At 41.2% G+C, this 72089-nt stretch overlaps 2 protein-coding genes and 1 non-coding gene across 3 annotated transcripts; 2 read left to right on the top strand and 1 right to left on the bottom strand.

Moving 5' to 3' along the window:
• The first annotated feature begins 406 nt into the window (after positions 1-406).
• On the top strand, positions 407-29419 carry ric8b (RIC8 guanine nucleotide exchange factor B). Its single transcript, XM_061894245.1, has 10 exons — positions 407-578; positions 8200-8247; positions 8320-8946; positions 10031-10125; positions 12401-12551; positions 15016-15111; positions 15194-15338; positions 15405-15549; positions 18575-18694; positions 28237-29419. The coding sequence occupies exons 1-10, from the start codon at positions 495-497 to the stop codon at positions 28346-28348; spliced, it is 1623 nt and encodes a 540-aa protein (XP_061750229.1). The 5' UTR covers positions 407-494; the 3' UTR covers positions 28349-29419.
• Positions 29420-41648: 12229 nt separating this feature from the next.
• On the bottom strand, positions 41649-71475 carry si:dkey-103i16.6 (uncharacterized protein LOC557125 homolog). Its single transcript, XM_061894244.1, has 7 exons — positions 71253-71475; positions 54083-54278; positions 51678-51866; positions 51365-51597; positions 46897-46997; positions 46664-46825; positions 41649-42172 (listed from the first exon to the last, which is right to left on the bottom strand). Exons 2-7 carry the CDS (start codon positions 54268-54270, stop codon positions 41945-41947), a joined length of 1101 nt encoding a protein of 366 aa, XP_061750228.1. The 5' UTR covers positions 54271-54278; positions 71253-71475; the 3' UTR covers positions 41649-41944.
• trnat-cgu (transfer RNA threonine (anticodon CGU)) lies at positions 48422-48494 on the top strand. Its single transcript has one exon. It is a non-coding gene; the product is annotated as a tRNA-Thr (tRNA).
• Positions 71476-72089: the final 614 nt, after the last annotated feature.

The raw sequence follows: 72089 nt of genomic DNA, 5'->3' as shown, positions 1-72089 counted from the left end.
ATTGAGCACTAAATGGTAACACCCGAATAAGTCGGGGTCCACGTTAATCAATTCACCCAAGAATAGCTCTTGGTTCCAAAAAGGTTGGTGACCCCTGATCTAGAGATTTAAACCTTGAATAACAATAATACAAAATAATGACACATTTTAAATGTTTTTTTTAACCACAATCTTTTGGGGTCCCTGGGATCACGCCTGAGTGGAGGCCTAAATGTATATATATATTGTATTGGTTTTTGAAATAAAAATATATCAAAATGGCTCCCCCAGCTTGCTTTGATTTTTCAGTGTGCGGCCCTCAGTGGAAAAAGTTTGGACACCCCTGCCGTAAACACACCACCCGTAAGCGTCCCCTCTGTCGGAAACAGTAGCGGAAATTCCGCACCGGCAAAAGCGACACCCAAACGCACCAAGCTCTCCTGGCTGCTAGCTAGCGTGGCTAGCCGCGCAGTACTGGAAGAAGCCGAGTCTTAGTTTCTCTCAAAACGGCCGCCATGGACCTGACTAACGTGTTGTCGCAGCTCGAAAGTGCCGACGGCCAGGACATCGAGACGCTTCTACGGGAGTATAACAGAGAGGTGACTTTACAAAAAAAAAAATAACTCTTCTTTTTAAGCCATAACAAACGTAGCTTGAGCGGCTAACTAGCTGAAGCTAATTTAAGCGGCTTGCTTTGAAGTAAACAAGCCGTCTTAATAAGAATTATAAAGATGATTTATTTATAATGTTTCATGTTTGCTTCGGCCCGACACAATAAAATGTATGAATGTTAAAGGCCTACTGAAAGGAGATGTTCTTATTCAAACGGGAATAGCATTGATTGATTGATAGATACTTTTATTAGTAGAATGCACAGTACAGTACATATTCCGTACAATTGACCACTAAATGGTAACACCCGAATAAGTTTTTCAACTTGTTTAAGTCGGGGTCCACGTTAATCAATTCATGGTACAAATATATACTATCAACATAATACAGTCATCACACAAGTTAATCATCATAGTATATACATTGAATTATTTACATTATTTACAATCCGGGGGGTGGGATGAGGAGCTTTGGTTGATATCAGAACTTCAGTCATCAACAATTGCATCAACAGAGAAATGTGGACATTGAAACAGTGTAGGTCTTATTTAGTAGGATATGTACAGCCAGCAGAGAACATAGTGAGTTCAGATAGCATAAGAACAAGTATATACATTAGAAGTACATTTGAGTTGTTTATAATCCGGGGAGATGGGATGTGAATGGAGGAGGGTATTAGTAAAGTGTTGAAGTTGCCTGGAGGTGTTGTTTTAGAGCGGTTTTGAAGGAATATAGAGATGCACTTACTTTTATACCTGTTGGGAGTGCATTCCACATTGATGTGGCATAGAAAGAGAATGAGTTAAGACCTTTGTTAGATCGGAATCTGGGTTTAACGTGGTTTGTGGAGCTCCCCCTGGTGTTGTGGTTATGGCGGTCATTTACGTTAAGGAAGTAATTTGACATGTACTTCGGTATCAAGGAGGTGTAGCGGACTTTATAGACTAGGCTCAGTGCAAGTTGTTTTACTCTGTCCTCCACCCTGAGCCAGCCCACTTTGGAGAAGTGGGTTGGATTGAGGTGTGATCTGGGGTGGAGGTCTAAAAGTAACCGGATTAGCTTATTCTGGGATGTTTGGAGTCTAGATTTGAGGGTTTTGGAGGTGCTGGGGTACCAGGAGGTGCAAGCGTAATCGAAGAAGGGTTGAATGAGAGTTCCCGCTAGAATCCTCAAGGTGCTTTTGTTGACCAGAGAGGAGATTCTGTAGAGGAATCTCGTTCTTTGGTTGACCTTTTTGATCACCTTGGTTGCCATTTTATCACAGGAAAGATTAGCCTATAGAATGGAACCTAGGTAGGTGATCTCATCCTTCCTGGTGATAACAATGTCACCCACTTTTATAGTGAAGTCACTGACCTTCTTAAGTTTGATATGGGACCCAAATAGGATGGATTCCGTTTTACCTAAGTGTATGGATAGCTTATTGTCAGCGAGCCAGGTGCAAATATTGAGGAGTTCAGCACTGTTGATTTGTTCCACCTGTGACTTGTCCTTGCCGGATACCAGCAGGGCCGAGTCATCCGCAAACAGGAACAATTCACAGTGGCATGCTGATGGCATGTCATTTACGTATATTAGGAACAGTAAAGGTCCTAGTATACTGCCTTGGGGGACTCCACAGCTTACTGAGAGGGGAGGGGACATGATGCCGTTCACTTCTACCACCTGTTTCCTCCCCTCCAAGTAAGATTGCATCCAGCTCGATGAGGTTTCGTCGAATCCGATTGCTCGGAGCTTATCCAACAGTATAGCGTGGTTAACGGTGTCAAAGGCCTTCTGAATGTCCAGCATGACCATGCCGCAGTATTTTCCCGCGTCCACCTCATGTTTGATGTGGTCGGTCAGATAGAGAAGGCATGTGTCAGTGGAGTGGTCCATTCTATGTGTCATACTTGATCATTTCGCGATATTGCCATATTTTTGCTGAAAGGATTTAGTAGAGAACATCGACGATAAAGTTGGCAACTTTCGGTCCTAAGAGAAAAGCCCTGCCTCTACCGGAAGTCGCAGACGATGACGTCACGCGTGTGATGGCTCCTCACATATTCACATTGTTTTTAATGGGAACTGTCACGCCAAATTTCTTCCCCCCTACAAAAAGGATGGAATAATGCTGTATCATAGACTATTTACGTTAATCACATGTGTACATTGCTGTATAATATCAATCAATCAATCAATGTTTACTTATATTGCCCTAAATCACTAGTGTCTCAAAGGGCTGCACAAACCACCACGACATCCTCGGTAGGCCCACATAAGGGCAAGGAAAACTCACACCCAGTGGGACGTCGGTGACAATAATGACTATGAGAACCTTAGAGAGGAGGAAAGCAATGGATGTCGAGCGGGTCTAGCATGATACTGTGAAAGATCAATCCACAATGGATCCAACACAGTCGCGAGAGTCCAGTCCAAAGCGGATCCAACACAGCAGCGAGAGTCCCGTTCACAGCGGAGCCAGCAGGAAACCATCCCAATAGACTGTATCTATGTTATTCAAATGTGAAAAATGCTTTATTATAGACCAGGGGGCGCTCACACTTTTTCTGCAGGCGAGCTACTTTTCAATTGACCAAGTCGAGGAGATCTACCTCATTCCTATTTATAATTTATATTTATTTATTTATGAAGGAGACATTTTTGTTAACAAGTTAATGGTGTTTAATGATAATACAAGCATGTTTAACACACATAGATTCCTTTCTTTCATGAAGAAAAGAATATAAGTTGGTGTATTTGATTCTGATGACTTGCATTGATTGGAATCAGACAGTGGTGCTGATAACGTCCGCATTTTCAAATGGAGGAAAAAAAAAGTCCTCCTTTCTGTCCAATACCACATGAAAGTGGTTGGATTTGGCATCTCATTTGTCCAACTTTCATACTCGTTTTTTAACACTTTGTTATGTGAGTAGCATATGTGTGTGGCCCTTTAATGTCTGGCAGCAGGTGAGTGACGTCAGTGACTGTGCGGATGGGCAAGCAAGTGAGAAAGCGGTCCATTGCAGCCTCATTATTTTATTGGCTAAGTTTTATATTCATAAATGTAAGTTTTTTAATACCCGTCCTATCTTTTGTGCCTTTAAAAAAGATCTGGAACTTTACATTAAAACGCTCTCTACCTCTAACAACAAAAAAGCTGTGAAAACGATGATGCTGTGTTCCAAATTTAAGTTGTTTGATGAATCTGAATAAGCCTACGGCTTTGCATTTTGTTTATCATATATATATATATATATATATATATATATATATATTTGTATTCTATTTTTATTATTTTGAACTTACAACCCCCTGGCGCTGTTTTGTACTGTTTTCATAATGTTTTATATTGTTGTGCGACCCCGAAAGGGAATAAGCGGTAGGAAATGGATGGATGGATGGACTTACTGTTTGTAATTGTTGAAATTTATAAATAAACCTTTAAAAAAAAAAAAAAAGTGAGAAAGCGGTCGCTGAGGGCGGGGGAGAAATACATTGGCATCAAACTCCGTAGCTTGCTAGCTTGTGCACGCTAGCTTTCTGAGACTCTTATTTTGTTACCACAGGCAGATGAAACAGGTCTTTTATGGTGAAGACAGGAACTGTGCAGTCGGTCTTTAGAGTTTTGACAGTAGGTACGGAGTCTTTAGAAATAAAATGTGTTTCTCTGCGTCCGCCCTGTTAGTGAATTTTTTCTTAAATATGAGCTTGCAGCAGCCAGCGTCATTTCACAAGATCCTCGGGTGCCGAGAATGTCAAACAACTGACGAAAGTGAAGTCTTGGTATGATTGATGATTGCTCATTTTTATGTATATTTTTTAATGCCTGGCTTGAGATCGACTGACGCACCCTCCGAGATCGACCAGTCGATCGCGATCGACGTAATGCCCACCCCTGTTATAGACTGTATTTATGTTATTCACATGTGAATAATGCTGTATAATAGACTTTATTTGTTATTCACATGTGAATAATGCTGTATAATAGACTGTATTTATGTTATTCAAATGTGTATAATGCTGTATAATAGACCGTATTTATGTTATTCACATGTGAATAATGCTGTATAATAGACTTTATTTGTTATTCACATGTGAATAATGCTGTATAATAGACTGTATTTATGTTATTCAAATGTGTATAATGCTGTATAATAGACCGTATTTATGTTATTCACATGTGAATAATGCTGTATAATAGACTGTATTTATGTTTTTCACATGTGGATAATGCTGTACAATATTACTTCATTTGTGTGTTTTGCCATAAGAAAAATGTTTTCTACGACAAAAAGAACATTAAATAACCAATAATAATTAAAACAAATTAAAAACAAAACATTTATAATAGATCTAAAGTTGATCTAAGTGATGAATGTTTAAAAATATATATTTTTACCACTGTTATGAGTGGGACCCTTTTGGATCCCTAAGATCTTTAACGGATGTTTTTTTTTTAACTGTCATTTCTAGAAAAATAAAAATAAAAAATAAAAATCAATCTTGTTATTTACCTATTTAAGTTTCCAAATTTCTTCCCCCCTACAAAAACCTCCCCCCCCCCATTTACTTCCAGGGTCATGATTAATACAGACGTTTTGTTAACGCTATATTATAAAAATATAACGCTATATTATAAAAATACAGACGTTGTGTTAACGCTATATTATAAAAAAAAATTAAAAACTATTTATAAACACAAGCTATGCGATGACACATTTACTTCCGGGGTCACGTTTCTTCTTATGTCATCCCATAGCTTGTGTTTGTAAATAGTTTTTTAATTTTTTTTTATAATATAGCGTTAACAAAACGTCTGTATTTTTATAAGATGGCGTTATATTTTTATAATATAGCGTTATATTTTTATAATATAGCGTTATATTTTTATAATATAGCGTTATATTTTTATAATATAACGTTATATTTTTATAATATAGCGTTATATTTTTATAATATAGCGTTAACTAAACGTCTGTATTTTTATAATATAGCGTTATATTTTTATAATATAGCGTTATATTTTTATAATAGAGCGTTAACAAAACGTCTGTATTAATCATGACCCCGGAAGTAATTGGGGGGGAAGGTTTTTGTAGGGAGAAGAAATTTGGCGTGACAGAGCCTCCAACAAAAAGTGCTATTCGGACCGAGAAAACGACAATTTCCCCATTAATTTGAGCGAGGATGAAAGATTTGTGTTTGAGGATATTGATAGCGACGGACTAGAAATAAAAAAAAAAAAAGTTAAAAAAAAAAAGCGATTGCATTGGGACGGATTCCGATGTTCTTAGACACATTTACTAGGTTAATTCTGGGAAATCCCTTATCTTTCTATTGTGTTGCTAGTGTTTTAGTGAGTTAAATAGTACCTGATAGTCGGAAGGGTGTCTCCACGGGTGTCTTGACGCGCAGTGTCTCAGGGGAGTCAACGACAGCTATGGACGGCACAAGCTCAGCTTTTCTCCGGTAAGAACCGACTTTTTAACCACAATGTTCTCACCGAGACCTGCTGGTTGACATTTGGTAGGGATGCATGTTGGCTCTGATCCACAGGAAAGTTTCACCTCCAGGAATTTTAAACAAGGAATCACATTGTGTTTGTGTGGCTAAAGGCTAAAGTTTCCCAACTCCATCTTTCTACTGTGACTTCTCCAATATTAATTGAACAAATTGCAAAAGATTCAGCAACACAGATCTCCAAAATACTGTGTAATTATGCAGTTGAAGCAGACGACTTTTAGCTATTGCATTACACGACGTTTCGAAGACAAAACTCCCAGGAAATTTAAAATTGTAATTTAGTAAACTAAACATTGGCATGTGTTGCAATGTTAATATTTCATCATTGATATATAAACTATCAGACTGCGTGGTGGGTAGTAGTGGGTTTCAGTAGGCCTTTAACTGCACGCCTCATGTTAGTCAGTATTTTTGAGCTCTTACAGTGTTAACGCTAGGACTCTTCAAAAATGGGGACCCGGGGTCCCCATCAAGTTATTAAAAAAACAAATCAATCAATGTTTATTTATATAGCCCTAAATCACAACTGTCTCAAAGGGCTGCACAAACCACAACGACATCCTCGGTAGAGCCCACATAAGGGCAAGGAAAAACTCACCCCAGTGCGACGTCGGTGACAGTGACAATGATGACTATGAGAAACCTTGGAGAGGACCGCATATGTGGGCAACCCCCCCCCCCTCCCTCTAGGGCAGTGTTTTTCAACCTTTTTTGAGCCGTCAAAAAAATGCGGAGGCACACCCCCAGCAGAAATGACCGTATTTCCTTGAATAGCCGCCGGGCATGTAATATGCGCCTGCCTTGAATTACTGCCGGGTCAAACTCACCCTCCAAATTTATTAGCGCATGCTTACATTTACCGCCGGGTCAAATTCATGACGTCACAAGTGACCTTTCTTCTACATATAAAAAGTGCAACATTAAACAGTTTCCATTGAAACTGTTTAAAGTCAACTCATCATGCTTAATTTATTACAGTATTTGGGAAGCCTGTAGTTGACTTTTATTATGTAAATGTTGTATTTTTATCAACATGTGATAGCAGGGACCCTGCTATTCAAAAGTAGGCTGCTACACTACTAATGATTAATGTAACTATTGCTGAAAAATAGTACAATTGCAATAGGAGAGACTATTCATCCCTAAACACAATGGAGTTCAATGAAATAACAGACAGACAGGGCTTTGCTGCCCCTAACACACACACACACAGACACACACTGCAAAATGAGTTAATGTTACGCTAAAAGCTAATTAGCCTTCACCTCAAGCCTATACTGTGAGCTAGCTGAGCTGCAGTTGAAGTTTCTAGAAGGTCAACGGGCCCATAGTGATGTTTGTAATGGTTGTGACTGGGAAGTGTTTAGTATAATTTGGGTAGAGTCCGCTGCTCCCCTGCTAAACGAATATCTCTGCTCGACGCTAAAGCATTGACTACATCGCTCTGAATACGCAGTGCTGATTGGCTGTTACATCGCTGTGAATACGCACTGCTGATTGGCTGTTACATTGCTGTGAATACGCACTGCTGATTGGCTTTGTATGTAACCAATCAGATGGTTTTGTGGGCGGGACAATGCTGGGTGCTCACTGCTCAGACAGAGGCAAAAAGCAGAGCAGCTTGTGAAGACTTCTGCTTCCAAACCGAAACCCCCGTACCGAAACGGTTCAATACAAATACACGTACCGTTACACCCCTAGTTTATTATCATTTGGGGAGAGTCCGCTGCCTTCTGCTTACCTTTCTGCTCACTCCACCGAAGGAGCACTGACGCCACGCGCTCTGAATACGCACTGCTGATTGGTTACACACAGGGCTTTAACAGCCAATCAGATGGTTCTGTGGGTGGGACAATGCTGGGTGCTGCAGAGATGTACTGGCAGAGGCAGAACTAAACGGAGCAGCTTGTTAAGACTTTAGTTTAGGCGGCGGCTCTTTGTTGTTAACAACAAAGCGCCGCGGGAAACCCTGCATGTATCGAACGTTTTATTGATATCGATCACATGTCTATCGCGCTTTATATTGATATCGTTTGATATCATGTCACAAAGTTTGCAATGGCAAGTGAATTATCCACAATAAGCTCTTTTCTGTTCCAGAACAGCCGCACCTTCACTTTCGACCCAAAGGAAGAATCGCTGCGCAGTGTAAGTAGACCCCATCGGCGCATTTACAAATACGGCACTTGACAATCGAACGCTCGCCTGGTGCCATTTCAGAAGCTGTGTCAGAGCGTCCTGGTCGTCCTCGGCATGAAGGTGCAGCCCAGCTGTCAGAAGACATGCCTGGAGACACTCCGCATCCTCTCCAGGGACAAGTGTGTCCTGGCACCTATAGCCACCCGGGACGGCGTGCTGACTCTGGCCAGGATGGCTCGACTGAACGCCGGAGAGATGGCGGGTGACGAGCAGGGGCGGCCGGAGGAAAGCACTCAATCGGAAGAGGAGGAGAGCGTGGTGGTGGAAGCCTTGAAGTGCCTGTCCAATGTGGTGTACAACAGTCCCGCCGCTCAGCAGGTGAGCGTGGACGTCAAGCTGGCCCACGGCCTGTGCGCCAAACTGCGCGCCTCCTCCGCCTGTCCCCACGAGGTGGGCCTCTTCACCCTGCGCATCCTCTTCCTGCTGTCGGCCCTGAAGGCGGACCTGAGTGAGCAGCTGCGGAAAGAGGGGCAGGCGGTGAAGCTGCTCACGGAGGTGCTGGAGCGCACCCTGGGCGTGAGCTGGGAAGGCCCCTACGAGGTGGCCCGTCCGGATCCTCAGGCTACGCCCCTGCCCGCAGAGGACAATGAGCGAGTCATGGAGGCGCTCAAAGCCCTCTTCAACCTGACCGTGTCGTCTGGGGGTAAGGTGAGTGTGACGCCAAACAACACACCTCTTGTTTAGGGTGCAAATGTCTGACGGTGGAGATCATAGCAGCCATCAGCATCAGCTAGTGACTGTGACTGAAACTCTTTTTTTTAGGGTTAGGAACCCCACAACAGCTCATAAATCCATTGGATACAAACTTTAGAGTGACGATTAAATCCTGAATCGATTTTCAATTCAAAACCGATTCTCGGAATACAAACCCCAAACCAGTGAAGTTGTCACATTGTGTAAATGGTAAATAAAAACAGAAGACAAGGATTTGCAAATCCTTTTCAACTTGTGGCCTTTAACATTCTGTGATTTCAATCCTGCTATGGCATCCCATTATGCACCTACTGGGAACCTGATTCTATGTTTTATTTATTTATTTATTTTTTATCTTGTTCTGTTTGTGTTGTGTTTGCTCGTTTTCATTGTTATCTTTTAACCTGCCTATTGTACAGCACTCTGTGGTAAATTTTAAATGTGCTTTATAAATAAAGTCGATTTGATTTATATTCAATTGAATGGACTGCAAAGACAAGATATTTATTGTTCCAACTGAGAAAAAACATTTTTTGTTGTTGCAAATAATCATGAACTTAGAATTTAATGGCAGCAACACACTACAAAAAAGTTGTCACAGGGGCCTTTTTACCACTGTGTTACATGGCCTTTCCTTTTAACAACACTCAGTAAACGTTTGGGAACTGAAAAGACACATTTTTGAAGTGGAATTCTTTCCCATTGTTGCTTGATGTACAGCTTAAGTTGTTAAACAGTCTCCCCTCTCATATTTTAGCTTTCACACATTTTCAATGGGAGACAGGTCTGGACTACAGGCAGGCCAGTCTAGTACCCGCACTATTTTACTATAAAGCCACACTGTTGTAACGCGTGGCTTGGCATTTTCTTGCTGAAATAAGCGTCGTTTGGATGGCAACGTATGTTAATCGAACTCAGCGGTAGCATTTAGGTGGAAACTTGGTTTTAATACATTCCAATGATGGACGAAAACCATCCATCCATCCATTTTCTACCGCTTGAAAAACCTTTGTGTGATATATACTTTTTTTTTTTGTAGGAGGAGGAGCACCAGTACAGACTCATCACCGCCATCCTGCGCCACCTGTTGATGTTAAGGACTGTGAAAGAGGAGAAAACAGAGGAAGTACACAGGTGAGAAACTTTTAAGCATGGGAAGAGAACAGCCTGTGACTGGTCAGCAGTATTCTCATCGGAGGACGTTCCCGCAAGTGGAACCGTGTTTTGTAACGCCTCTCCTTTCATACATTTTAAGAGATGACCTTACAATCCTTCCGCTGAGCTCGGCTTTGGGAGCTTAGTGACCGCTCAGGAAGTTGACTGCATAACAAGCTAAAGTCTTAGGAGCCCAGGGCGTCATTGAACGACACACCACAGCAAATCAAGACCATTGTTTTGACAGTTTTGACCCCAGCTTCCGGTCTTTAACTTTCTGGAAATGTGCCCCCCCCCCTAGACAATTTGGTTGAATATCTCTGCACTGCAAAGTTCATGTTATTTTTGTTGTAAGTGGTCCAAATAGTGTATATAACATGTATTATTGCTGTAGTTTTTATTATTCTATTAAGTCATGAAGTGGCTATATTGTGCACGTCTGATGTTGCTCTCTTTAGTCCACGGTTTGCTCAGACACAAAAAAAATTTAGAGGGAACATTGCTTTCGTGTACAGATGTCCGATAATGGCTTTTTTGCAGATATACCGATATTGTCCAACTCTTAATTACCGATTCCGATATCAACAGGTTCTGATATATACAGTCGTGGAATTAACACAGTATTATGCCTAATTTTGTTGTGATGCCCCGCTGGATGCATTAAACAATGTAACAAGGTTTTCCAAAATAAATCAACTCAAGTTATGGAAAAAAATGCCAACATGGCACTGCCATATTTGTTATTGAAGTCACAAAGTGCATTATGTTTTTTAACATGCCTCAAAACAAAAGCTTGGAATTTGGGACATGCTCTGCCTGAGAGAGAATGAGGAGGTTAAGGTGAGCGGGGTAGGGCGTAGCGTATAGCGTGTATTGTAGCGTCCCGGAAGAGTTAGTGCTGCAAGGGGTTCTGGGTACTGTATTTTTTGGACTATAAGTCGCAGTATTTTTCCTAGTTTGGCCGGGGGTGTGACATATACAACGGAGCGACTTATGTGTGGAATTATTAACACATTACCGTAAAAGTAAAATATGAAATAATATTATTTATCTCATTCGCGGAAGAGACGAAGAAAATGTCAGCAAACGTCACACACACGTCAGCAATCGTCACACACACGTCAGCAATCGTCACACACACATCAGCCAATAAGAATTTTGCGGGGGAGGGTCATGGCAGAAGTGCATTGTGGGTCATGGGGTGCTAACTGCTAAATGGTACTGCCGTAACTATTAAAATGGATCATTTCATCGTTGGCGTTAACTTATAAAAACTGAGAAGGGCTGAATAAAAATGGCACCGAAAAGGTGTTGGATTTTATCAAATAAATTTCCCCCAAAAATGTGACTTATACTTCAGTGCGACATATATATGTTTTTTTTCCTTCTTTATTATGCATTTTCGGCCGGTGTGAGGTATACTCCGGAGCGATTTATAATCCGAAAAATACGGTATTTGTTCTGTTGTGTTTATGTTGTGTTACGGTGCGGATGTTCTCCCGAAATGTGTTTGTCATTCTTGTTTGGTGTGGGTTCACAGTGTGGCGCACATTTGTAAAGTGTTAATTAGAATGTCCAGGACGAGTGAAATGTGTTGAAGGTGGAAAGGTTGGAATAGGTTAAAAAATGTGGGAATTGTGGAAGTTTAAAAAAGGGCCAATTCATTTTTAACGGGAAATATGTCCCGGAAAACCTGGAATTCTGGGATTTTTTTTTTTTTCAATCTTTTGAAGGAGAGCACACAGGCTTGATATTTTAGAGTTGGAACAGTTTGAATCGGATGAAAAATGTGGGAATTGTGGAACTTTGAAAAATATCCCATTTATTTCAATGGGAATTTCATGGAAATTTGTGAATTTAAGGAAAGCGGCATTTTTTTGGAAAGTGTTAAAAGCCTTGAATGTTCAAAATGAGTTGAAATGGTTGGTGTTGGAATTTTTTTAATCGGTTGAAGGTGGAGTGGTTGGAATAGGTTGAGACGTGGGAATTGGGGAAGTTTGAAAAATGGCCAATTCATTTTGAATGGGAAAAATGTCCCGGATAACATGGAAATCTGGGAATATTTGGAATTTGTCAAGAGAAAGCCCGCGATTCCCGAATAGGCTGAACAGTTTGAAGTTGGAACGGTTTGACTCGGGTGAAAAATGTGGAAGGTAAAGCGTGCCAAAATCTTGAGAAGAAGAATAAGAAGTTTAAAAAATAGAGGAATTTTGGTGTGTATGTAAATGTGTTCTTCTCCGCCTTGAACCCTTAGCCACACCATCAACGTGCTGAGCAACCTGCCCGTGCCCTGCATGGACGTACTCATCGACCTGCCCGTACAAGGAGGAGTAGAGGCGTACGGCGGCAAAAACATGGACGCCATACAAGTGTTACTGGACTTCATGGAGAAACGCATAGACAAGGTAAAGCTCATCCTGGATGGCATTAACACACTTTGGGTATGGCTGCTGATTCTCATGCTTTGGCTTATCTGTCGCGGCCCTCACCCAATACATGTGGTCAGATGTCACAAATAGATCTAGCACTACCTGTTAGGTGGCGGTAGGCATCGTAACTCTGCTTCAAAGATAACACCAAGGTCATACGCACCTGGTCTGCCAGAGAATATGAAGACGTAGTCGGAGGTGGATCAGTGTTGCCAAAATGGAGAAATGGAGCCAATGGGCTTAAGCTGATGATAAAAATCTGAAATGTTATTACTACATCATTAATAATAAAAATCCAATCCAATCCAATCCACTTTATTTATTTAGCACATTTAAACAACAATAACGTTTCCAAAGTGCTGCACAGCCATGTTAAAAACAATTGTAAAAAAATAAATAAATAAAATAAAATTAAAAAAAAAAAAAAAAAAAGTATATATATATATATATATATTATGCTCCACCAATGACTGAATAAAAACAAAAAATAAATAAATATAAAACCAATAAAAAAACAATATAAAAACAAATATGATTAAAAACTATTTTAAAGGGTAAAATCAATTAAAACAGTAAAATAGAAATCAAAGTGTATAAAAAAACACAGAGGACAACAGTGAACAGAGGACCACACAACTCACGTAGTGTTAAAAGCCAAAGAATAAAAGTGGGTCTTAAGACGAGACTTAAAACACTCCACTGTGGAAGCAGTTTGAACATGGAGCGGCAGAGTGTTCCAGAGCTTAGGGCCGACCACAGAGAAGGCTCTGTCTCCCCTGGTCTTAAGTCTGGTCTTGGGCACCACGTAAAATGTAATCAATTCATGTAAATATTTTATTTGAGCATTGCTTAACAATTACATGCTGATGTGTCCTGGCCAATTGTGCAAATTGGACCGGGACTTCCCCCTGCACGCTGCGACCACAAGTAGACTGTGAGAAACCCCACACTTGCGTGAATCGAATCACCCACATCTGCAGTCCTCTCTAAGGTTTCTTATCTTCACATTGACATCCAACTGGGTTGTGAGTTTTTCCTTGCTCTGAACCCAGGATGTCGTGCCGTGGCTTGTGCAGCCCTTTGAGACACTTGTGATTTAGGGCTATATAAATAAACTCTGACCCCCTGACACCCGCACTCAACTGTCTATACGACGTCAAGGCTTGGTTAGCCCAGAATTTTTTAATAATGAATGAGGGAAAAAACTTAAATTTTAGTTTTTGACTTGGGACCATTGCAAAATGATGTGCGTCCCAAGGTCACCAGCCTTGGCGTCACTATAGATAACGATTTTAAACTTGACAAACAAGTCAATGGCGTTTTAAAATCATGTTTTTATCATCTTCGTCTTTTAGCAAAGGTAAAACCGTTTTTATCTTTTAAACTTTTTGAACAAGTCGTGCATGCTTTTATTTCAAGTGCCCTGGACTACTGCAATACACTTTATGCTGGCATCAGCCAAAAAGCTCTCTCCCGGTTGCAGTTAGTCCAGAACGCGGCAGCAGGACTTTTAACAGGGGCCAGAAAACGCCTGCATATATCCCCAATCCTTTAGAGTTTGTACTGGCTCCCTGTTCATTTTAAAATTGATTTTAAAACTTTGCTCTTGGTTTTTAACGCTGTACATGGACTGGCACCTCATTATATCTCGGACCTCATCCAAACTCACAATCCTGCGCGCGCTCTGAGGTCCGAGAGCCAGCTCCAGCTCGTGGTGCCCAAGACCAGACTTAAAACTAGGTGAGGGAGACAGGGGCTTTCTCTGTGGTCGGCCCTAAACTCTGGAACACTCTGCCCCTCCATATTCGAACTGCTCCCACAGTGGAGTGTTTTAAGTCTCATCTTAAGACCAATTTTTATTCTCTGGCTTTTAACACTACGTGAGTTGTGTGGTACTCTGTTGCCCTCTGTGTTTTAAAGTTTTAATTTCTATTTACTGTTTTAATTTGACCCTTAAAATAGTTTTTAATCATATTTATTTTATTTTGTTTGTAAATCGGTTTTATATGTATTCATTTATTATTATTATTTTTTTTTTTTATTCAGTCATTGGTGGAGCTCAGGATAGTATTTGAATGTTGTTTTTAATATTCCAATGCGCTTTTTGAAGAATGGTGGAAAAATCCTATAAACACACTCCGCAACCTTGTGGACAGCCTTCCCAGAAGAGTTGATGCTGCAATAGCTACAAAAGGTGGGCCGACGTCATATTGAACCCTATAGGTTAGGAATGGGATGGCACTTGAAGTTCAAATGTGAGTCAAGGCAGGTGGCCAAATACTTCACATTTCCACTAAAAACTAGCTGCTAAGCTAGTAGGTAGGTGGTATTGGGTATTGTTGTACTTCACCTTTGTCCGTGATGCATAAAACGTATTTGTATAGATGGTTTACTGATCAATAGCCATAATGTGCAGCTTGTGAAAAGTGTGTGTTTTTAGGGCTCCAACTACATAGAGGGGCTCACTCCGGTGCTCACCCTGCTAACTGAAGCATCCAGACACCACAGAGAGATCCGCAGATATGTCAAAGCTCAGGTATGGTATTTTTTATTAACATCCAAAATATTTGAATGAGGTCCACTGGCTTGATTTTTGAACTGTGGAATGCCATTCCCAGGTGCTTCCGCCACTCAAAGACGTCAAGACCAGGCCTGAGGTGGGCACCACCACCAGGAACAAGCTGGTCCGTCTCATGACTCACGTGGAGATGGCAGTCAAGCTGGCGGCTGCAGAGTTCCTCTTTGTTTTGTGTAAAGAGAGTGGTAAGGAGGAGAGCGAGGTGACGGAAGGAACGCGTGCAACACATGACGTGCTGTCTTGTCGTCTAGTGGACAAACTGTGTAAGTACACGGGCTACGGACATGCAGCCGGAATCCTTCTGAATAAAGGGCTGCTCGGAGGAGGAAGAGGAGAGACGGAGTACTCGGACGATGAAGACACCGACACAGAAGAGTACAAAACTGCCAAACCTTTGTGAGTGTCCACTGATGTAACCCCGCCCTTTAACATGTAGAAGTCAGGCTTCAATCAGTTAGTATTATTTGACCAATACGTTTATTATTGTGAACAACTGCACTGCATCATTTGGTACACTTTGTTAGCTGCACAAGGGCTAAACATGTTCATGTTATCCAATTGGGATGCCCAAAATAATTCAATTTGCATCTAAATAGTAATTTCAATTCATTCCGATTCTAAAACGATTCATACTTTTTGAGAATCAATTGAAACAAAGAAGATATTTTATTATAAATATTTTTTTCAATTTTTTAAGAATCAATTTTTGGATTAATAAACAAACAACTATTAGTGATATTATTTTTTTTATTATTGATGCTTTTATTTATTAATTTCTTTCCTTATTTTTTAGTATTCTATTTTATAAGTAAAGTATTTATCAGTCTTTTCAATTGCTTGGTAAGTTTCAGTCCTAAATACATATTGCAAAGCTGGGCTTGGGTTGGGTTTAGGATTTCTCTATTTTTTTTCATTAAATTGATTAACATTCTGTGATTTCTGTTGATAAAATGTAAAATAAAAACGATTAAAAAAAATACACACACATGTATATATGTGTGTATATATACATATGCATATACAGTGGGGCAAAAAAGTATTTAGTCAGCCACCGATTGTGCAAGTTCTCCCACTTAAAATGATGACAGAGGTCTGTAATTTTCATCATAGGTACACTTCAACTGTGAGAGACAGAATGTGAAAACAAATCCAGGAATTCACATTGTAGGAATTTTAAAGAATTTATTTGTAAATTATGGTGGAAAATAAGTATTTGGTCAACCATTCAAAGCTCTCACTGATGGAAGGAGGTTTTGGCTCAAAATCTCACGATACATGGCCCCATTCATTCTTTCCTTAACACGGATCAATCGTCCTGTCCCCTTAGCAGAAAAACAGCCCCAAAGCATGATGTTTCCACCCCCATGCTTCACATTAGGTATGGTGTTCTTGGGATGCAACTCAGTATTCTTCCTCCTCCAAACACGACAAGTTGATTTTATACCAAAATGGATACATGGATGATACAGCAGAGGATTGGGAGAATGTCATGGGGTCAGATGAAACCAAAATAGAACTTTTTGGTATAAACTCAACTCGTCGTGTTTGGAGGAAGAAGAATACTGAGTTGCATCCCAAGAACACCATACCTACTGTGAAGCATTGTGGTGGAAACATCATGCCTTGGGGCTGTTTTTCTGCTAAGGGGACAGGACGATTGATCCGTGTTAAGGAAAGAATGAATGGGGCCATGTATCGTGAGATTTTGAGCCAAAACCTCCTTCCATCAGTGAGAGCTTTGAAGATGAAACGTGGCTGGGTCTTCCAGCATGACAATGATCCAAAACACACGGCCCGGGCAACGAAGGAGTGGCTCCGTAAGAGGCATTTTAAAGTCCTGGAGTGGCCTAGCCAGGGTCCAGACCTCAACCCCATAGAAAATCTGTGGAGGGAGTTGAAAGTCTGTGTTGCTCGGCGACAGCCCCAAAACATCACTGCTCTCGAGAAGATCTGCATAGAGGAATGGGCCAAAATACCAGCTACTGTGTGTGCAAACCTGGTAAAGACCTATAGTAATCGTTTGACCTCTGTTATTGCCAACAAAGGTTATATTACAAAGTATTGAGTTGAATATTTGTTATTGACCAAATACTTATTTTCCACCATAATTTACAAATAAAACTCTTTAAAATTCCTACAATGTGAATTCCTTGATTTTTTTTTTCACATTCTGTCTCTCGCAGTTGAAGTGTACCTATGATGAAAATTACAGACCTCTGTCATCATTTTAAGTGGGAGAACTTGCACAATCGTTGGCTGACTAAATACTTTTTTGTCCCACTGTATGTATGTAGGTCTGGTCGGGAGAAAAACACAGAGGTTATTTCATCCCTACAAGCCTGTTTCGCAGATTCCTCTTCAGGGGTTTGAAGAGCAGGGAAACCTGTGAAATAGGCTTTTCAGGTCAGGAAAAAACACAAAAACACATATTCCGCTCTACCTATTGAGCACTTTATAACGGATAAACCATATATAAACTATATATATATATATATATATATATATATATATATATATATATATATATATATATATATATATATATATCCATCCTCTCCCCAGCCACTTCGTCTAGCTCTTCCTGGGGGATCCCGAGGCGTTCCCAGGCCAGCCGGGAGACATAGTCTTCCCAACGTGTCCTGGGTCTTCCCCGTGGCCTCCTACCGGTTGGACGTGCCCTAAACACCTCCCTAGGGAGGCGTTCGGGTGGCATCCTGACCAGATGCCCGAACCACCTCATCTGGCTCCTCTCGATATGAAGGAGCAGCGGCTTTACTTTGAGTTCCTCCCGGATGGCAGAGCTTCTCACCCTATCTCTAAGGGAGAGCCCCGCCACACGGCGGAGGAAACTCATTGCGGCCGCTTGTACCCGTGATCTTATCCTTTCGGTCATGACCCAAAGCTCATGACCATAGGTGAGGATGGGAACATATACGTGCCAACACTGCACTTATAAGTTGTATTATATCAATCAATCAATTATAGCAGTATTGTAGCAGCCAAGAGAAGCCCCAAAGATGTCCACCTATATTATATATATACAAGGTACCAATCCAACTGCCGCCATCGTATTCACTACCGTTGTGTCCTTGGGCAAGACACTTCCCCACCTTCATCCAGCGCCACTCACACTGGTGTATGAATGTGAATGAACGTTTGGTGGTGGTCGGAGAGGCTTGTGGCGTAAATGGGCCGCCACGTTTCTGTCAGTTTGCTCCGGAGTGGCTGTGTCCAAGAATGTAGCTTACCACCGCTAAGGTGAATAATGGGTTCTTAATTCTCAGTTCTCACGGTAAAGCGCTTTGAGTGTCTAGGAAAGCGCTAAATAAATCTAATACGTTATACTAAATATATATACTAAATAAATCTAATACGTTGTACTAATACGTTAACGTTTTTCTAACTAACCTTCTCCTCCCAGCATCAACCCCATCACTGGTCATGTGGAAGAGCCCATGCCCAACCCCATGGACGAGATGACCGAGGAGCAGAAGGAGTACGAAGCCCAAAAGCTTGCCACATTGCTGAACAAGTTGTCAGGGTAAGGAATCTCTTTAGCAAACGTGTAATACTACTGTATCTTCCGGACAATCGGCCACACCAGGTTATAAGGCGCACTACAGATGAGCGGGTCTAGTCAGGTCTATTTTTATACAAAAGGCGCACCAGGTTATAGGCCGCGTTAAAGGAGTTATATTATAATTATTTTATTCTAAATGTAAAAGACTTCTTTGTGGTTCTACATAACATGTAATGGTGTTTTTTTGCTCAAAAAGTTGCATAGAAGATGTTTTACAGACCATCTTCAAGCCGCTTTTTGACAGTCGCTTGAGGATGTGCCGTTTTGTGGTCGGGTCTTACTTACGTGGATCACCTTCGGCAGCGTCCTCTCCCCATCATCTTTGTTGTAGCGGTGTAGCGTGCAAGGACGGGAGTGGAAGAAGTGTCAAAAGATGGCGTTAACTGTTTTAATGACATTCAGACTTTACTTCAATCAATAACGGAGCAGCATCTCCTCACCCATGGCTCACTAGTGCAACAATAACGCCGGAAATGTCTCCGTGAAAAAAAAAACGTCCGACCAGAACACTCTAATAACTAAAGTTCCTTGGGTGAATAATGTAAACTCACTACACCGGTATGTTTTAGCACTTTCATGGCGAGTTTACTGACAGATATAAGTAAGAACTTTACACTAGTTTGTATTAGAAATGGCAACAGCGGAGGATAAATTTCCCGTAACAAGAAGATATAGAAAAAGAAGAAGCTCATCGACTGCAGGTGTCCTCACGGACTACAAAGGTGGAAGCGCGCAAATTTTTAGGACTTATGCAGATCCAAAATACAGATAAGCAGGTACCAGAAGGTAAGAAAAGTTGCTTTTGCATAATATTGCAAAACAAAACGCCAGATAATGTCTTACCTTATACACACACCATTATAATACTCCTAAGTTGAAGCACAGTACAATCCATCAAGCGGTGTGGCTTCATAGCTTACCAAAGTCGTACTAAAACATTTTGATAGATTTTTGAGCCCCGTGTGTAATTTTCTATATTTTCAATGGAACATGTCAAATGTTGGTGTTGTTTACTTGAGTCATATTGCCATCATTTTGCAGTCTACACGTATCTCTTTTCTTTGACTGTCATCTACTGGTCACACTTACCATTACACAATGTACCAAATAAAATAGCTTCAAGGTCGGTATGCTCAACCAAACTTATTCTTTACATCAGGCGCACTATTGAATTTTGAGAAAAATAAGGATTTTAATTGCGCCTTATAGTCTGGAAAATACAGTACCTCTTGCTTTCTCAGCCCTGTATAAACCATTTACTTGCCTAACAAAATTGGTATTGCGACATCCAGTGGACACAATGAAAAGAGCAGTATCTGTCATTTAAAAAGGCAGTTGTTTTTTTTACACTTTGCAAACTTGTTCCGCATATTTCACATCCCTGGTCTGCATGCACACACTGAGGACAAAAAGTCTGCTTTTAAGGACAAATGTATACGTTAGCGTGTAGACGGACAAGAGGCCAAAAACGCATTGAAAGTATGAGTTTTTCGAGCATCCCCTGAAAAAGTTGAGTTGAGTGGGCATACATTTACAAACCCCAAAACCAGTGAAGTTGTCACATTGTGTAAATGGTAAATTAAAAAAGAATTCAATCACTTGCAGATCAGATCCTTTTCAAGTTATATTCAATTGAATAAACTGCAAAGACAAGATATTTACCTTTCGAACTGGAAAACTTTATTTTTTGCCAATATCAGCTCATTTTGAATTTGATGCCTGCAACATGTTTCAAAAAAGTGAGAAAGTTGAGGAATGCTCATCAAACACTTATTTGGAACATCCCATATGTGAACAGGCTAATTGGGAACAGGTGGGTGCCATGATTGGGTATAAAAGCAGCTTCCATGAAATGCTCAGTCATTCCCAAACAAGAATGAGGCGAGTGTCACCAATTTGTGAACAAATGCATGAGCAAATTGTCCAATTTAAGAACAACATTTATCAACCAGCTATTTCAAGGAATTTAGGGATTTCACTATCTAAGGTCTGTAATATCATCAAAAGGTTCAGAGAATCTGGAGAAATCACTGCATGTAACATTGAATGCTCGTGACTTTCGATCCCCCAGGTGGTACTGCATCAAAAAGTATAGGATATCACCCCATGATCTCAGGAACACTTAAGAAAACCACTGCCAGTAACTACAGTTTGTCGCTACATCTGTAAGTGCAGGTTAAAACTCTACTTTACAAAGCAAAAGCCATTTATCAACAACACCCAGAAACGCAGCCGGCTTTGCTGGGCCTGAGCTCATCTATGATGGACTAATGCAAAGTGGAAAAGTATTCTGTGGTCTGACGATTCCACATATCAAATTGTTTTTGGAAACTGTGGACGTTGTGTCCTCTGGACCAAAGAGGAAAAGAATCACCCAGAATTTTCTAGGTGCAAAGTTGAAAAGCCAGCATCTATGATGGTACGGGGGTGTATTAGTGCCCAAAGAATGGGTAACTTACACATCTGGGAAGGCAACATTAATGCTGAAAGGTACATACAGGTTTTGGAGCAACATATGTTGCCATCCAAGCAACGTTATCGTGGACGCCCCTGCTTATTTCAGCAAGACAATGCCAAGCCACGTGTTTTAACAGTGTGGCTTCATAGTAAAACAGTGCAGGTAGTCCAGACCTGTCTCCCATTGAAAATGTGTGGCACATTATGAAGCCTAAAATGGCAGAAGGGAGACTGTTGAACAACTTAGGCTGTACATCAAGCAAGAATTGCAAATAATTCCACCTGAAAAGTTTCAAAAATGTGTCTCCTCAGTTATCAAACGTTTACTGAGTGTTATTAAGAGGAAAGGCCATGCAACACAGTGGTAAAAAGGCCCCCCTGACAACTTTTTTGCAATGTGTTGCTGCCATTAAATTCTAAGTTAAAAAATAAAAATGACCTTTCTCAGTATGAACATTATATATGTTGTATTTGCAGTCTATTCAATTGAATATAAGTTGAAAAGGATTTGCAAATCGTTGTATTCTGTTTGTATTTACGAATTACACAACGTGCCAACCTGACTGGTTTTGGGTTTTGTATCTTAGTTCGGTGGCACTAGAACTATGTCGTATTTTGGTGAAAAGGACTTCAACTTCAGATGTTCCACTCTATTAAAATGTAGAAAGGCTGTTGATCACTCTGCTCACATTTTAACAAGCCAGCATGGAGGCACCTCGCTCTGTATTAGCATTGACCTTTCCTGTGCGAGCATTCAAAAGTCACCAATAAGCTTTGCCCCTTGCCAACCGAGTCGTCCAAGCAGGAATTTTACCTTCTCCGCTTCAATTAGGCCCGCTCGACTTCCAGCACACGGCTGCATTCAGCGGGAGTGAAATGAAAGCCGCGTCGTTATCACGGCGCAAATAATTAAGCCCCACCTAATTGGCCGACAGAGCAAACCTGTCAGGGCAGGTGTCTTTTATGTGCATTGTTGATTTTAATTAGCCCTGCATGTCGTGACTTTATTCTCGTTGGTCTGAGCGGCCAATCAGTGGCCACACGGGGATGAAGGCGGGTTTGGGCGGACGGAGGCCTAACAATTGTTGTCCGAGGGTGCTGCGGTAATGAGGCGCGTGCGCCCCTAAGAGGAAGATTCCTTTCCTTTTCATCCTCAGCCTGATGACTCGGGAAGACCGACTCTCAGGAGATGAGTCAGAGCGCTGAAAGAATGTTGTCTACTAACTGCTTTACAGCTCGCCCAATTAGCACATAGTCTGTGCACCGACCAGCCATTACACCTGCCCGCCTTTCTTTGTGCTGCTCTTGTTAATTGGACAAAGATATTGTTTGTTCTATAGCCACATCTTGTCAGGCTTAATAGGACTAATGATCAGGTACACACCTCCCGCGCAAGCTACTGGGCTACAGCAAAAAAAAAAAAAAAACATCATTAGAGATGTCCAATAATATTGGACTGCCGATATCATCGGCCGATAAATGCTTTAAAATGTAATATCGGAAATTATCGGTATCTGTTTCAGAAAGTAAAATGTATGACATTTTAAAACGCCGCTGTACATAGTACTACACGGACGTAATACAGAGCAGTCATACTTGCCAACCCTCCCGATTTTCCCTGAGGACTCCCGAATTTCAGTGCACCTCCCGAAAATCTCCAGGGGCAACCATTCTCCCGATTTCCACCCGGACAACAATATTGGGGGAGTGCCTTGAAGGCGCTGCCTTTCCATGCCGGCCCATTTACATTATAGCTGCGGCTTTTCACGCACACAAGTGAATGCAAGCATACTTGGTCAACAGCCATACAGGTCACACTGAGGGTGTCCGTACAATCAACTTTAACACTGTCACAAATATGCGCCACACTGTGAACCCACACCAAACAAGAATGACAAACACATTTCGGGAAAACATCCGCACCGTAACACGTCATAAACACAACAGAACAAATCATACTTGCCAACCCTCCCGATTTTCCCGGGAGACTCCCGAATTTCAGCGCCCCTCCCGAAAATCTCCCGGGGCAACCATTCTCCCAAATTTCTCCCGATTTCCACCCAGTCGACAATATTGGAGGCGTGCCTTAAAGGCACTGCCTTTGTGTGCCGGCCCAATCACATATCTGCGGCTTTTTTTGTTTTTAATCATATATATTTTTAGATTAATTTTATATTGGTTTTATTCAGTCATTGGTGGACCTAAGGATATTCGAATATTGTTTTTAATATTATTGTGCAGCACTTTGGAAACATTTATGTTGTTTGAATGTGCTATACAAATAAAGTGGATTGGATCGGATTTTCACACACACAAGTGAATGCAAGGCATACTTGGTCAACAGCCATACAGATCACACTGAGGGTGGCCGTATAAACAACTTTAACACTGTTACAAATATGCGCCAGACTGTGAACCCACACCAAACAAGAATGACAAACACATTTCGGTAGAACATCCGCACCGTAACACGACATAACCGCAACACAACAAATACCCAAAGGCTCTTGCAGCACTAACTATTCTGGGACGCTACAATATACAACCCCGCTACCACCGGGACATGCTAGTTATATCAGGGGTCTCAAACTCACTTGACCTGGAGGCCACTGGACGCAGAGTGCGGGTGAGGCCGGGCCGCAAGAAATTATTTCTTAAAAAAAATGTTGTTGTATAATGTCTAGTTGTATAACGACGTTATAAATTGTATCCCTTGTGCACCGCAACTTTCTCTGTGAAAATAAGACACGTCGGGGTGCACAACAAAGAAATATTGCATCTCCCACTTTTCCTGGAATTGTCTTTGCGCATCACTAACCCTTCTCTTCACTGCAGGCTTTGAAAAAGACATGTTTGGGGTTGTGGAATATATTTGTATTGAGCCGACGCACGGAGAATAATGTTATTTCCGCAATGTGTGTCATTCCGTTTTTTCCTCCCTACAGCAACACGGCGGTCGGCGGATAATACGGTATTTCCTTGAATTTCCGCCGGGGCGCCAATTATTTTAAAACCTCTTCTCACTCCGGCGCTTACCAAAGGCATGCGGAAAAGGCAAGCATGCGCTTAAAAATGTGAGTGTGATGGAAGGATACCATCATGAAAAGCACATTCAATAGTGAATTTTATTTATATAGCGCTTTTTCTCTAGTGACTCAAAGCGCTTTACAAAGTGAAACCCAATATCTAATTTTTACATTTAAACCAGTGTGGGTGGCACTGGGAGCAGGTGGGTAAAGTGTCTTGCTCAAGGACAACGGCAGTGACTAGGATGGCGGAAGTGGGGATCGAACTTGCAACCCTCAAGTTGCTGGCACGGCCGCTATACCGCCAAAAAAAAAAAAACCTTATCATGGTCTTACCTTTACTTATAAATGAAGTCCAAGCGCAGCTCCTACTGATCAAAAGCATCAATAACTTGTTTATAGAAGTCTTCCTTATCTTTCTTCAGTTTTAAAAGTCTCTGTCTCGATGAAGATCTTCCTTTATTACCTCCTGCTTCGATTGAAAGTCCAGTTTAGAAAACTGTTTTATTTTAGATAAGTAATCCTCCATGTTAAAAGTGCAAGCAAGAGGAAAAAATAAACTCACACTGCTCACTGTTGCTGCTTGTTTTCACTTCTTCTGCAGCCGGGTAGTCGCAAGAAGGATCACTATTAGTTTATTAGTTTATTAGTTTATTAAGGATCCCCATTAGTCTACACCGCAGTGGAGACTATTCTTCCTGGGGTCCAGGCAAAAAACATCACACAACCACAGAACAAACGATTAAAATGCAGTACAACATGATCCAATAATAAATTGTCATAATACAAAAATAGCAACAACAAAGAACCAAAAAATACTAATAGATGTTGTTACTTAATAATTTTCATACCAAAGATAAAAATAGCAATATAAAAATAGATATACTGTATACATTTTTGCAAAAATAAAACAAAGAACCAATGGCCTAAAACACATTAGTGTACCAAAGACAAACAATAAGTGACGAAAAAGTATCATTCATCCATTTTCTGCTGCTTATCCCATAATCAATAAAATATTCAATAGTCAATAAAAACAGTCATGACATTAGGTACAATCTAAAATAATCTCTTTACGCAATACTTCTAGCGCCCTCTACCACCAGGAGGCGAAACGAGTTTGACCTGGCGGAAATTCTAGACATGCGCTAATAAAAATAATATTTTGCGAAACGAGGTTGACCCGCCGTTAATCCTGAGCCGGCGGTAATGCTAAGAATGCGCTATTTTTTTTTGCGAAACGAGTTTGACCCGGCAGCAATTCTAGGCAGGCGCATACTATATACCCGGCGGCAATTCAAGGAAATACGGTAGTCGGGAAAGTACCAGGATAGCGAGCGCAAAAAAGTGACGGCTCCCCGAGTGTTATACAAAATATAATTAGTGGTCATCATGTAAGGCAATGCAAATTAAACAGTAAAAAAAACCAAATAACGGTTTGAATTGGTCCAGGTTATCGGGGACTGTAATTACTGAGGGACAGGTGTCGCGGTGCGACTGCAGCCAGGCACTAAGAAAACACTCGTCTCCATGGCAACGTCTCTGTCGCTTTCACTCATTTGCCGCTTTTCCACTAACGCAGGGGTAGGCAACCCAGAATGTTGAAAGAGCCATTTTTGGACCCAAATAAAACAACGCTGTCAAGCGCCGTTCATATAAAACTCGCGGGCCGCACTAACTATAAACTTTCATATTAAGTGGGGGCCGCAAAATAATGTTTCGTGTCTGAGACCCCTGAGTTATATGGAGGGAAAGCGGACGTGACGACGGGCTGTCCTCACTCAGGTCCGGCTGGTAATCAAGAGAAATGTTGTCCCGGGAGATTTTCGAGAGAGGCACTGAAATTCTGGACTCTCCCGGAAAATTAGGGAGGATGGCAAGTAAGATTGGGACCATGATTTATGTCCTCACTTGTTCACACCTCCTCATATGGAAGCTACTTTTCCCTGTTGACGTCTCAAGAAGGGTGCTGTAGATGTAGAAGAACACACACACACAGGAGGTATAATTGGATTAGGATGAAGGGGCAGCCGTGGCTTTGAGGAGATTATCCCTGGGGCTGATCCTGTAATTAAACTGCCACAGGAGAGGAGGGGTCCGAGCGGGTGAGGGGTCGGAGCAAGTGTCCACGGAGGACATGCAAAGCAGAGGTGGGTAGTAACGCGCTACATTTACTCCGTTACATCTACTTGAATAACTTTTGGAATGAATTGTACTTCTAAGAGCAGTTTTAATGCAACATACTTGTATATATTTATGGAAAAAACGCTACTATTACTCCGCTCCTTTTATCTACATTCAGCTTGCTACTCACTACTGATTTTTATCGATCTGTTAATGCACGCTTTGTTTGTTTTGGTTTGTCAGACAGACCTTCAAAGTAGGATCTATCACATGCCTGCGTTTCACCAATCAAATTGATTGATTGATTGATTGATACTTTTATTAGTAGATTGCACAGTTCAGTACATATTCCCTACAATTGACCACTAAATGGTAACACCCGAATAAGTTTTTCAACTTGTTTAAGTCGGGGTCCACGTTAATCAATTCATGGTACAAATATATACTATCAACATAATACAGTCATCACACAAGTTAATCATCATAGTATGTACATTGAATTATTTACATTATTTACAATCCGGGGGGTGGGATGAGGAGCTTAGGTTGATATCAGAACTTCAGTCTTCAACAATTGCATCAACAGAGAAATGTGGACATTGAAACAGTGTAGGTCTTATTTAGTAGGATATGTACAGCCAGCAGAGAACATAGTGAGTTCACATAGCATAAGAACAAGTATATACATTTGAAGTACATTTGAGTTGTTTATAATCCAGGGAGATGGGATCTGAATGGAGGAGGGTATTAGTAAAGTGTTGAAGTTGCCTGGAGGTGTTGTTTTAGAGCGGTTTTGAAGGAGGATAGAGATGCACTTACTTTTACACCTGTTGGGAGTGCATTCCACATTGATGTGGCATAGAAGAGAATGAGTCAAGACCTTTGTTAGATCGGAATCTGGGTTTAACGTGGTTTGTGGAGCTCCCCTTGGTGTTGTGGTTATGGTGGTCATTTACGTTAAGGAAGTAGTTTGACATGTACTTCGGTATCAAGGAGGTGTAGCGGATTTTATAGACTAGGCTCAGTGCAAGTTGTTTTACTCTGTCCTCCACCCTGGTGACGTTTGTCTCCGTTTTACCAATCAAATAGAGCCAGGCGGTCACATGATTAACTGCACACTTTTTAATTTTTTTTTATAAATATCAACATTTACAAACAGTTGAAAATAATAATCAAAGTAAGTACAAAAACAGTATAAAAACCGTAAAAAACAGCGCCAGGTGGTTGTAAATTCAAAGTAATTAAAATAGAATGCAAAAAAAATACATACATAAAATAAACAAAGTGCAAAGCCATAGGCTCACTCAATCTCAGTGAATAACTTTCATTTGGAACACAGCATCATCGTTTTCACAGCTTTTTGGTCGTTAGAGGTAGAGTGTTTTAATGTAGAGTTTTAAATCTTTTTCAAAGGCACAAAAAACATGTCGTTTATTGAGAAACTTACATTTATGAATATAAAACTTAGCCAATAGTATAATGAGCTTGCAAAGGTAAAATTCATTTTCAATTTTTTTTTTTTCAATAAGTGTAAAACCAATTATATATTATTTAATATATATATTAATGTTTTCGTTGCTTAAGAGGTATTCCTGGCTCTGGATTTGTTCATTGCTATTTTTATGTTTTTGTGCATTACTTGTTGCCGTCAGTACTTGAGTAGTTTTTTCACAACATACTTTTTACTTTTAGTCAAGTAAATATTTGGGTGACTTCTCCTTACTTTTACTTGAGTAATACATCTCTAAAGTAACAGTACTCTTACTTAAGTACAATCTCTGGCTACTCTACCCACCTCTGATGCAAACCATCTGCTCCCGGAAGCACTTTAGCTCGAAATAAACCCACATTATGAACGAATCGTCATCCTGTTTGACTTATTGTTTGTGTCCACAGGCAGCGCCTGATCCGTCCCATGGGCGTCAAGCGAGACGGCACGTTAGCGCCCCTCGAAGAAACCCTCCATGTCCCGCATGAAGAGCACACCTCCGGTTCGGACACTGACTAGTAAGAGCACTTTGCTTCATGCCCACATTTTGAGGTGGGGGTGGTGGAGAAAACACAAAACACCCCCGCCCTGCTACCAAAGCTTTGTCACACTTCAAGTGCTGGATCTTTCAGACAAGGTGGGTTTTTTTTAATTAGATGACGCAGTTGAGCTGAACAAGGGTCTCTTCCCAAATGTTGATTTCTCAATGGACACTTACTTGGTTTTAAAGACAATTTTTACTCGCCTCGACATTTTTTTTTTTTCCGTTTCAAAATAATCCCACTTTTTCCACAAAACGGAGCAACGTCGGGAATATCACGACTCAATCGGAATGTTCCGTGCTCGCCCGTAGGCTGACCGCCATCACGGAGGGCGCGGGGTCGCACATACTTTATTTATTTATCCCGCAATGAAAACAATTTATTTATTTCTCCCACAATGGGGAAGCAACATCGTTTCTGTAAATTGCTATTAGTCCCAAAATTGAGGATTTTTTTTTTTCAAAAGGACATTTCCACGAGGCTTAGTGTGACTTGTGCAAGCTGGGCGGGGGTTCCAGCCACAGCTAGCGTCCCCCCTCCATTCCCCCCACTCTCGGGCTCGGCCGTGACTCATAGCGGTTTTTAAGACGGACTTCGCCGAAGCCTCACTTTTGCACCTTTCATTCGACACATTCCTAAGTTAGTGGTTTCTTCAACAACCGTCGTCCGGCCATGTTAGATTGCGTACACACCACGCGTTAATACAAGTGGGACAAAGGTATGGTGTTTTGTCATCAAGCAGCATCACCGCGTGAGCCGTATGTTGGAGCTGTGAAAAAAATGATATAGAAGTAACAGAAAACACTTTAGGCCATGAAGTTTGAGGATAATACAACCACTTATTAAATCCAAAGGCCTAAAACACTGTTCTACATTCCTTCCTCCTTCAGTTCATACTGCATGTCATTTAGCGCTCTGTATTTGGTAAGTACTTGATGTCTTTTCAGGGGGGGGGGGGAATGTGTTCCTTTTGCACTTTGACATAATGTAATTGTCACTGTATTTATGTAGTGAAGTTATCACCGGGGGGGGGAGAGTACAATAAAGTGTTTATTAAAGGTTGTCAGTGTTTCCCCCCAGAAAATGTGTTAGTTAAGGTGGTGACTCTCCAGAGGGGGCGGGTGGGTGTATGGATCGTTCTAACTCGGCCTGTCGCCATCACGTCTCTACCTCGTTGCTGCTGCCTCTGCCCAGGGGGGGGCTATAGACTACAGACTGTGGTGAAGTAGGCCGGCTTCGTCGCGTGAAGAAGCCTACAACTTTTGGTTGTTTTATGCTCCATTTGCTGAATGACGATATATGACAGGGGTGCCCATTACGTCGATCGCGAGCTACCAGTCGACCGCGGGGGGTGTGTCAATCGATCTCCAGCCAGGCTTTTAAAAAAAATAGACCTAAAAATTAATGATCATCAATCTTCACCAAGACGTCACTTAAATGACATTCACGGTACCGGAGGGTCTTGTGAGATGACGCTGGCTGCTGCAAGATCATTATTATTAAAAATGACCGAGAGGAAGGCGAGAAACACTTTTTATTTCAACAGACTCTCGCGCCGTACCTTCCGTCAAAACTCTAAAGGCCGACTGCACATTTCCTATCTTCACAATAAAAGCCCTGCTTCATGATGCCTGCGCTAACTAAACACAGAGTCTCGGAAAACTGGCGTGCACAAGCGATCCCTCAGAAAGCTGGCGTGCACATCACTTGTGCACGCCAGCTTTCCGAGACTCTAATTTTGTTAGCGCAGGCAGCATGAAGCAGGGCTTTTATTGTGAAGATAGGAAATGTGCAGTCGGCCTTTAGAGTTTTGACGGAAGGGACGGCGCGAAAGTCTGTTGAAATAAAAAGTGTTTCTCGCCTTCCTCTCGGTCATTTTTCATAATAATGAACTGGCAGCAGCCAGCGTCATCTCACAAGACCCTCGGGTGCCGTGAATGTCAATCAAGCAAGCTACGGAATTTGCCGCCAATGTTTTTCTTGTAAAGTGTATGGAAGCTGGATGAATTAGATGCCAAAAACCAACCACTTTCATGTGGTATTGTACAGAAAGGACAACTTTTTTTCTCCTCCATTTGAAAATGTGGGCGTTATCATCATTACTGTCTGATTCCAATCAATGCAAGTCATCAGAATCAGGTAATACACCAACTTATATTCTTGTCTTTGTGAAAGAAAGACATCTATATGTGTTACACATGCTTGTATTATCATTAAACACATTTAACTTGTTTACAAAAATGTCTCTTTCATAAATAAATAAATATAAATGATATATATAAATGAGGTAGATCCCCTCGAGTTGGTCAATTGAAAAGTAGCTCGCCTGCAGAAAAAGTATGGGCACCCCTGATATATGATATACATCGCAATATTTTTTTCCGTAAAGTAAAAACAAAACAGTCCTAGTTACCTGAGGTACTAAAATAATGACTTACAAAATCAAATGAATGACTTACTGTAAGTAAGCGTTTGCAATAAGCGTTTGAAAAAAAGAGTTAAAAGTGGGGCCACATGCTGACATATATATGTTCAACTCCATCCATCCATTTCCTACCGTTAGTCCCTTTTGGGGTCTCTGCTTAATTTATTACAGCATTGGGGAAGCCTGTAGTTGATTTTTTATCATGTAAATGTTATATTTGTATCAACATGTGATAGCAGGGACCCTGCCATTCAAAACTAGGCTGCTACATTAACAATTATTAATGTAACTATGGCTGAACAAATAGTAAAATAGCAATAGGAGAGATTATTCATCCCTGAACACCATGGAGTTCATGTAGGCTTTATGTTGCAGTTACATTATTATATCAACTATCGGAGACAGCTTCAGGAAACTCATTTAACATAATGTCCTTTTTTGCTGCTTCAACACACCTCAATCAACACAGAAAAAAGTTAAGTGAAATAACTTGTTTTTTAATTGTAAGTCAATATTGATTTAGCCTTCACCTAAAGGACTGCGAGCGAGCTGAGCTGCCGCTTGTTTCTAGAAGGTGAACGGGCTCATAGTGATGTTACTAGTAGTTGACTGGGAGGTGTTTATTATCATTTGGGGAGTGTCCGCTGCCTTATCTGCTAAAAAAACCTTTCTGCTCGCTCCAGGTTACATGTGCTCTGAATACGCACTGCTGATTGGCTGTTACCGCTCTGCGTGTAACCAATCAGATGGTTCTGTGGGTGGGACAATGCTGAGTGCTGGAGAGACATACTGGCAGACGTAGAACTAAGCAGAGCAGCTTGTTAAGACTTTTTTTTTTGGTTAAGACTTAAGTTTAGGCGGGGGCTCTTTCTCTGTTGCGCTGCGGGAAACCCTGGTTGTCTTTTTGGATGAACGACTTTGTAGTAGGGTCGTACTTTATACCGGTGTTAGTAGATAGATAGATAGATAGTACTTTATTGATTCCTTCAGGAGAGTTCCTTCAGGAAAATTTAAATTCCAGCAGCAGTGTACATAGTTGAGATCAATTTAAAAATTAAAAATAAAATATAAAAAAAAGTAAATAATGGGGGTTTAAAAGGAAACAAAATGGAGAAATATTACAAAAAGAATAAAAACAATGGGAATAACAATATAACAGTAAAATAAGAATATAACAAGACAAAGTAGGCAGTAGTGACCATGTTATGAAAAAGTATATAGTATAGTACCGCGATTACTAATGAATCATATCCGGTACTCTAAAAAGTCCCGGTCCCCCAAGCCCCCGTCGTGTCATTGCTGGTTTTACGAGCAGAGAAGCATGTTCGGCAGCGCGTACGCACAGAGTACTTACAAGCAGACACGGGGTGTAGACAGAAAAGGGACAAAGGATGCATTTTGGCGTAAAAAGTAAAGGTAAGGGTGAAATTCCATCCATCCATCTTCTTCCGCTTATCAGAGGTTGGGGTCGCGGGGGCAGCAGCCTAAGCAGGGAAGCTCAGACTTTCCTCTCCCCAGCCACTTCGTCCAGCTCTTCCTGAGGGGATCTCGAGGCGTTCCCAGGCCAGCTGGGAGACATAGTCTTCCCAACGTGTCCTGGGTCTTCCCCGTGGCCTCCTACCGGTTGGACTTGCCCTAATAAGCACCTCCCTAGGTAGGCGTTCGGGTGGCATCCTGACCAGATGCCCGAACCACCTCATCAGTCTCCTCTCCTTGTGAAGTTATAACACTGAAATGCCTTCAGGAAGAGGTGCTTTATGACAGCCGCAGTATTTTAGCGACTTCTAAATCACTAATCCTGGGCTCCGTTGGGACAAATAAGGTAAGTTTCTTCCAAGTATTACTATCACTGGAGGATGAGGAATAGCTAAACATGCTTCCCGACACACCGTATCTTACCGGCGTCACGATGCAAATAAAACGCCATTGGTGGATCTACACCTAACATCCACTGTAATGATACCAAGTACAGGAGCGTATATATTCGATACTATGATTACATCGATCTTTTTTTGCATTTTTAAAAAATGTATGTGTTAATAAACTCAGGAAATACTTCCCTGGACACATGAGGACTTTGAATATGACCAATATATGTAGGGGCGGGTAGCGCGGCCGCGCCAGTAAACCTGAGGGTAGCCTCTTGACATCCAAATCGCTGCCGTTGTGTCCTTTGGCAGGACACTTCGCCCTTGCCGCTCTCACTGGTGAATGAATGATAGTTGGTGGTCGCTTCCGTCGGTCTACCCCAGGGCAGGTGTGGCTACAAATGTAGCTTACCACCAGCAGGTGTGAATGAATGATGGGTTCCCACTTCTTTGTGAGCGCTTTGAGTATCGAATAATAAAAAAGCTCGATATAAAATCTAATGAAGTGAAGTGAATTATATTTATATAGCGCTTTTTCTCTAGTGACTCAAAGCGCTTTACATAGTGAAACCCAATATCTAAGTTACATTTAAACCAGTGTGGGTGGCACTGGGAGCAGGTGGGTAAAGTGTCTTGCCCAAGGACACAACGGCAGTGACTAGGGTGACGGAAGCGGGAATCGAACCTGCAACCCTCAAGTTGCTAGCACTGCCGCTCTACCAACCGAGCTATGCCGCCCCATTATTATTATGTATAATCCTGTAACTACTTGGTATCCATCCATCCATCCATCTATCCATCCATCCATTTCCTACCGCTTATTCCCTTTTTGGGGGCGCTGGCGCCTATCTCAGCTACAATCGGGCGGAAGGCGGGGTACACGCGGACAAGTCGCCATCTCATCGCAGGGCCAACACAGATAGACAGACAACATTCACACACTAGGGCCAATTTAGTGTTGCCAATCAACCTATCCCCAGGTGCATGTCTTTGGAAGTGGGAAGAAGCCGGAGTACCCGGAGGGAACCCACGCATTCACGGGGAGAACATGCAAACTCCACGAAGAAAGATCCCGGGCCTGGATTTGAACCCAGGACTGCAGGAACTTTTTATTGTGAGGCAGACGCACTAACCCCTCTTCCACCGTGAAGCCCTACTTGGTATCGGATCGATACCTAAATCTGTGGTATCATCCAAAACTAATACGTGATTATTACATTTTAACAGAAGTGTAGATAGAACATGTTAAAACTGATATGAACAAGTAGATGAATAATTCATTTGCTACCACTTGTCCTTAATAATGTAGACAAAATAATAGGTGGATAACCGACACAATATGTTACGGCATACGGTTGTGTTCATAAGTTTACATACCCTGGGAGAATTTATGATTTCTTGGCCGAGTCGCCAGAAGAAAGCCATTTCTGCGCAAATTTCACAAAGAATGCCGCTTCCATTACGCCAAACAGCACAGAGACAAGCCTCAAAACTTCTGGTACAAAGTCATTTGGAGTGCCATAGCTCGGTAATCGAACCTGCAACCCTCAAGTTGCTGGCACGGCCACTCTACCAACCGGCATAGCTCGGTTGGTAGAGTGGCCGTGCCAGCAACTTGAGGGTTGCAGGTTCGATTACCGCTTCCGCCATTCTAGTCACTGCCGTTGTGTCCTTGGGCAAGACACTTTACCCACCTGCTCCCAGTGCCACCCACACTGGTTTAAATGTAACTTAGATATTGGGTTTCACTATGTAAAGCGCTTTGAGTCACTAGAGAAAAGCGCTATATAAATATAATTCACACACTTCACATCAATCCATCCATTTTCTACCGCTTATTCCCTTTTGGGGTTGCGGGGGGCGCTGGTGCCTATCTCAGTTACAATCGGGCGGAAGGCGGGGTACACCCTGGACAAGTCGCCACCTCATCGCAGGGCCAACACAGATAGACGGACAACATTCATACTCACATTCACACACTAGGGCCAATTTAGTGTCACCAATCCACCTACCCCCAGGTGCATGTCTTTGGAAGTGGGAGGCAGCTCACGCATTCACGGGAAGGACATGCAAACTCCACACAGAAAGACCCCGAGCCTGGGATTGAACCCAGGACTACTCAGGACTTTCATATTGTGAGGCAGACACACTAACCCCTCTGCCACCATGAAGCCTCATTTGGAGTGATGAGACCAAAATTTAACTTTTTGGTCACTCGACCATGCAGCCCATTTTTCTTCAAGTGCCTCCTTATAGACTCCCTTTTTAGACCAGTTGATCTGCCCTTCCACTCTCCCTTGTGGAAGGGGTCCGGTCCGATCCGGTGGCCATGTACTGCTCGCCTGTGTATCGGCTGGGGACATCTCTGCGCTGCTGATCCGCCTCCGCTTGGGATGGTTTCCTGCTGGCTCCGCTGTGAACGGGACTCTCGCTGCTGTGTTGGATCCGCTTTGGACTGGACTCTCGCGACTGTGTTGGATCCATTGTGGATTGAACTTTCACAGTATCATGTTAGACCCGCTCGACATCCATTGCTTTCCTCCTCTCTAAGGTTCTCATAGTCATCATTGTCACCGACGTCCCACTGGGTGTGAGTTTTCCTTGCCCTTATGTGGGCCTACCGAGGATGTGGTAGTGGTTTGTGCAGCCCTTTGAGACACTAGTGATTTAGGGCTATATAAGTAAACATTGATTGATTGATTGTGCATCTTGAAACAGCCACACCACATTTGTTCAGAGAGTCCTGTATTTCAGTGGAAGTTATTTGTGTATTTTTTTTTTTTTTGTGTGGCATTTGTGGCTGAAATCTTTGCCGGTCTACCTGAATCAGGGTTTGAACACTCAATTCCTTGGATATCTTTTTATACCCCTTTCCTGTTTTATGCAGTTCAATTACTTTTTCTGGCAGATCCTTTGACAATTATTTTGCCTTCCCCATGACTCAGAATCCAGAAACATCCGTGCAGCACTGGATGAAAGATGCAATAGTCTATCACAGGGGTCACCAACGCGGTGCCCAGGTCGCCCGTAAGGACCAGATGAGTCGCCCGCTGGCCTGTTCTAAAAATAGCTCAAATAGCAGCACTTACCAGTGAGCTGCCTCTATTTTTTAAATTGTATTTATTTACTAGCAAGCTGGTCTCAATTTGCTCGACATATTTAATTTTAAAAGAGACAAAACTCATAGAATTTGAAAAATCCAAGAAAATATTTTAAAGATTTGGTCTTCACTTGTTTAAATAAATTCATTTATGTTTTACTTTGCTTCTTATAACTTTCAGAAAGAAAATTTTAGAGAAAAAATACAACCTTAAAAATGATTTTAGGATTTTTAAACCTATACGTTTTCACCTTTTAAATTCCTTCCTCTTCTTTCCTGACAATTTAAATCAATGTTCAAGTAAATGTATTTGTTTTATTGTAAAAAATTAGACATACATTTTAATTTAATTCTTCATTTTAGCTTCTGTTTTTTCGACGAAAAATATTCGTGAAATATTTCTTCAAACTTATGATTACAATTCAAAAAAATATTTTTGGCAAATCTAAAAAATCTTTAGAACCAAATGTAAATCTTATTTCAAAGTATTTCAAAGAAATAATCATTTGCTTTGTTAGAAATATAGCTTGGTCCAATTTGTTATATATTCTAACAAAGTGCAGATTGGATTTTAACCTATTTAAAACATGTCATCTAAAATTAATCTTAATCAGGAAAAATTACGAATTAGCTATTTTGAATTTTAAAGTCAAAATTGAAGATAAACTATGTTTCAAAATTTAGTTTTCATTTTTTCCCCCGTTTTCTGCTCTTTTAAACCGTTCAATTAAGTGTTTTTTTCATCATTTATTCTCTACAAAAACCCTTCCGTAAAAGGAAAAAAATGTACGACGGAATGGCAGACAGAAATACCCATTTTTTTAATATATATATATATATGTATAGATTTAGTTATTAAAGGTAAATTGAGCAAATTGGCTATTTCTGGCTATTTATTTAAGTGTGTATCAAACTGGTAGCCCTTCGCATTAATCAGTACCCAAGAAGTAGCTCTTGGTTTCAAAAAGGTTGGTGAAGCCCAGAAACTCACCGACCTTTTATACGCACACATTAATTGCAAACAAACAGGTCACAGGTGAGGATTGAAACCTCGATTAGCCATTCAAACCTGTTTGTGTCAACTTTTGTGCATGTTATCAGATAGGGGTCATTTGGGTACTTTCTTTTGTCATTTTAAATTAAAAAGAGTAAACACAGTTGTGTCCAAAGACATGTATCTGGGGATAGGTTGGTTGGCAACACTAAATTGGCTCCTAGTGTGTGAATGTTGTCTATCTGTGTTGGCCCTGTGATGAGGTGGCGACTTGTCCAGGGTGTATGATGCCTTCCGCACGATTGTAGCTGAGATAGGCTCGATAGCTTCACGCAACCATTTAAGCATGAGTGGAAGAGAGGTTTTTGTGTTAATTTAAAGTTAAAGTACCAATGATTGTCACACACATACTAGATGTGGCAAAATTATTTTCTGCATTTGACCCATCACCCTTGATCAGCCCCTGGGAGGTGAGGGGAGCAGTGAGCAGCAGCGGTGCCGCGTCCAGGAATCATTTATGGTGATTTAACCCCCAATTCCAACTCTTAATGCTGAGTGCCTATCAGGGAGGTAATGGGTCCCATTTTTATAGTCTTTGGTACGACTTGGCGGGGTTTGAACTCACGACCTACCGATCTCAGGGCGGACACTCTAACCAAGCATTCATATTCTCTGAAGAATGGCCAAAAAATCCTATGTAAACGTATGAGCATGACTGTATGTCAACAGACTAATTAGGAGCCTTTATGTTTGCTACTAAAAGACAAGTTGTCTTGTATGTTCACAATTTCATTTAAGGACAAACTTGTACCCTAAGATGTTTTGTTAAAAATAAAGCCAATAATGACATTTTTGTTGGTCCCCTTTATTTAGAAAAGTATGGATATACATTTTGGTACCAAAATATTGGTATTGGGACAACAGTAGGGGTGTAACGGTACGTGTATTTGTATTGAACCATTTCGGTGCGGGGGTTCGGTTCGGAGGTGTACCGTACGAGTTTCCACACGGACATATTAGGTAGTGCACCGCATGTTGTGTGAACAATGCAGAGCGAGGCAGAACAAACGGCAGGCTAGCAGCGACCGGGCTAGGACAACATGCAAAAGCCAGAACTGGAAGACCCTCCTGCCTCGTTAAAGGGGAACATTATCAGCAGACCTATGTAAGCGTCAATATATACCTTGATGGGGCAGAAAAAAGACCATCTATTTTTTTAACCGATTTCCGAACTCTAAATGGGTGAATTTTGGCGAATTAAACGCCTTTCCGTTTATCGCGCTGGGAGCGATGACGTCAGAATGTGACGTCACCGAGGTAACACACCCGCCATTTTCATTTTCAACACATTACAAACACCGGGTCTCAGCTCTGTTATTTTCCGTTTTTTTGACTATTTTTTGGAACCTTGGAGACATCATGCCTCGATGGTGTGTTGTCGGAGGGTGTAACAACACTAACAGGGAGGGATTCAAGTTGCACCACTGGCCCGAAGATGCGAAAGTGTCTGCCGCCAGACCCCCATTGAATGTGCCAAAGTGTCTCTACATTTGACCGGCGATGCTAAGGCAGACATGGCACAGAGATGTATGGATAACCTGCAGATGCATTTGCAACGATAGTCAAGGAAATCACAAAGGTGAGTTTTGTTGATGTTGACTGCCAGCTAATCGATGCTAACATGCTACGCTAATCGATGCTCACGTGCTATTTACCGGCGGTGCTAAAGAGAGATGTATGGATAACCTGTAGATGCATTTGCAACTATATTACGTTTCCTTCCACCCACATTTAATGCGAAACAAACACTTACCAATCGACGTATTTAAGTTGCTCCAGTGTCAAAAGATGCGAAAGTCCTGATCGTTTGGTCCGCACATTTTACCGGCGATGCTAAAGCAGCTATTCGGCCATGCTATGGCTATGAATAGCGTCAATAGCTATTCGCTCAATAGCTTCAGTTTCTTCTTCAATATTTTCATACTCCAACCATCTTTTTCAATACATGCGTAATCTGTTGAATCGCTTAAGTCGCTGAAATCCGAGCTAATGTCGCTATATCTTGCTGTGCTATTCCCATTGTTTGTTTACATTGGCAGCACTGTATGACGTCACAGGGAAATGAATAGTCGCATCGCAAATAGCGAAAATCAAGCACTTTAAAGCTTTATTTAGGGATATTCCGAGACCGGTAAAATTTAGAAAAAAAATTCAAAAAATACAACAAGCCACTGAGAACTGATTTTTATTGTTTTTAACCCTTTTGAAATTGTGATAATGTTCCCCTTTAACATTTCCCCTTTGGGAACACTTTGGCTGTGCGGTTTTTGATTGATTGATTGATTGATACTTTTATTAGTAGATTGCACAGTACAGTACATATTCCGTACAATTGACCACTAAATGGTAACACCCCAATAAGTTTTTCAACTTGTTTAAGTCGGGGTCCACGTTAATCAATTCATGGTAGAGGTGCGATACAACAATGGAGGACGGAGGTTTGCCGACATTGTTCAGAGGAAGTAGGGTACGCTTTTGCCAACACGTCAAACATGCTAACCCCTTTGAAGCGGCACCACCGCATTCAAGCAGCCTCTCCTCGGCGAGTCAGGCAGGGCTGAAGCAATAACAAATGTTTTTATAGCAGCAGATTTAAGACCAGCCATCCATCCATTTCCTACCGCTTGTCCCAATCGGGGTCCCAGGGGGTTGCTGTATATCAGGGGTGCCCATTATGTTGATCGCGGAGGGTCTGCCAGTCGATCGCAAACCAAGCATTAGAGAAATAAACCTAAAAATTGGTGATCCTCAATCTTTAGTACGACGTCACTTTCGTCATTTGATTGACATTCACGGCACCCGAGGGTCTTCTGAGATGACGATGGCTGCTGCGAGATCATTATGAAGAAAACATGGCCGAGAGGAGGGCGAGAAACACTTTTTATTTCAACAGACTCTCGCGCCGTACCTGCTGTCAAAACCCTAAAGACAGACTGCACAGTTGCTCTCTTCACAATAAAAGCCCTGCTTCATCCTGCCTGCGCTAACAAAATAAGAGTCTCAGAAAGCTAGCGAGCTACGGAGTTTGCCGCCAATGTATTTCCTGCAAAATGTATAAAAACGAGTATGGAAGCTGGACAAATAAGATGCCAAAAACTAACCACTTTCATGCGGTATCGGACAGAAAGGAGGACTTTTTTTCTCCTCCGTTCGAAAACGTGGACGTTATCGGCACTACAGTCTGATTCCAATCAAATTTAGGTAATACACCAACTTATATTCTTGTCTTCATGAAACAAAGGAAACTATATGTGTTAAACATGCTTGTGTTATCATTAAACACCTTCAACGTGTTAACAAAAACGTCTCTTTCATAAATAATTAAATATAAATTATATATATGAAAAAGGTAGATTCTTTCGACTTGGTCAATTGAAAAGTAGCTTGTCTTCAGAAAAAGTGTGGGCACCCCTGCTGTATTGCATTAAAAACTAGATTTTGACCCACCCTCAAAATACAACTGCGGTCATCTGGAAGGCCCAGCGGAGACTCCATTTCCTGAGGGTGCTGAGGAAAAACAGACTGGAGAGGCAGCTGATGGTGACCTTCTATCGCTCGGCTGTCGAGAGCCTGCTGACGTACTGCATAACAGTGTGGTACGCCAGCTGCACTGAAGCAGACAAACAGGTGATTCAGAGGGTCATAAAGTCTGCACAAAAAATCATCGGCTGTCCCCTGCCCTCCCTAAAGGACTTACACAACTCCCGTTGCCTCAACATAGCAAAAAACATTACCAAGGACAGCACACACCCTGGCTTCCACCTGTTCGACTTGCTACCATCAGGCAGGCGCTACAGGTGGCATCAGAGCCAGAACAAACAGGCTCAGAGACAGCTTCTTTCCCAAAGCTGTCACCATGTTGAACTCTAACTTATAATAATAATAATTCACCTCTATACAATATAAGGCCCTAATACCCTACTGTGCAATACTACCCTTCCAGTGCAATACGTCCGTCACTGATTGTTATTTATTACTTCGGTACTCCTGTCTTGTTCCGTATATTGTACAGTATTTGTATTTTGTACTTCTATATCCATCCATTTTTTACCGCTTATTCCCTTTTGAGGTCGCGGGGGGCGCTGGCGCCTATCTCAGTTACAATCGGGCGGAAGGCAGTGTACACCCTGGACAAGTCGCCACCTCATCGCAGTTTGTACTTCTATAGTGTTTTGTATATTGTACAGAATTGCTTATTATTGTTATTGGATAGTAGTCTGTTTATTTCAATTGTTAGTTTTTCCTTTATTACCTCTTATGTCATTTATTTCTCCCCATATTTGTTCCCACTACCGCACCTTAAGTTGGAGTCTTTAATCTCGTTATATGCAAATATAATGACAATAAAGTTCATTCTATTCTATTCTATTCTATTCACTCCTATGGTGGAAGAGCAATAAGCCCATATATCCTCTTACTGCCAAGTTAGCCAGGCTGGGGTGGGTGTTGATGAACGTGGACTCCGACTTAAACAAGTTGAAAAACTTATTGGGGTGTTTGCATTGAGTGGTCAATAGTACAGCGTATGTACTGAACTGTGCAATCTACTAATAAAAGTCTCAATCAATCAAAAAAAGCACTTTATATGTAGAAAGGTTTTGTTAAGAAACCATTCTGAGCCTTATTTATTTTTTATATGTTGACCACAATAACCTAGACAATGGACCATGTGTGTATATTTATGTTATGCCATTGTTTACAAATTTGGTAAACAAATAACCCAAAAAAATGTATATTTTGTTGTTTTCTTACCGAACCGAACCGTAACCTCTAAACCGAGGTACGTACAGAACCGAAATGTTCGTGTACCGTTACACTTTAAGACAACACTACTTTGTAGACATAAGCTTTATTAAATAGAGTTTAAAATACAGTGTTAATACGGAGACAGACTGTCTTGTTGTCAGGTAAGTGCTTAAATAGTGGTGTGTACACATGAACATGACAAACAGAAGATGGGTATGCATGTGGCAAACCTCCCAGGTGTCAGTTTCCGGGGCAGGACGACGCTGAACACTTGCTGTCTGTCTCAGACTCCCGACTCCTCGCCCGCCAACCAAACGTTGGGATGACCCACCGGGGAGAAAGGCCAATCGAAGCAGTCCGTCCTCTATCTTTGAGACGTTTCAAGAGGAGCACACCTCTTGTTCCTGTCGCTTCATCAGCTCTTCCACGTCGTCCTTCCAGCCCAGCTCTTCCGCCAACGCCCGCACCGTGTCCTCCAGGTCGCCCAGTTCCACGTGGTCCCCCCGCCGTAGCGGGACCCTCTCAAACTGGCCCACGGCGTTGCGGTTGAGGAGGAGACGCGGCACCGTGGAGCGCACCGTGTTCACCAAGCTGGCAAAAGGCTCGATCTGGAAGGCGATTGGTGAGTAAATAGTTGGACTGTGGGGCTCATACAGGGTTTTTCCACGTGGTAGCAACGGTGCTACTAGGTGGAAATAATGAGTCACACTGACAAAACACAGTAGCAAAATGTCTAAAATATTCATTATGTACACATGTAAACATCATCAGGCCTACTGTAGCGCTCAAGGCCATATGGACCTAAACTCATATCCACTTATAGTTACGCCCATAAAAGGAAATATACATTGACGGAACTAAATAACTCCACAATGCCTTGTTTTTACATTTTGGGGACTAATGGGGATCCCAAATACAGAAAAACAGGTTTTGTATACCGTATTTTTTGGACTGTAAGTTGCAGTTTTTTTCATAGTTTGGCCGGTGCGACATATACTCCGGAGCGACTTATGTGTAAAATTAACACATTACCGTAAAATATTATTTATCTCATTAGCGGAAGAGACGAAGAAAATGTCAGTAATCGTCACACACCATCCATCCATCATCTTCCGCTTATCCGAGGTCGGGTCGCGGGGGCAACAGCCTAAGCAGGGAAACCCAGACTTCCCTCTCCCCAGCCACTTCGTCTAGCTCTTCCCGGGGGATCCCGAGGCGTTCCCAGGCCAGCCGGGAGACATAGTCTTCCCAACGTGTCCTGGGTCTTCCCCGTGGCCTCCTACCGGTTGGACGTGCCCTAAACACCTCCCTAGGGAGGCGTTCGGGTGGCATCCTGACCAGCTGCCCGAACCACCTCATCTAGCTCCTCTCGATGTGAAGGAGCAGCGGCTTTACTTTGAGTTCCTCCCGGATGACAGAGCTTCTCACCCTATCTCTAAGGGAGAGCCCCGCCACACGGCGGAGGAAACTCATTTGGGCCGCTTGTACCCGTGATCTTATCCTTTCGGTCATGACCCAAAGCTCATGACCATAAGTGAGGATGGGAACGTAGATCGACCGGTAAATTGAGAGCTTTGCCTTCCGGCTCAGCTCCTTCTTCACCACAACGGATCGGTACAACGTCCACATTACTGAAGACGCCGCACAGGATATCGTCACACACGTCAACTAATAATAATTCGGCAGGGGAGGATCATGGCAGAAGTGCATTGTAGGTCATGGGATGCTAACTACTATATGCTATATGCTACTGCCGTAGCTATTAAAATGGATCATTTCATTGTTGGCGGTAACTTATAAAAACTGAGAAGGGCTGAACAAAAATGGCATTGAAAAGGAAATCATGTACTGCAGATTACAAGCTGGACGTAGTGAAATATGCAGCAGAAAACGACAAGAGGAAGCGGAGCATACCTTTGGAGTTGGCAGAGTTGTTTATAAGCTACATCGAGGAAGAAGATTTCATGGGATTTATCGATTAGGACTGACAGATAGTTTGGTAAAGGTATAGCATGTTCTATATGTTATAGTTATTTGAATGACTCTTACCATAATATGTTACGTTAACATACCAGGCACCTTCTCAGTTGGTTATTTATGCCTCATATAACGTACACTTATTCAGCCTGTTGTTCACTATTCTTTATTTATTTTAAATTGTCTTTCAAATGTCTATTCTTGGTGTTGGGTTTTATCAAATACATTTCCCCTAAAAATGCGACTTATACTCCAGTGCGACTTATATATGTTTTTTTCCTTCTTTATTATGTATTTTCGGCCAGTGCGACGTATACTCTGGAGCAGTTTATAATCCGAAAAATACAGTGGCGCAGTGGGGAGAGTGGCCGTGCGCAACCCGAGGGGCCCTGGTTCAAATCCCACCTAGTACCAACCTCGTCACGTCCGTTGTGTCCTAAGCAAGACACTTCACCCTTGCTCCTGATGGGTGCTGGTTGGCGCCTTGCATGGCAGCTCCCTCCATCAGTGTGTGAATGTGTGTGTGAATGTGTGTGTGAATGGGTAAATGTGGAAGTAGTGTCAAAGCGCTTTGAGTACCTTGAAGGTAGAAAAGCGCTATACAAGTACAACCCATTTATCATTTATAATAGGATCCCATTTTTGGAGGTGTTTTGAAATGAAAATAAAAGAGCCTTGAAATTAATATAAGAAAAGTCTAATACAATCTCCAAAATTCTTCTAAAAAAATATGTAGCTATGCACAATTCTTCAGATATTACAAACATTATAAAAACAAAATGTAAAATAAAGTGCCCTGTTTTAAGTCAGCAGCAACATGAAAATAATAGACTTAAACATTATTATAGGACATACACAAACATGATTATAGGAAATACAGACAAACATGATTATAGGACATACACAAACATGATTATAGGACGTACATAAACATGATTATAGGAAATACAGACAAACATGATTATAGGACATACACAAACAATTATAGGACATACACACAATAAACATTAGTATAGGACATACACAAACAATTATAGGACATACACACAAACATTATTATAGGACTTACACACAAACATTATTATAGGACATACACAAAAACATAATTATAGGACATACACAAACAATTATAGGACATACACACAAACATAACTATAGGACATACACACAATAAACATAGGACATACACACACGCATGATTATAGGACATAGAAAACAAATATAGGACATACACAAACAATTATAGGACATACACACAAACATAAGTATAGGACATACGCACAATAAATATTATAGGACATACACACAAACATGATTATAGTACATACACACAAACATAAAGGTAATACAATAAACATGATTATAGGACATACACACATTAAACAGGACATACAATAAACATGATTATAGGACATACACACAAACATGATTATAGGACATACAAACAATTAACAGGACATACAATAAACAAGATTATAGAGCATACACACAAACATGATTATAGGACATACACACAATAAACAGGACATACACAATAAACATGATTATAGGACATACACACAATAAACATGATTATAGGACATACACACAAACATGATTATAGGACATACACACAATAAACATGATTATAGGACATACACACAATAAACATGATTATAGGACACACACAAACATGATTATAGGACATACAAACAAACAGGACATACAATAAACATGATTATAGGACATACACACAATAAACATGATTATAGGACACACACAAACATGATTATAGGACATACAAACAATTAACAGGACATACAATAAACAAGATTATAGTGCATACACACAAACATGATTATAGGACATACACACAATAAACATGATTATAGGACATACACACAATAAACAGGACATACACAATAAACATGATTATAGGACATACACACAATAAACATGATTATAGGACATACACACAAACATGATTATAGGACATACACACAATAAACATGATTATAGGACATACACACAATAAACATGATTATAGGACACACAAACATGATTATAGGACATACAAACAAACAGGACATACAATAAACATGATTATAGGGCATACACACACATGATTATAAGACATACACACAAACATGATTATAGGACATACACACAATGAACATGGTTATAGGACACACACAAACATGATTATAGGACATACACACCACAAACATGATTATTAGGACATACACACAATGAACATGATTATAGGACACACACAAACATGATTATAGGACATACACACCACAAACATGATTATTAGGACATACACACAATGAACATGATTATAGGACATACACACAATAAACATGATTATAGGACATACACACAATAAACATGATTATAGGACATACACACAATAAACAGGTCATACACACAATAAACATGATTATAGGACACACACACAAAAAACATGATTATAGGACATACACACAAACATGTTAGCCAGGAGCACAAACCTACCAACTGCTTCACAATGTGTGACAGTGAAAATTACTTTTAAAATGTAATGAATTATATTTCCTCCTTACTTTAACACAAATGTAATTAATTAAAAGTAATTGTTTTACTTAAAAAAACAACTCAGCGATTCTGAGCTGTTTTTGTTAGCTTAGCAGGCTAGAAGCGGCAGTTTGTCGACTCTGATGCAGCTCTTTTGAATCTTTCACTAGTTTGTGTTACCTCTGCCTAATAAATAGATTGAATGTGCTTCCATGGCAATGTTCTTGTCAACAAACGGGGTATTGTTTGGATGGCAAGTTTTGTCACTTCTATCATCGATTTGTTGTTCAACATTCCCTCCGACCTTCCTAGTTACTAGCCCGCAGTGCAGTTTGTGTCAACGGCTGAGTGTGTAAACTAGGAAGAGCGGGGCTCCCCACGCAGCACTGACTGATTACTTCCACGTCAATCACTTGCCCCCTTGGTTATTGTAAACATGTTGTACAATTTGGATGGATTTCCTTTAGGAGCAAAACGCGATGAAAAGGCTGTTTTTTTCCCCCGAAAATCCCACAGTCTATTTTTAGTGGCATTTTCGTGTGAATTTTCCGCGCCATACACGCCCGTCACGGTGTTAAACGAAGCACCTGCAAGGACGTTCCCATGATGATGAGTAGGTCCGCTTTGGGGAAGTCTTCGGTGTGGAGGAAGTACTTTTGAGGAAGGTCCTCTCCGAAGAACACAACGTCGGGTTTGACTGTTGCGGTGCAGAAGGTACACGTGGGGACGCCGTCGTTCATGATGGCGTGCTGGGAGACAGACATAAGACGGCAAAGAAGTTGGATATAGACATGTGAGGGTTCACAGGGGTCAAGCCTACCTTGGCCTCTTCCGGCGGGTACGGCGTGTAGCAGAGGTGGCAGGACGCAGTGGCAAAACTGCCGTGAGCTTCCACCAGTTTGTCGTCCGGGATGCCACAAACTGTGTAAACATGGAGAAGCGTTATTAGTCCTAGAAGCCAGTGATCTGACCTTTGACTAGAATGCAATTGTGGAGGGGGGCGTGGCCTGCCGACCTGCAGCGAAGCGGGGTGTGCCGGCACCGGCTTCGAGATCAGCGACAGGTGCGTAGATGGCCCAGCTGGGCCTGGTTATCTAATCACCTGTCAATTGTTAAAAGGCAGCAGCCGGGGAGGAGGAGAGTGGTGGTGGAGTTGGAGCGAGAGCAAGACAGACAGACACGGAAAGACAACTACCATATTTCCTTGAATTGCCGCCGGGTATATAGTATGCGCCTGCCTAGAATTACTGCCGGGTCAAACTCGTTTCGCAAAATAATTAGCGCATGCTGAGCATTACCGCTGGCTCGGAATTAACGCCGGGTCAAACTCGTTTCGCATAATATTATTGTTATTAGCGCATGTCTAGAGTTTCCGCCGGGTCAAACTTGTTTCGCAAAATAATTAGCATATGCCTAGAATTTCCGCCGGGTCAAAATCGTCACGTCACGAGTGACACTTCACCTGCTATCATTTTCAAAATGGAGGAGGCTGATTTCAATAATCTGAAATCGCATAAAGGGAAGACGATTAGGAGCTATTCAGTAGGATTTAAGGTCCAAGCTATTGAATATGCTAAAAAGTACAGTAAGCAGCTATGTTTGATTAATATACCGTAGCTGCGTGTGTCAAATATGAGTCATTAAATGACTCCCGCCTCCTGGTGGTAGAGGGCGCTAGTGATCCTTCTTGCGACTACTCGGCTGCAGAAGAAGTGACAACAAGCAGCAAGAGTGAGCAGCGATCGTTTATTTTTTCCTCTCGCTTGCACTTTTAACATGGAGGATTACATATCTAAAATAAAGCAGTTTTCTAAACTGGACTTTCAATCGAAGCAGGAGTTAATAAAGGAAGATCTCCATCGAGACAGAGAGACTTTTAAAACTGAAGAAAGACAAGGAAGACTTCTATGAACAAGTTTTCGATGCTTTTGATCAGAAGGAGCTGCGCATGGACTTCATTAATAAGTAAAGGTAAGACCATAATAACGTTTTTTTTTTATTAAATGTGCTTTTCATGATGGTATCCTTACATCACACTCAAATTTATAAGCGCAGGCCTAAATTTACCGCATGCCTTTGGTAAACGCCGGAGTGAGGAGAGGTTTTAAATTAATTAGCGACCCGGCGGCAATTCAAGGAAATACGGTACTGAAAAGCACAGAGACACTTTATTGAAAAATAAAACAGTGTCGTAACCTTGATCAGGGCTGTTATGTCCATGCTTGATTCGGCCCTGCTGTGCCATCTGTTGGCGGACCGCCTCCTGCTGCTGGCGGTTGGCTGCCGTCACAGCTTCGAGCACGCTCGCCAGAGCAGTCAGGGGATCAGGGTCTTCATCTCCGGTAGTCCGGCTGGCTCAGTCAGTAGAGCATGAGACTCGTAATCTCAGGGTCGCGGGTTTGAGCCCCACGTTGGGCGCCGAATTGTGGAGGTTTCCCTCCCTTGGATCCTCCAGACCACCAAGCATGGACATGACAGCCCGGATCAGGGTTACAACACTGTTTAATTTTTCAATAAAGTGTCTCTGTGCTTTTCAGCAATTGTCTTTTCGTGTCTGTCTCGGTCCAACTCCACTTCCGCTCTCCTCCCCAGCTGTTGCCTTTTAACAGAGCGACAGGTGACTAGATAACCAGGCCCAGGTGGGCCATCTATGCACCTGTCGCTGATCTCGAAGCCGATCCTGGCATACCCCGCTTCGCTGCACGTCCGCAGGCCACTCCCCCCTCCACAGCCATCAATCCTGAAGATTGTGTTGTGACCAGGGTTGTCTGGTATATCGATATTGGTATAGTACCACGATACTAATGAATCATATTCGGTACTATACTTCCTCTAAAAAGTACCGGTACCCCACCACCCCGTCGTCGTCTTTGTCCCGTCGTGTCATAGTTGTTTTTACGAGCAGAGGAGCATGTTCGGCAACGCACATACACAAAGTACTTACAAGCAGACAGTGTGTGGACAGAAAAGGGAGAACGAACGGCTTAAAAAGTAAAGATAAAGGTGAAGTTATAACACTGAAACACACTGAGGAAGAGGTGCTTCAAGCTAGTCTGCAGTGTTTTAGCTACTTCTAAATCACAAATCCTGGCCTCCATGGCGACAAAGCAAGTTTCTTCCACGTTTTATTATCACTGGAGGACGAGGAATAGCTAAACATGCTTCACAACACACCGTGTCAAAATGTAAAACAAACACCATTTGTGGATCTACACCTGACATCCACTGTAATGATACCAAGTATAGGAGCGTATCTAGTCGATACTGCTATGATTACATAGATATTTTTTAGCATCTTTTTTTGTTTATTTTCACGTTCTTATTATATTTATATAAAGTCAGCAAATACGTCCCTGAATTAATTGTTTTAAACTTTTATTAGTAGATTACACAGTACAGTACATATTCCGTACAATTGACCACTGAATGGTAACGCGCGAATACGTTTTTTAACTTGTTTACGTCGGACACATGAGGGCTTTGAATATGACCATTGTATGATCCTGTAACAACTTGGTATCGTAACAACACCTAAATAAAAAAAAACTTTGCTTGAGTCTGCCATTTTACTTAGTTGTAGTTGCTAATTTCTATATCCTGTAGTTGCAGGACAGACAAGTGTACATGCACACGGTAAAATTACTTCAACGTGACTTGTATCTGTCAGAAAACTCGATTTGTAAGCGTTAACGACGACAAAATGGCGGACGGGGAGAAGACGCAATCGAAGCAGCACAAAAAATTGACCGCCAGCAATGATCAGAAAGCAGCTTGAAGATCATCCGTAAAATGCAACATTTTGACCAAAGAACCAACATGTTATGTAAACCACAAGGAACAGTTTGAAGTATCTAAATAGGACCCCTTCTAAATAGAATAGAAAGTACTTTATTGATCCCTGGGGGAAATTCAGCACCACAGTTCGCTCACAATAGACAATAAATACTTGGGTATTTTTACATGTGAATAATATAAATACAGTCTATTATACGGTTGATTGGCAACACTAAATTGGCCCTAGTGTGTGAATGTTGTCTGTCTATCTGTGTTGGCCCTGCTACGAGGTGGCGACTTGTCCAGGGTGTACCCCGCCTTCCGCCCGATTGTAGCTGAGATAGGCACTAGCGACCCCAAAAGGGAATAAGCGGTAGGAAATGGATGGACAGTCTTTTATACAGCATTATTCACATGTGAATAATATAAATACAATCTATTATACAGCATTATTTACATGTGAATAACAGTCTATTATATAGCATTATTCTCATGTGAATAATATAAATAGTCTATTATACAGCATTATTAACATGTGAATAATATAAATACAGTCTAACACTGCAATATTCACATGGGAATAACAAATAGTCTATTATACAGCATTATTCACATGTGAGTAACAAATAAAGTTTATTATACAGCTTTATTCACACGTGAATAATATAAATACAGTCTATTATACAGCATTATTCACATGTGAATAATATAAGTACAGTCCATAACACCGCATTATTCACATGTGAATAACAAAGTCTATTATACAGAGTTATCCACATGTGAATAACATAAATACAGTCTATAACACCGCATTATTCACATGGGACTAACCAATAAAGTCTATTATACAGCATTATTCAAATGTGAATAACATAAATACAGTCTATAATACAGCATTATTCTCATGTGAATGATATTAATACCGTCTATTATACAGCATTATTCACATGAGAATAACAAATAGTCTATTATACAGCAATTTTCACATGTGAATAATATAAATACAGTCTATAACACCGCGTTATTCACATGGGAATAACAAATAAAGTCTATTATACAGCTTCAATCACACGTGAATAATATACAGTCTATTATACAGCATTATTCACATGTGAATAATATAAGTAGTCTATAACACCGCATTATTCACATGTGAATAACAAAGTCTATTATACAGAGTTATCCACATGTGAATAACATAAATACAGTCTATTATACAGCATTATTCACATGTGAATAATATAAGTAGTCTATAACACCGCATTATTCACATGTGAATAACAAAGTCTATTATACAGAGTTATCCACATGTGCATAACATAAATACAGTCTATTATACAGCATTATTCTCATGTGAATGATATAAATATCGTCTATTATACAGCATTATTCACATGAGAATAACAAATACTGTCTATTATACAGCATTATTCACATGTGAATAATATAAATGCAGTCTATTATACATTTCAGTACAGTCAAAAAGGAACATAACTAAAGGTCTCGTCATTCACCTTTTTCCAAGCCGTCGATGTTCTGCGTGTACATTCTCAGCAGCAGGCCTTTGTGGTGCAGCGTGCGGATGAAGTAGTGGATGAAGTTGGGCCTGTGGCTGCCGGGATAGAGCGCCTTAGCCAGGGAGAAGAAAGGCTGCGGGTTGTCGGAGAAGTAGTCGACGTTGAAAACGGCTTCTGGATACGGGATATTGTAGGCACCCAGGTTGGCGTAAAGGCCCGTTCCTGGAGTTCTGGAAGGTGCAAAAAAAAAGAGGATGATGGCTTCAGGGGCTTTTTAGAAGTAGAGCTCGGAGGCAAAAGAAACGCCAACCTGAAGTCGGGAATCCCGCTGGCGGTGCTGATGCCGGCTCCGGCCACCACCACCACGTTCTTACAGCGACCCAGCCTCATCAGCTGGGCCACCGAGGCCAGGCCACTGCGGCCTTTGGCCACAGGTGGACGCTTCGGAGCTGACTTTGGCCGGAAGGCTGCAGGGCTCGCTTGGGACTGCTTGGCTTCACTGGTGAGGAGACCAAGAAACAACACCTCAGCAGTTTTGCATAGTTATAGGAAATGTGCAGTGATGGGTGAGCTGCTTGAAAATATAGCAAGCTTGTAGCTAAGCTACAAGTTACTCTCCATTAAATGTAGCTAAGCCACAAGTTACTCTCCAATAAATATAGCTAAGCTACAAGTTACTCTCCATGGAATGTAACTAAGCTGCAAGTTACTCTCCATTAAAATGTAGCTAAGCTACAGGTTACTCTCCAATAAATGTAGCTAAACTACAAGTTACTCTCCATGAAATGTAGCTAAACTACTAGTTACTCTCCAGTAAATGTAGCTAAGCTACAAGTTACTCAACAATAAATTATAGCTAGGCTACAAGTTACTCTCCATTAAATTTAGCTAATTTACAACTTACTCTCCAATAAATTTAGCTAAACTACAAGTTACTCTCCATTAAATGTAGCTACGCTACAAGTTACTCTCCAGTAAATATAGCTAAGCTACAAGTTACTCTCCAATAAATGTAGCTTAGCCACAAGTTACTCCCCAATAAATGTAGCTAAACTACAAGTTACTCTCCATTAAAATTAGCTAATTTACAACTTACTCTCCAATAAATGTAGCTAAGCTACAAGTTACTCTCCATGAAATGTACCTAAGCTACAAGTTACTTTTCATGAAATGTAGCAAAGCTATAAGTTACTCTCCAATAAATATAGCTAAACTACAAGTTACTCTCCATTAAATGTAGCTAAACTACAAGTTACTCTCCATGAAATGTAACTAAGCTACAAGTTACTCTTCATGAAATGTAGCTAAGCTACAATTTACCCTCCAATAAATATAGCTAAACTACAAGTTACTCTCCAATAAATATAGCTAAGCTACAAATTACTCTCTATTAAATGTAGCTAAACTACAAGTTATTCTCCATTAAATGTAGCTAAGCTACAAGTTACTCTCCAATAAATATAGCTAAGCTACAAGTTAAATGTAGCTAAACTACAAGTTACTCTCCATTAAGTGTTGCTAAGCTACACGGTACTCTCCAGTAAATGTAGCCAAGATACATGTTATTCTCGATTAAATGTAGCTAAGCTACAAGTTTTCTCCAGTAAATGTAGCTAAGCTACAAGTTACTCTCCAGTAAATGTAGCTAAGCTACAAGTTACTCTCCAGTAAATGTAGCTAAACTACAAGTTACTCTCCATTAAATGTTGCTAAGCTACAAGGTACTCTCTCCAGTAAATGTAGCTAAACTACAAGTTATTCCCCATTAAATGTAGCTAAGCTACAAGTTACTCTCCAATAAATGTAGCTGAACTACAAGTTATTCTCCATTAAATGTAGCTAAGCCACAAGGTCCTCTCCAATAAATGTAGCTAAGCCACAAGTTACTCTCCATTAAATTTAGCTAATTTACAAGTTACTCTCCAATAAATGCAGCTAAGGTACAAGTTACTTACCATGAAATGTAGCTAAACTACAAGTTACTCTCCATTAAATACAGCTAAATACAAGTTACTCTCCATAAAATGTAGCTAAACTACAAGTTACTCTCCATTAAATATAGCTAAATACAAGTTACTCTCCATAAAATGTAGCTAAACTACAAGTTACTCTCCATGAAATGTAGCTAAGCTACAAGTTACTCTCCAATAAATGTAGCTGAACTACAAGTTATTCTCCATTAAATGTAGCTAAGCCACAAGGTCCTCTCCAATAAATGTAGCTAAGCCACAAGTTACTCTCCATTAAATTTAGCTAATTTACAAGTTACTCTCCAATAAATGCAGCTAAGGTACAAGTTACTTACCATGAAATGTAGCTAAACTACAAGTTACTCTCCATTAAATACAGCTAAATACAAGTTACTCTCCATAAAATGTAGCTAAACTACAAGTTACTCTCCATTAAATATAGCTAAATACAAGTTACTCTCCATAAAATGTAGCTAAACTACAAGTTACTCTCCATGAAATGTAGCTAAGCTACAGGGAAAGCTATCCCCAGAGAAATGTAGCAAGCTACACGGCAAAAGTGGATTCGCAGTCTGTTTTCTAGCTTTGATGTAGGCTACCTCGCTACATGGCTCTAAAAGACGCTAAGCTACAGGAAAAGCTACTCATTAAAAATAAAGTAGCTAAACTACCGCCAAACCACTGGAAATTGTAGTTAAGCTATGTAGCGGAGCTACATGTAGCTTGATTGTAATGTTTTGCTCACCTTGCAGGCCCGCACACGCTCCTCTGGTTGAGGTCCTGATCTCGGGCCAAGTCCGGCTGCTTCTTTCTCTTTTCCAACCCAGGGTCCCGACCCTCAAAGGGCTGCTTTGCGCTCCTGGAGCTTCGTGTTTGTCGAAATACTGCAGGCCGCTGGGCTCTTTTATCCGCGTTGGACTTTGACCTGTTCATCCCAACACCTGGAGATGAAGTAAACGTGTATTTATTATTTATTCAAATAACTTAAATTCAGGCATGTGCCCGGGGGTCTGGGGGCCGCATGTCGCAAATGCACCATATCATAGTGGGGGGACAAGGTGGGCAAAGCCCCCCGAAGCTTCTGGTCTTCCAGGAATTCAACATGCAAAAAAGCCCCACTTAAAGATGTTTTAGGGTTTAAAGAATTGAAAAATTAAACTAAAGTCTTAAAAAATATATATTTAGATATTTTTTTTGTCCTGTAAATTAAGCATGATGAGTTGAGCATATGTCAACATGTGGCCCCACTTTAAACTCTTTTTCAAAAGCTTATTTACAGTAAGTCAATAATTTGACTTAGTCATTATATTGTCCTAGTAAGTCAATATTTACCAAGTCAAAATAATGACACTAAGTATCTCAGGTAACTAGGACTGTTTTGAGTTTAGTTTTTACTTTATGGAAACAATATCGCGATATATATCTATCTGTGTTGGCCCTGCGATGAGGTGGCGACTTGTCCAGGGTGTACCCCGCCTTCCGCCCGATTGTAGCTGAGATAGGCGCCAGCGCCCCCCGCGACCCCGAAAGGGAATAAGCGGTAGAAAATGAATGAAAAATGAATATCGTATATCGCCACTCAGCATACAGAGCAGAGAACACAACCAAAACTTGTAGGCTTCTTCACGCGACGAAGCCGGCCTACTTCACCACAGTCTGTTGTCTATTGCCCCCCCCAGGCTGTGGTGAGATAGAGTCGTGATGGTGGCGACAGGCCTAATTACACTGTTCCTTACACCCACCCTTACATGGCAGCTCCCACCATCACTTTGTGAATGCGTGGATGAATGTGGAAATATTGTCAAAGCGCTTTGGGGTCCGTAAAAAGGGGTAGAAAAGCTCCATATATGTACAACCATTTTCACCCAGCCCCTTCCTTGTCCGTCGGCATGTCCCGAGCGGCGCCCCCTTGACTAACACATTTTCTGGGGGAAGCACTGCTTCTGGTACCTGCTGATCTGTATTTGGGCTCTGCTCAAATCCTGAAAAATTGCACGCATCTGCCTTTGTAGTCCTATGTAGTTGATAAGCTTCTTCTTTTTCTCTTATCTTCTTGTTATGGGACATTCATCCTCCACTGTTGACATTTCTAATACAAAGTAGTGTCAAGTTCTTACTTATAACTGTCAGTATACTCGCCATGAAAGCGGTAAAACAAACCGGTATAGTGAGTTAACATTATTCACCCAAGGAACTTTAGTTACTAGAGAGTTCCGGTTGGACTTTTTTTTTTTCACGGGACACATTTCCGGATGAGGAGATCCTGCTCAGTTATTGATTGAATGTCATTAAAACAGTTAGCGCCATCTTTTGACACTTCTTCCACTTCCGTCCTTGCACGCTACACCGCTATAACAAAGATGACGATGAGAGGACGCTGTCGAAAGTGAGTTAGTAAATAAGACTCGCCCACAAAACGGAAAGCGACGTGAAGATGATCTGTAAAACACCTTCTATGAACACATTGAGACCAAAGAACCAGCATACATGTCATGTAGACCACAAGGAAGTCTTTTACATTTAGAAAAATGTATATATATTATTCCTTTAATGCACTTTATAATCCGGTGTGCCTTATATATGAAAAAAGATAAAAAAAATAGACCATTCATCAGCAGTGTGCCTTATTGTCCGGTGCGCCCTATGGTCTAGAAAATAGGGTATTTTCTCTTAAACTTACAGCTTAATTCCTCCTTCTCTGGCCCATGTTTAGAAGGCCTTTAAGAGTACAGCATCTATTCTGTGAAATGCCTTAAAAGCGCCAACTGATGAACAAAAGCTGCAATATATTTAGCAGAGCCTCCACCCACACAGCATTACTGTTCAGGGAAAAGCGGAGGGGTGTAGGGGGGGGGGGGGGACATTTGTTACAGCAACAACAAAAAGAGAGTACCGAGATTGACCATGTGTCAACAAACCCAGCTGGGGGGCAGAAAAAGAGGATGCCCCCCACCCCTCACTCTCTCCGCAGAGATAAATGATAGAGGCGGGTTTCAATAAAGCGGGAGAAGAGGAGGGGGGGTGAGGCTTTTCCAGAGCTCCTCCGGGCCGTGAGGAATGGGAGTGATCAGCGGAGAAGCCAACAAAAGGGGCTAGAGTCATAAAAAATGGCCGCCTCTCGCGCCACTGCTTTAGTAGCATGTTATCGCCCTCTGGGGGCGAGGACAAGACCATGCTTGGCACGGTCCTAACCCTCCACCTCAGGGGAGCTTTTATTTACCCAACTCAATTGGAGCCTCCCATGTCGTTTGTGGCTTGTGGTGAAAATACATGTTAGCAGACGTGTAATACTGATACCTTTTATTTATTTACAATGGCAACTGCAGTTTTTGCCTATCGTTCACAATCTGTATATACTTAGTGTGCGAATTGTACATATTACATATTGTTATGAAGGTATCTAATACTACATTATATATATATATATATATATATATATATATATATATATATATATATATATATATATATATATATATATATACTTGCAGTGTGTATATTGTACATGTTCCATATTGTTATGAAGGTGTCTGTTACTACACACACACATTTTATATATATCCATCCATCCATTTTCTACCGCTTATTCCCTTTCGGGGTCGCGGGGGGCGCTGGCGCCTATCTCAGCTACAATCGGGCGGAAGGCAGGGTACACCCTGGACAAGTCGCCACCTCATCGCAGGGCCAACACACATATATAATATATATATACACACACATATATATATATACACACACATATATATATATATATATATATATATATATATATATATATATATATACACACACACATATACATATATATATATATATATATATATATACACACATATATATACATATATATATATATATATATATACACACACACATATATATATACATATATATACACACATATATATATATATATATATGTATATATATATACATATATATATATAAATATATATATCGGTGGCGATGACCAAGAAGAACGCGGAGTTGTAATATAATTACAACACTTTCTGCACATATTTATATACATATTTATATAATATTTACATATTTTTATAATATGTAACTACAAGCTCCATTCACAGACAGAGTCCCATTGCTTTTATGAGTGGTCGAGCGAGTCAAAAGCCGGGAAAAAAATAAATAAAAATTTGTATTTTATTTATTTATATTTATTTTATTTGTGGCGGCCGTAATTCTTTTGTGGCGGGCCGCCACAAATAAATTAATGTGTGGGAAACCCTATATATATATATATATATATATATATATATATATATATATATATATATATATATATAGGTTGATTGGCAACACTAAATTGGCCCTAGTGTGTGAATATTGTCTGTCTATCTGTGTTGGCCCTGCGATGAGGTGGCGACTTGTCCAGGGTGTACAATGCCTTCCGCCCGATTGTAGCTGAGATAGGCGCCAGCGCCCCCCGCGACCCCGAAAGGGAATAAGCGGTAAAAAATGGATGGATGGATATATATATATATGTATAAACATACACATACACACACACACACATGCAATTACATTGTGTATATTGTCCATATTTTTATGAAGGTTTCTGTTACTATATATATATATATACATATATATATATATATATATATACAGTGGATATATATATATATATATATACACATATACACACACACAGTGTATATTGTATATAATACATATTTTTATGAAGGTGTCTGTTACTCCATTACATATATATAGTTTGTTCCTATATATATAGATAATACTGTATATTGTATATATACTGTATATATACACACACACACACACACATACATGCAAATACAGTGTGTATATTGTACATAATACATACTGTTATGAAGGTGTCGGTTACTACATTATATATATACACTTATATATTGACTCATTTTGACTCTTTATAGTGCAGCAGCTTAGAAGGACAAGAGATAGCTTATACAAAACAACATGCTTATGTTTAGTTGACAGACGGTTTTTTTAAGACTTATTTTCATCTAAAGGCACTCAAATCTTCTTGGCGTCATTTAAAAAGGCAATAGTGCCCCCCTCCTGACAGTTTTTTTTGGAGGGCATCCTAAAGAACGATTAAAAACAGCAGGACGCTAAGGTCGCCTTTTGTCCGGGGCTCCCCTCACTCAGAGTAAGAGCGATAAATCAGCCGCCCACTTGGTTATTAGGGTGAAATCATAGCCCCTATTCATTTTTTCTTTCTTTAAACAAAATCTCTGCATGCTGGGTACTCGTCGAGCACCTGTGGCTGGGAAGTCAGAACACTTGCACTGGCCAGAAAAGTTCTCATCATTCCCCTCTTGGCGACCAGATGCTGGTTCTCTGCCACGCCGGAGGGGATGCGGGTCTGGTTTTGAGCAAAAGGCTGGGCAACATAGCTCAAAACTGTACCACAATATACAGTACCGTATTTCCCGGAGTGCAAGGCGCACTTAAAATCCTTTTTTTCCACCTCAAAACTCGACAGTGCACCTTATAACCTGGTGCGCCTGCGGATCATAGTCGGTTTAGGCTTTCGAGTCACTTGTGTTCTCAGCACCTGTTGAGTTTGTGTGTCTCAGTTGCCATGACGGCAGATTACATTCACCTGCCTTTGGTTGGTGTTTGGGACGCGCACCTGTTGCCCGGGAACTAATCAGAGACCTTTTTAGTTCATGCCATGGCCTCACTCGGTCTGGCTTCCTAATTTTCTTAATGCAACAGTCTACGACAATTTTGAATCCTGCTGGTTCTTGCCTTCCGTGCTATGAGCACGTTTTTGTTTTTTCCCGTCTGATTTATTTTTCAAAATCATTTTCCGCAGTCAGTCTGCATCCTGGGAGAACAAACCCCGCATCACCACCTTGCGACCTGGTCGTCACAGTAGGAAGCCGGCAGGAATCGAAACTGTCATCGACTGTTGCATAAAGCAAATTAGGAAGCCAGACCGAGTGAGGCCAGGTCATAAGACTAAACAGCTCTCTGATTAATGCCCGGGCAACAGGTGCGCGTCCCGAACCCCAACCAAGAGACAGGTGAATGTAATCTGCCGTCATGGCAAACGAGACACACAAACTCAAAAGGTGCTGAGACCACAAGTGACTCGAAAATGTAAACATTGATTGATTGATTGAGCCTTTTTTTAGTAGATTGCACAGTACAGTCATATTCCGTACAATTGACCAATAAATGGTAACACCCGAATAATTTTATCAACTTGTTTAAGTCGGGGTCCACGTAAATCAATTCACGGTTCAACAGACTATGATCCGGGCAGCGGATCAAAACAGCGCCTGACGTAAGGAATAAGTTTGGTCGCACTTACCGACTTCAAAGCTATTTTATTTGGTACAGTATATGGTGTAATGATAAGTGTGACCAGTAGATGGCAGTCAAACATAAGGGATACGCGTAGACTGCACTATGATGGCAACACCAACCATTTATATCAGGGGTCTCAAACTCAATTTACTTGGTGCCCACTGGATGCAGAGTCTGGGTGAGGCTGGCCGCTAGAAAATATATATTTTTTTTATATTTTTATTTTCAACACAAAATAAATTCAAAATATAAATGAACAAAATGACAACTAAGTAATGTGATGAAATGCAAATTAAACAATAATTTAAAAAAAATTACGGTTTGAATTGGTCCAGGTTTTTTGGGATTAGAGATGCGCGGTTTGCGGTCTCATCCGCGGGTCGGGCGGTTGACATGACGAAAAAATTTATTTTAATTAGATTCGGGCGGGTGGCGGTTGAACCATCCGGAGACATTTGATATACATGTTTCTGGGATTGGTATCCTTTGCCATTCAAAGAGCCATTTAAGATCCGTGTCATAAAGCGAAGAAGTCAATAGGAGACGCTAGAATTCTCCTGAATGACTGCTGGCAGTCACCCAGATATTAAATATTAGTGCGTGCTATGAAGTCATTGGCTTTATCGCCTTCTACAACATGTACGATCTGCTTGTCAATCCAGCATCATGTTGTGTGTGGCTTCCGAGGCAACATGCACACGACTGCAAGGCATACTGGGTGACACAGAGTACACTAATGGTTGTGATATAAACTATTTTTAACACTCTTAGTAATACGCGCCACGCTTTTAAGCCACACCAATTAAGAACGAAAAACACATTTCGGGAGAACATCCTCACAGTAACACAACATAAACACAACACAACAAATACCCATAATCCTTTGTATTCATGACAATTCCTAACTATTTTATACACCCCAAACCCCATTAAACTTTCATATTAAGGTGGGGGCCGCAATTGGCCCGCGTGTTTGAGACCCCTGATTTATATGTTCCATTGAAAATATAGAACATTGCTCAAAAATCCATCAAAATGTTTTAGTACGACTTTGGTAAGTTATGGAGCTGCACCGCTTGATGTGCTTTAACATAAGAGTATTATTATGGCAGGTGTGTTTAAGGTAAGACATAATCTGGCGTTTTGTTTCGCAATATTATGCAAAAGCAACTTTTCTTACCAACTGGTACGCGCTGATCTGTATCTGGGATCTGCATAAGTTCTGATAAATTGCACGCGTCCGCCTTTGAAGTCTGTGTGGACACCATAGTCGATAATCTTGATATGGGACATTCATCCTCCGCTGTTGCCATTTCTAAAATAAATTAGTGTTTTGATTGATTGAAACTTGTATTATTTAGATTGCACAGTACAGTACATATTCCGTACAATTGACCACTAAATGGTAACACCCGAATAAGTTTATCAACTTGTTTAAGTCGGGGTCCACGTTTATCAATTTATGGTAAAGTTCTTACTTATAGCTGCCAGTAAACTCGCCATAAAAGCGCTAAAACATACCGGTGTAGTGACTTTACATTATTCACCCAAGGGACTTTAGTTACTAGAGAGTTCCGGTCGGACGTTTTTTTCCACGTTGTTCTTTCCGGGTGAGGAGATGCTGCTCCGTTATTGATTGAGGTAAAGTCTGAAAGTCAATAAAACAGTTAGCGCCGTCTTTTGACACTTCTCTCACTCCCGTCCTTGCACGCTACACCGCTACAACAAAGATGACGGGGAGATGACGCTGCCGAAAGTGAGCCACGTAAATAAGACACGCCCACAAAGCAACTTGAAGATGTGTAAAACATCTATGCAACATTTTAACCAAAGACCCACCATTACAAGGTATGTAGACCACAAGTAAGTATTAGTTGTGTGTTCTTTTAATGTCTTTCAACTCCTTTGCGTTCTCCCGCTTGTTTTCTCTTCATACCTTATTTTTGTGAACCGCATCATTCCCCCATTGTGGGATAAAGTCCGTCCTATCAATGATAAAAGAATCCCCTGCGTAAATGACAAAAGGCTCAGAAAAAAGTGAGAACCCTGCCTTGTTTGCTCTTCACAGTCCAGAAGTCCAGCACAGCACCGGACCACCAGCAGTGTGGAGCTTCTCCTATGCGGGGCTGCAGTGATCTCATTAGGAGCTAAGACTGGGCACACTTCAGCGCTCACCCGTTTTACACCCCCTTCCTCCAAAGAAGCCCCGAAAGGTAATCCTTTGACAATATCTGAGGGAGGGTCTCAAACGGTAACAAAGAGTAGCTGGCAAATAAAGATGGTGTGAAAACACAGCCTGGGCCACAAAGATGAAGCCCGAGTTTAAACGCAGTGGGCTGCCTTTTCAGGGTTTCCCTCCGTTATCGCCGGCGTTTGCTCATCGCCACAACTCTAATAGATGCCACGCCCCTTAGAAAATAATACTTAGTACAAACCCCAAAACCAGTGAAGTTGTCACGTTGTGTAAATGGTAAATAAAAACGGAATACAATGATTTGCAAATCCTTATCAACTTCAAAATTGAATAGACTGCAAAGACAAGATATTTAACATTCCAACTGGAACATTTTATTTTTGCAAATGTTAGCTCATTTGGAATTTGATGCCGGCAACATGTTTCAACATAGCTGTCACAGGTGGCAAAAAAGATTGAAAAAGTTGATGAATGCTCATCAAACACTTATTTGGAACATCCCACAGGTGAACAGGCTAATTGGGAACAGGTGGGTGCCATGATTGGGTATAAAAGCAGCTTGCATGAAATGTTCAGTCGTTCAAAAACAAGGATGGGGCGAGGGTCACCACTTTGTCAACAAATGCCTGAGCAAATTGTTTAAGAACGACATTTCTCAACCAACTATTGCAAGGAATTTAGCGATTTCATCATCTACAATCCGTAATATCATCAAAAGGTTCAGAGAATCTGGAGAAATCACCGCACGTAAACGATGACATTACGGACCTTCAATCCCTCAAGCGCATCAAAAAGCGACATCGGTGTGTAAAGGATATCACCACATGGGCTCAGGAACACTTCAGAAAACCACTGTCAGTAACTACAGTTGGTCGCGACATCTGTAAGTGCAAGATAAAACTTGACTGTGCAAAGAGAAAGACATTTATCAACAACACCCAGAAACGCCACTGGTTTCACTGAGCCCGAGCTCATCTAAGATGGACTAGTGCGAAGTGGAAAAGTGTTCTGTGGTCCGACGAGTCCATTGATCCATCAATTTTCTACCGCTTATTCCATTTTGGGGTCGCTGGCGCCTATCTCAGCTACAATCGGGCGGAAGGCCTCGTGCACCCTGGACAAGTCGCCACCTCGTCGCAGGGCCAACAGAGATAGACAGACAACATTCACACTCACATTCACACAATAGGGCCAATTTAGTGTTGCCAATCAACCTTTGCCATTTCTAATATAAAGTAGTGTAAAGTTCTTACTTATTTCCGTCAGTAAACTCGCTATGGAAGCGCTAAAAACTACCGGTGTAGTGAGTTTACATTATTCACCCAAGGAACTTGAGTTATTGGAGAGTTACGCTCGGACAGTTTTTCACAGGACACATTTCTGGCCTTGTTGTTGCACTAGCGAGCCACGGATGAGGAGACGCTGCTCTGTCATTGATGCACGCTACACCGCTACAACAAAGATGACGGGGCGAAGACGCTGTCGAAGTGGAGGCACGTAAATACGTAAATAAGACCGCCCACCAAACGGCGTGTCCTGAAGTGACTGGCAGAAAGCGACTTTAAAATGGTCCGTAAAACATAATCCATGCGACATTTTGAGCAAAGAACCACCATCACATCTTATGTAGACCAGTGTTTTTCAACCCCTGTGCCGCGGCACACTGGTGTGCCATGGGAGATTATGTAATTTCACCTATTTGTGTTACAAATATTTTATACAAACCAGTATTTATAATCTGTAAATAAAGTGCCGTTGTTGAGTGTCGGTCCTGTCCAGAGCTCGGCAGAGTAACCGTGTAATACTCTTCCATATCAGTAGGTGGCAGCAAGTAGATAATTTCTTTGTAAACATTGTAGCTAATGTTTAAACCAAAAATAAATAAAAGGCGAGTGCCCCTAAAAAAGGCATCGAAGCATAGGGATGGCTATGGAAAACAAAACTGAAACTGAACTTGCTACAGAGTAAAGAAAAACAGAATGCTGGACGACAGCAAAGACTTACTATGGAGCAAAGACGGCGTCCACCATGTACATCTGAACATGACATGACAATCAACAATGTCCCCACAAAGAAGGGTAAAAACAACTAAAATATTTTTGATTGCTAAAACAAATTAGATGTGGGAAATATCGCTCAAAGGAAGACATAAAACTGCGACAGGAAAATACCAAAAACAAGAGAATAAGCCGCCAAAATAAGAGCGCGTGACAATCACTAAAACACTACACACAGGATAAAGCAAAAAACTCAAAATAAGTCCCGGCGTGGTGTTACAGGTCGTGATAGTACACCTACTTTGAGACAAGAGCTGTAGTGATGGTTACGGTTATAAAGTGTGTTAAGGGTTAAAGCATACTTGCCAACCCTCCCGGATTTTCCGTCAGACTCCCGAAATTCAGCGCATCTCCCGAAATACTCCCGGGACAAATTTTCCTCCTAAAAATATCCCGAAATTCAGGCGGAGCTGGAGGCCACGCCCCCTCCAGCTCCATATGGACCTGAGTGAGGACAGCCTGTTTTCACGTCCGCTTTCCCACAATAATAACAGCGTGTCTGCACAATGACGTTATAACTGTAGAATGATCGAGGGCGAGTTCTTGGTTTCTTATGTGGGTTTCACAGTATCATGTTAGACCCGCTCGACATCCATTGCTTTCGGTCCCCTAGAGGAGGGGGGGGGTCCTCTCCAAGGTTTCTCATAGTCAGCATTGTAACTGGCGTCCCACTGGATGTGAATTCTCCCTGCCCACTGGGTGTGAGTTTTCCCTGCCCTTTTGTGGGTTCTTCCGAGGATGTTGTAGTCGTAATGATTTGTGCAGTCCTTTGTGACATTTGTGATTTGGGGCTATATAAATAAACATTGATTGATTGATTGATTGTTAGGCAGTTTCATTAACATCCTCCCTGCCCGGTAACCACAAACAACAACAGCAGTCACATTTTTGTATACCGTAAAGCAGTTCGTCTGCCGTAAATAGCAAATGTTGTGACACTCTTAAACAGGACAATACTGCCATCTACTGTACATGCATATGGTTAGGAAAATAGTGACAGAGAATAGAAAAAGGATGGACAATTCAACCCTTAACTCAACAATGAGTAGATGAGTGTTATGTGTGTGTATATGTGTAAATAAATGAACACTGAAATTCAAGTATTTCTTTTATCTATATATATATATATATATATATATATGAAATACTTGACTTGGTGAATTGTAGATGTAAATATACTCCTCCCCTCTTAACCACGCCCCCCGCCCCACCCTCAACAACGCCCCCCTCCACCCCCCACCTCCTGAAATCGGAGGTCTCAAGGTCGCCAAGTCTGGGTTAAAGTCATATCCAACGATTGCGACAACGACTTTTTACTGTCAACCGAGTTTCGTTTTTTCGATGATTTCTGCCGGTGGTGAGCCTGTGGATTTTTTCAATGCAAAAAAAATGTGCCTCGGCTACAAAAAAGGTTGAAAAACACTGATGTGGACCAAAAGGAAGTCTTTTACATTTAGAAAAAAAAATCATAATATGACTCCTTTAACGCGCCTTTTGTATGGAAATAGACCCGAGTGCGCCTTATGTGCGCCCTATGGTCTGGGAATAATAATATCCCGATGAATTAGGGATACGCCTGGTGCTTTCTGCAAATATACTCCCTTCGTTAAGGCTTAATAAACAGCATGTTCCTGTTATTCTTCGTATGCTCGTCACTAATTAGGAAACACATTCTAAACCGCTAACCACTCAACACATTGTACTGCGTGGAAAAAAGGCCGGAGTCGAACATGAACACCACGTGTCTCATTTACAAACGGACCTGATGTTTCCACTAAAGGAACATTCCCATTCATGTCTTCGGATCGTCATCCTGGGGGTCTTTCTCCGGTTTAACCCCCTCCCCCAAAACAAGACGCGGTCGTCATGGAAACCCCTTCATCACTCGGCCGGAGAGGCAACAGCTCGACGTCGTGTCTCGCCACCTGCTCGCTAATGACACGTCGCCGTGTGGAGTCCATTGACTCCTGCTAATTTGCGTTAGCATATTGTCTGGCCTCGCCACTAATGACCCCCCCTGCCTCGTTACTCCTCTAAGGACGTTCCCTTCTTGTCAACATCCTGAGAAAAGATGCCAAGCACTGAGTTTTTTTTATTATTTTATCAATACAAATTCCTTTAAAAACACCTGGAAATAACACTACTATTTTTTTTTAATTCACATTTTAGTCAAGATTGTAAAACCAAATAAAATACTGCCTTTTTCATAACACCAAAATGCTGACATTTACTTTAGGACACTCCTTCTCAATAAGTAAAACGTGCTAATTGTGGCCGCTAACACTCACTTTTCTCATTTTGATTTAAAAAATTGTTTCTGTGTGGAGTTTGCATGTTCTCCCCGTGAATGCGTGGGTTCCCTCCGGGTACTCCGGCTTCCTCCCACTTCCAAAGACATGCACCTGGGGATAGGTTGATTGGCAACATTAAATTGGCCCTAGTGTGTGAATGTTGTCTGTCTATCTGTATTGGCCCTGCGATGAGGTGGGACTTGTCCAGGGTGTACCCCGCCTTCCGCCCGATTGTAGCTGAGATAGGCACCAGCGCCCCCCGCGACCCCAAAAGGGAATAAGCGGTAGGAAATGGATGGGGGATGGGGGTTAAAATGTTTTCTATGTTGTGTTCCTGAGTTAACGTTGCTGATCGATCTGAATTCAGTACGTTTATTTAATTGTATGTTTCAGTATCGGATGGTTCAAGTCGCTCAAAAAGATTGAGTTTAAGAATGCTTTTTTTCCTCATTTCAGGCAAATTGATGGAAAAACAATGTTAACGAGAACATTTTGATGGGCCTGCTATCTGTGCCTTGGACGGCGAGTGTCTGAATCCGTGAGTTTTAGGCGGAACTGTACAAAAACGGGCCACAGAGCTAGCCTAAAACAGTAGCATGTTTAACTATTAGCCATTAAAAAAGGTGCATGCCCATAAAATTGGCCCATTTTTTTGTTTATTCGTGAATAAAAACAAAATGTTCCCAACTTAAAATACGCCTATCGGTGCGAACAAGACCTTTCCAATGGTATAACATATTTGGGGGTTCGTTGGCCGGTTCGTTTCTTATTAGACAAAATAGGTGTACCCATTCCATTGGCCCATTTTTTTGTTTTTTTCGTGAATAACCACGAAATATTCCCAACTTAAAAATACGGCCATCGGCGCGAACAACACCTTTCCAACTTGATAACATATGTGGGGGTTCGTTGGCCGGTTCGTCTCGTATTAGACAAAATAGGCGTACCCATTCAATTGGCCCATTTTCGTGAAAAGCGTCGCCATGGTAACACAAAATGTTCCCAACTTAAAATACGCTCATTGGCGCAAATGACACCTTTTCGACGGTATAACATATGTGGGGGTTCGTTGGCCGGTTCGTGTCGTATTAAACAAAATAGGCGTACCCATTCAATTGGCCCATTTTTTTTGTTAGGTCGTGAATATCGTCGCCATGGTAACACGAAATGCTCCCATCTTAAAATAGGTCCGCCGGCGCGAACGAGACCTTTCCGACGATATATCATATGTGGGGGTTCGTTGGCCGGTTTGTCTCGTATTAGACAAAATAGGCGTACCCATTCAATTGGCCCATTTTCGGGAATAGCGTCGCCATGGTAACACAAAATGTTCCCAACTTAAAATACGCCCATTGGCACAAATGAAACCTTTCCGACGGCATAACATATGTGGGGGTTCGTTGGCCGGTTCGTCTTGTATTAGACAAAACAGGCGTACCCATTCAATTGGCACATTTTTTTTGTTTAGTCGTGAATATCGTTGCCATGGTAACACGAAATGTTCCCAACTCAAAATATGCCCATTGGCGCAAATGAGACCTTTACGACAGTATAACATAAATGGGGGTTCGTTGGCCGGTTCGTCTTGTATTAGACAAAATAGGCGTACCCATTCAATTGGCCCATTTTTTTGTGTTTAGTCGTGGGTATCGTCGCCATGGTAACACAAAATGCTCCCATCTTAAAACACGCCCGTCTGCGCGAATGAGACCTTCCCGACGGTATAACATATGTGGGGGTTCGTTGGCCGGTTTGTCTCGTATTAAACTAAAGGTGCGCTTAACCATTCATTTGCCCATTTTTGGGGGGTTTGTGAATAGCGTTGCCATGGTAACACAAACTGTTCCCAATTTTGATTTCCGCCATCGGCACAAACGAGACCTTTCCGACAGTATAACATATGTGGGGGTTTGTTGGCCGGTTCGTCTTGTATTGGACAAAACAGGCGTACCCATTCAATTGGCCCATTTTGTTTTTGTTTAGTCGTGAATATCGTCGCCATGGTAACACAAAATGCTCCCATCTTAAAACACGCCCGTCGGCGCGAACGAGACCTTTCCGACGGTATAACATATGTGGGGGTTCGTTGGCCGGTTTGTCTCGTATTAAACCAAAGGTGCGCTTACCCATTCATTCGGCCCATTTTTTGGGGGTTTGTGAATAGCGTTGCCATGGTAACACGAAATGTTCCCAATTTTGATTTCCGCCATCGGCACAAACGAGACCTTTCCGACAGTATAACATAAATGGAGGTTCGTTAGCCGGTTCGTCTCGTGTTAGACAAAAAAGGCGTAACCATTTAATTGGCACAATTTTTCTTTTTTAGTCGTGAATAACGTCGCCATGGTAACACGAAATGTTTCCAACTTAAAATACGACCCTCAGCGTGAACGAGACTTTTCCGAAAGTATAACAAATGGGGGGGTTCGTTAGCCAGTTTGTCTCGTATTACAACCACAAAAGGTGCGCATACCCATTCAACTGGCCCATTTTTTTGGGGGGGGGGGGGGTTCCGATAGCGTTGCCATGGTAACACGAAATGTTCCCAATTTAGATATCCGCCATCGGCGCGAAGGAGACCTTTCCACCGGCATAACATATGTGGGGGTTCGTTGGCCGGTTGGTCTCATAGTAGACGTAATGGAAATATGCGGAACAAGAATAACAAGGTTTGAAGTATGAGCAATAATAATATGGGCCTGCTCCATGGCATTGCAGCAGGCCCATAAAAAAGCTGCAGCAGGCCTAAATAAAGTTATTTGTTATAGTTCTGTATATTATTAGAGAGAGAAATATATACGTACAGTATATATTTTATGTCAGTGATACAATGTTATGCAGAGGTGTACTTATAACAATTTTACAGACGAACGATACTATTTTTAGTCGTGGCAGAGAGTTGGGGGGCGACGGGAAGTGTTTTCTTTTTCCTCAGGGAGGCGCAAAAGAAAATAATTGAGAAGCATTGCTTTTGGATGATCGAAAAAAAGAAACATATTTGGGTCACTCGATATTAAATGTAGATGGTAAATATATATATATATTTTTTTTTTTAAAGAAGAGGTAATTGTATATTAAAATGTATGTGCGTTTGATTATTTTTTTTACATAAAAAAAATTCAGACCCTCAGTGAGAAAATCTTCAAAATATGAGACCAACCCCAACTTAATGAGATGAATTTGTAAAAATAAAAAATAAAACAAGTGACATGAAACCATTACAGAAAATAAGATGACATATTTTTTGCAATATATTTTAAGTGTTCATTTCTTATCGAACATAAGCTGTTTATAATTGCATTATCATAGTTTGTCAACCTAAGTGTTTTTAAAGGCCTACTGAAACCCGCTACTACCCACCACGCAGTCTGATAGTTTATATATCAATGATGAAATATTAACATTGCAACACATGCCAATACGGCCTTTTTAGTTTACTAAATTGCAATTTTAAATTTCGCGCGAAGTATCTTGTTGAAAACGTCGGTATGATGACACGTGCGCGTGACGTCTCGGATTGTAGCGGACATTTTTTTCCAGCCCGATCCATGCTATAAGTAGTCTGCTTTAATCGCATAATTACACAGTAATCTGGACATCTGTGTTGCTGAATCTTTTGCAACTTGTTCAATTAATAATGGAGACGTCAAAGAAGAAAGATGTAGGTGGGAAGCGGTGTATTGCAGCTGCCTTTAGCAACACAAATACAGCCGGTGTTTCCTTATTTACATTCCCGAAGGTGAAGCTTTACTATGGAACAGAGCGGTCAAGCGAACATGGTTCCCGACCACATGTCAATCGTCAGGTTTCGGTGAGAAAATTGTGGTAATAAGTCGGCTCTTACCGTAGACATGAGCGGAGCTTGCGTCGTTCATCGTGCACCTGTCAAAGAGGCAGCTTTCCTCAGAGACACTGGCAGTCACCACACCCGTGGCCACACCCCTCCGACTTTCAGGTATGACAGTGTAATCTCACTACAACACTAGTCACTCAATCAATTATTTATATAGCCCTAAATCACTAGTGTCTCAAAGGGCTGCACAAACCACAACACAAACCACTACGGCATCCTCGGTAGGCCCACATAAGGGCAAGGAAAACTCACACCCAGTGGGACGTCGGTGACAATGATGACTATGAGAACCTTGGAGAGGACCACATATGTGCCCCCCCGCCCCCCCCGGCAGATAAGGGATTTTCCAGAATTATCCTAGTAAATGTGTCTAATAACATCTGAATCGCTCCCACTGCCTTGTCTTTTTATTTTTTTTTACTTTTTCTTGTCCTTCACTCTCACTATCCTCATCCACGAATCTTTTATCCTTGCTCCAATTAATAAGGAAATTGTCGCTTTCTCGGTCCGAATCGCTCTCGCTGCTGGTGGCCATGATTGTAAACAATGTGAGGATGTGTAGAGCTCCACATCCCGTGAAGTCACGCGCACATCGTCTGCTACTTCCGGTACAGGCAAAGCTTTATTATTAGCGACCAAAAGTTGCAAACTTTATTGTCGATGTTCTCTACTAAATCCTTTCAGCAAAAATATGGCAATATGGCGAAATGATCAAGTATGACACATAGAATGGACCTGCTATCCCCGTTTAAATAAGAAAATCTAATTTCAGTAGGCCTTTAAGTATTTATTTATGCTTGGTTTAATTTGTATATATATATATATTTTTTTTTAATTTATTTATTTATTTATTTTTTTAACTAACTCGCTGACCAAATGAGGATTTCTTGGGTTAGAGCGCCCTCTGCTGTAATCCACCAGTCATTGCAAGTTGATGAGTCTAGGAGAGCTGCCTTTGTTTCCTTACATTCAAACATATTGACAATAAAAAAAGTGTCTAACAACCGGTCATTGTTTTTATTTTAACGCTGTCTCGGTTTGACGTCGTTGTAGTGACAGCCACTAAATGTCTATTTAAAAATATAAACGCCGATTGTTGCCTTAGCTACAGTGTCAGTGTAAATAAAGTTTACAGTTGTGGCGTGTAAATAAAGTTTACAGATGTGGCGGCCAAAACAACTCAAACACGGTCAAAGTGTAGCTACCTGTTGTCTCCACAGAGCTTCTTTGGAGGCACCAGACGGCGACGACGTGTTGCTCAAGATTGATGGATTTAAAAACAAAAAGTCAAGTAAAATGACCCGCGGCGACTTATAAAAAGAAGGAAGCCAATAACTGTCATTGTGTTGGGGCTTCCGGACACTAATCAAGCCATTACAAACACAGGCGGGAAAAAGGAGGGGTTGCGTCACGTGGTGTAGTGTTTCCGTTTCGCAACCGGAAATGAAAATAAAAACAACGCTGCATGTTCCATGACTAATACTTATGGTATTATTCCGTATTTAAATATTTATTTTGCCTCACCTCGACAATGAAAGTCTAATCATCCAAGAAGATGCATTTAATATTTGAAATAAACTTAAAAAACAACAACATTGGGATCACGTGGTGTAGTGTTTCCGCGTCCCAACCGGAAATGATAATCACACAGCTTCTCGTTCCAAAATGAGTATTTAGACTTAGATTTAGACTTCATTTTTATTGTCATTCAAATTTGAACTTTACAGCACAGAAAAGAACGAAATTTCGTCAAATAAGCTCATTGTGGTGCAGGATAAAAAAAAACAATAAGGTGCATATATAATAAATAAATATATATAAAATAAATACATCTATATAAGTAGATAAATAGATTACTCTACAGATAAATATATTGCACTTTTTCACATGCGTCCACGTTATGGATGTATGTTATATTGTCTATTTTATTCCAGCGAGTTAATCCATTTTGGGGGGAGTTGAGGGGATAATTTAATTATGATGCGTTCAAGAGTCTTACGGCCTGAGGGAAGAAGCTGTTACAGAATCTGGAGGTTCTGCTT

The sequence above is a fragment of the Nerophis ophidion genome, linkage group LG03 (genome assembly GCF_033978795.1).
Source record: "Nerophis ophidion isolate RoL-2023_Sa linkage group LG03, RoL_Noph_v1.0, whole genome shotgun sequence".
Lineage (NCBI taxonomy): Eukaryota > Metazoa > Chordata > Actinopteri > Syngnathiformes > Syngnathidae > Nerophis > Nerophis ophidion.
Note: the sequence above shows the minus strand (reverse complement) of the source record. Positions and strands in the feature narration are given on the sequence as shown.

Bases quoted from the DNA above. Each gene is read 5' to 3' on its own strand.
- ric8b (XM_061894245.1), top strand. From the start codon at position 495: ATGGACCTGACTAACGTGTTGTCGCAGCTCGAAAGTGCCGACGGCCAG. The intron at 8,248-8,319 runs GTAAGTAGACCC...GTGCCATTTCAG, and splicing joins AGGAAGAATCGCTGCGCAGT to AAGCTGTGTCAGAGCGTCCT. The intron at 15,339-15,404 runs GTAAGGAGGAGA...CTTGTCGTCTAG, and splicing joins TGTTTTGTGTAAAGAGAGTG to TGGACAAACTGTGTAAGTAC.
- si:dkey-103i16.6 (XM_061894244.1), bottom strand. From the start codon at position 54,270: ATGAACAGGTCAAAGTCCAACGCGGATAAAAGAGCCCAGCGGCCTGCA. The intron at 51,598-51,677 runs GTTGGCGTTTCT...TGCACCTTCCAG, and splicing joins AGCGGGATTCCCGACTTCAG to AACTCCAGGAACGGGCCTTT. The intron at 42,173-46,663 runs GTGCTTCGTTTA...ATCGCCTTCCAG, and splicing joins TCATGGGAACGTCCTTGCAG to ATCGAGCCTTTTGCCAGCTT.